Source organism: Coptis chinensis, chromosome 4 (genome assembly GCF_015680905.1).
Source record: "Coptis chinensis isolate HL-2020 chromosome 4, ASM1568090v1, whole genome shotgun sequence".
Lineage (NCBI taxonomy): Eukaryota > Viridiplantae > Streptophyta > Magnoliopsida > Ranunculales > Ranunculaceae > Coptis > Coptis chinensis.
This window is the reverse complement of record NC_141459.1, coordinates 2313018-2385106: the sequence shown is the minus strand read 5'-3', so window position 1 is coordinate 2385106 and position 72089 is coordinate 2313018. Positions and strand designations below refer to the sequence as shown.

The 72089-nt window shown below is 36.1% G+C and overlaps 3 protein-coding genes, 3 long non-coding RNA genes and 1 pseudogene across 8 annotated transcripts; 2 read left to right on the top strand and 5 right to left on the bottom strand.

Moving 5' to 3' along the window:
• Positions 1-1845: 1845 nt before the first annotated feature.
• Positions 1846-2245, bottom strand: LOC147501157 (uncharacterized). The gene is made up of 2 exons (XR_015219775.1): positions 2199-2245; positions 1846-2044 (listed from the first exon to the last, which is right to left on the bottom strand). It is a non-coding gene; the product is annotated as an uncharacterized LOC147501157 (long non-coding RNA).
• A 94-nt stretch (positions 2246-2339) lies between these two features.
• Positions 2340-2885, bottom strand: LOC147501156 (zinc finger BED domain-containing protein DAYSLEEPER-like). Its single transcript, XM_086603738.1, has 2 exons — positions 2693-2885; positions 2340-2638 (listed from the first exon to the last, which is right to left on the bottom strand). Exons 1-2 carry the CDS (start codon positions 2883-2885, stop codon positions 2340-2342), a joined length of 492 nt encoding a protein of 163 aa, XP_086459864.1.
• A 3037-nt stretch (positions 2886-5922) lies between these two features.
• On the top strand, positions 5923-8401 carry LOC147501155 (uncharacterized). The gene is made up of 4 exons (XM_086603737.1): positions 5923-6271; positions 6369-7040; positions 7246-7416; positions 7633-8401. The coding sequence occupies exons 1-4, from the start codon at positions 5923-5925 to the stop codon at positions 8304-8306; spliced, it is 1866 nt and encodes a 621-aa protein (XP_086459863.1). The 3' UTR covers positions 8307-8401.
• A 14616-nt stretch (positions 8402-23017) lies between these two features.
• LOC147501154 (DEAD-box ATP-dependent RNA helicase 1 pseudogene) lies at positions 23018-25106 on the bottom strand (annotated as a pseudogene).
• A 20573-nt stretch (positions 25107-45679) lies between these two features.
• Positions 45680-47478, bottom strand: LOC147501153 (uncharacterized). Its single transcript, XR_015219774.1, has 4 exons — positions 47365-47478; positions 46347-46466; positions 46063-46239; positions 45680-45969 (listed from the first exon to the last, which is right to left on the bottom strand). It is a non-coding gene; the product is annotated as an uncharacterized LOC147501153 (long non-coding RNA).
• A 935-nt stretch (positions 47479-48413) lies between these two features.
• Positions 48414-53411, bottom strand: LOC147501152 (uncharacterized). The gene is made up of 3 exons (XR_015219773.1): positions 53254-53411; positions 53009-53134; positions 48414-48719 (listed from the first exon to the last, which is right to left on the bottom strand). It is a non-coding gene; the product is annotated as an uncharacterized LOC147501152 (long non-coding RNA).
• Positions 53412-60371: 6960 nt separating this feature from the next.
• LOC147501151 (sugar carrier protein C-like) lies at positions 60372-71076 on the top strand. 3 transcript variants are annotated; one of them, XM_086606190.1, is made up of 8 exons: positions 60372-60562; positions 62085-62202; positions 63308-63414; positions 63493-63700; positions 64500-64907; positions 67417-68034; positions 69663-70074; positions 70669-71076. In XM_086606190.1, the coding sequence occupies exons 3-7, from the start codon at positions 63332-63334 to the stop codon at positions 70071-70073; spliced, it is 1728 nt and encodes a 575-aa protein (XP_086462316.1). In that variant the 5' UTR covers positions 60372-60562; positions 62085-62202; positions 63308-63331; the 3' UTR covers position 70074; positions 70669-71076. The 3 variants fall into 3 exon arrangements, with proteins under 3 accessions (XP_086462316.1, XP_086462315.1, XP_086462317.1); XM_086606189.1 differs by having other exon boundaries at positions 60372-60630; XM_086606191.1 differs by lacking the exons at positions 60372-60562; positions 62085-62202 and having other exon boundaries at positions 63558-63700.
• Positions 71077-72089: the final 1013 nt, after the last annotated feature.

Genomic DNA, 72089 nt, shown 5'->3' with positions numbered 1-72089 from the left:
AATTGGGCTTTAATTGTACAAACACAAACAAAAACAAAAACAAAAACAAAAAGTAGTTATTCTAAATTTGATAAAAAGTTATACATGCAACTGATGCAATCTTGCACAATATTATTTGCACAAGTGCAAGTGTTCAATCTGTTGGGCACCCTCACCATGTGCTGGTGATAGGGGTGACTTCGGATCGGATAAAGGGCTTTCGGAAAAATTTCCAATTTTTTTCGGATGACAATTTTTCTTCCGAATTCAGAAAGTTCAGAAAATCGGAAAATTTTCAGAAATTTCAGAATCTGCAAAATACGGAAGTAAATCGGAAATTTAAATTATATAATCGGATTCTCTTAAGGATAACCATTTTTTATCCAATTAATATATTCATTTAGCAATTATTTTGAAATATATTAATTCAGTAAACAAGTTAGACCTTTTAACACGTTCATTCAGCAAGTTTTTTCTTCATGTTAATGCATTAATTCAGTAAATAGAAATATGGGAGAAATTGAAACATGTATTAGAATGGCAATATTGATTTTTTGAAATTGTGAAAGAGACAATATTCTACTTATTTAGGGTTTTTATTTGGTTTGTAAATTATCTGCAGTTTTAATTTAGTAACTATATGAAATAGATCGCTATATGTTAAAAATTCGAAAATTAATTGAAAATCGGATCGAATCGGATTTGAAAACACATCCAATTCCGATCAAATTATTTTTTGGAAAAATTGGATATCGGATATCGGAACACAAATATCATGGCCAAATTCGGAAAAGTATCGGATTGGAATTCGGAAAATTTGGATTTTCGGAAAAAAGAGACACCCCTAGCTGGTGACATCGAACTCGTGTTGTTGGACGAACCCATGGGATCGGCTCTGAGGAGCTTGACTGATCTGCACACATCATTTGAAGCTAATGATTCTGGAATTGAGCTCAAACGATCTAAGCACATTGAACCGAAAAGAAGCAGTTCGAAGCCACTGCATCGAATGGAAGTCGATATCTCGACATTGGCATGTCGGATGGAACTGGAATTTCACAACTCGCCGAAATTTCATAACACTATAAAACGAAATTTCGGTTTTTGAGTAACATAAGTTTTTCAGATAAACCAATTTTGAGAGAAAATCTTAGCAAAGAGAAAAAACTTGTAAGGAGAGAGATAAGTGAAGAGAGATCTAGTAAGTTGGAGATACTTGAGAGGAGTGATTGTAATCTATTTTCCTATACTTATAAAAGGATTTACTCTTGTGGACGTAGGTGATAAGCACCTAAAACTGTAGTTTAAGCCCCTTAATAGTATTCTACTTAGGCCAATTATGTTATTAATAATATGAGTTTATCACTATTTACTTGCTTTTATATATTTCAGGCTTTGGAGTTGAATAAGTGTTGAAATGATGTCAATTGTGCATAAAAAGAAACTAAATTGATTGCTAGGTGAAAACTATGGAGAAAGGCCAAGATTTATGAAGAAAAAACTAGGGCTGCAGACGGATAGTTTCGGATTCGGATATGCCTACATCCGAATCCGAATTCGAAATTTATTACTCACATCCGAATCCGAATCCGAATCCGACCGGATGTGTAAAATAATGTCCGAATCCGATATCCGATATCCGAATCGGATATCGGATAATATCCGATCCGATCACTAAACATGGGCTTTCATGATTTCGTGATGGGCTTTCGTGATTTCATGGACCTTATCACCTGGTACAGTCCAAATCATGTTCTAAATTAACCTGTTAAAAGCTACGGCAGTACCTTATTCATCAAAATCAACCTGTTAAACACTAAATTAACATTAACATAGCAGTTCATCAATTCATGCTTCATTAACATGTTAAACAAACTTCAACAGTTCAACCTCTTAATTAAGAAAATACTTCTAACTTAAGAAAATACCCTCATAACCTATTACAAACATAGAAATCTATTACAAACTAGAGATCATCTCTATTACATAAACATAGAAATCTGGCCCCTGCCCATACAACATTTTTCGCATCCAAAACGGTTCCAATCAATTAACACATTAACACCTGCATAGAGGTAAAATCACAACCAACTCATTTAGAGATTATATTTGAAAATAAATAATTAAATACTTCACGAAAACATAAAGAAACATATGTATCACTAATTACTTAAAAAAGTAGACAAGATATAAATTAACCTTACTAGTCTTATTCTTACCTTGTTTCATAGTGTCTAGACTAAAAGTTGTTCTATCACAAGTCAAGCATCCAAGCCAACAATCGATCGGTACTAATGCATAAATGAATTAAGATATAAAGAAAGTTAGACATAATGTAATTCTTGAATATATATATATTCTTAAATAAAGTTCAAGAGAAGGAAGTTACCATTAAGTTTAGGCAACCAATCCTTCAAACATACCAACGCCTCCACAGAATCAACACCCAATGATGAACAAGAGTCGGTAATTATTCTACCACCGGAACTAAATGCAGATTCTGAAGCAACACTCGACACAGGAACTGCTAGAAGGTCACATGCCATCCTTGCTAATATAGGAAACTTCGGACCATTGTTTTTCCACCAAACCAATATGTCACAACCTTTCCCATTAGCATCAAATAGGAATAAATCTTCTTCTAGATACTTCTCCAACTCTGTTTTCAGAACTTTTGAACTTTCGAGCGTTGTTTAGTGGAAATTTTGGAAACCTTCATCCATCTTAGAACTCCCCTTGGTCACCAAAAATGAATTCAACAAACTAGAAGATGATCCGACATCAACCATAGAAGAATCGGACATTGCATACATGGTGTACAACTCATTCAAAGAATTTTTCACATCTTCTTCTTGTGTAGACTCCTTACCATAAATCATAGTAAAGGCATACTCAATAAACTCCATCTTATAACAAGGATCAAGTATAACACAAAAACTCATCAATAAATTATCATTCACTCCAATATTTATCAAAATTTTCTTTCATAGCCTTTTCCATATATCAATGGATATAATAAAAATCGAAGTCTAACCACTCAAGAATATCATGATGAATATCACAAACATATTTAAAATGCAAATTTGCAGTTGGGTATTGGGCCTTGATAAATGAAGTGTAGCATCATTGAAAACTTTCAAACACTCACAAATTTTAGTTCCCATTTCCGACTCTTCAGGAGAAGGTAAATGCTTATAGTCGGAAGCTAACTCTGCCAAACGCTCAAAGGCTCTACGCACTCGGATGGCACTACAGAGCATGTCATAAGTAGAGTTCCATCTTGTAGGAACATCCATAGAAACCCCTTTCCCAGTTAACCTTGTTTGAGCTAATGCATTCAAAAACTTTTCATGTCTACTCTGAGAATTCTTGCCATACCTAGCACTCTCTCGAATCTTAACAATAAAAGGAGCAATCACATTCAATCCATCTTGCACAATAAGATTTAAAATATGGGCACTACATCTTATATGGAACAAACTATCATCAAGACATAAAACCCCTTTCCTCTTAAGCCAATCCTTGAGCTCCACTACCATAGTATTATTGTTAGAAGCATTATCAACGGTTATAGCAAATAACTTTCTATCAACATTCCATGCCAACGCTTGAGCCTTGATAACCTCACTAAGAACAACACCACTACGTGACGTAGGAACAGTAAGATAAGTAATGATTTTTTTTCGCAACACCCACTCATCATCAATATAATGACAAGTAACACAACAATAACCAATATTTTGATAGTCAGGGGTCCACATATCAGTTGTAAAACTAACTTTTGATGGCAACTTATCAAAAAAATCTTGTAACTCAGTTCTTGACTCATTGTAAAGTTGCATGACATCCTCTCGAACAGTGGTTCTTGAGACCCATTTGAACATAGGACAAATACCATTTATGAAAACTCTAAAGTATTCATGCTCAGCCATAAGAAAAGGGTAATCATGCTTAGCAACCATGCGTGCAAAGTCAAGTTTACTTGTACGTGGGTCATATTTCCAACTTGCTAATTTTGGAGCTTCATTTTATGCTAAATGAATTACACAAAAGCTTTTGACCAAGTAGAACGTTTCTTTATCTTGCAAGCTTTCAAATGATTTCTCAAATCGTGAGTACCCAACTTACTACTAGGATCAAAACTCTTTTGCAATGTTTACAATAAGCTTTAGAGGTTCCATCTCCTAATTTTTTAATTTCAAACTCTAGCCACACTTTTGAACGTTTACCTTTCAATGGATCAACACTTTCATCTGACGATATACTAGCAGCAGCAGTATCGGCATCAATAGGCGTAGGCTCGTTGATAGGCGTATGACTCACACTACCACTAGGTGAAAGAGTTGATGCAGCACTGCTTGGGGTTGGGGTAGCCATTTCCACCTAGATAATACAATAAATAGAGTCAATGTTAAAGACAGACTGACAGACAACACTTCTAGATTCTTCAAAATTCGAAAATTCAAAAAATTCTTCAAAAAAAAATGATACTGAGAGAGAGAACAACTTGTCAAACTTCATAAACATAACAACTTTAAACTTTTCTTCATTTCAGTAGAGAGGATAACAGGTTTTAAAGGAACAGTAGAGATGATAACAGGTCCTCGTACAGCTATAGTATCAGCATTCAAACTTAGAAGGTTGTTTTTTATTAGTTGATAATATGCTTTTATAACACTGTAAGTTTTTTTTTAAAATCTTTTGTGTAAGTTTGTTACTGTAAAATTTCCAAATGGTTTAACTGTTGTACGTTTGTTATTACACATTTGCAGAGAGAGAAGAAAAATTTGCAAGATTTGAATGGCGTGTATGTGTTTAATGTTGAAGAAAGAGAGGATCTTGACAAGCCGACAAAAACGAAAGGAAGAGACTTCATGTTCAAAGAAGGCTTCTCCTATAGTTCGTTGAAATTTCAATTCCACATCCTCTAAACAATTAACTCAAAGTTGAGTTTATGGTTTCGATAGTAGACCATGTTTGGAAATACAAATACACATAGGAAGTAGTCGTAGTTCAGTAAAAATCAAGATTTCATAACTGTTTCTTCTTCAATCCTGGTACATAAGAGATAGTCAGACACCATAACAACTGAATGGTGACTATATAGGGGCAACTGTGCAATTGGAGGAGCTTATTAAAGAGTTTGATTCGATAGAGGGTAAGAGTAGGGTCAGTAGATAACAAACTGGTGGTTCTCTGATTTAAGGGACCAGTTTTACTGATGTTTTTACCTGATGCATACTTGGACGACAAGTAGCAAATGCATCTATACACGCAGGGCCGGCCCTGGGCCTATGTTGCCTAATGCCTTGCATAGGGCCCCCAAATATTTGCTAATTTTAAGGGCCCCGTCCACCACTTCAAGCCACTACTATGTTAACTTATGATATAGCCCACGCACAGACACAAAAGTCCACATCAACACAAAAGTCCAATTTAGAATTCAGCCGTAATAGAAAAGTAGAAAACCCAAATCGATTTGTTTTAGCTTTTTTGAGTCCGTAACTCGAAACGCGAATCCAAATCAAGTACCGAACAAGACAAAAAACTATATACCAATGAACCCAAACCGTTTCTCCCACAGAACGAAACAATCTCAAGTTCAAAAACAAGTAAGATTCTTCTCTTAATCTCTTAGTACCAATTGAGCACTTGATTTTATTACTTTTAGTTCATAAAACAAACCGATTTAGTTACTTTTAGTTGATTTTATTATCAAGTTGTTGTTTTGTCGGATTTTTTCGATGGCACGCACTAGAACGTATCCCTCTGGTCATGAAAAAAGGAAAAAGAAACAAAGAATGGAAGCAATGGCTCAATCTCAAGTAGGAGCTATAAAAAAGTTTTTTACGACCACGAAACAAGAAGAGAGTTCAAATGCAAATCCGTAAGCCAGGTAGGTAGAATCACAATGGCACTGGAGAAGAAATAAATGATGAGCAAATGCTTGAAGGGCATGAAGAGTTGGTAAATGAGGAACGGATTAATGAAGGGTTTGAAGAGCTGGTAAATGAGGAACGAGTTAATGAAGAATGTGAAGAATTAGATAATGTGGAATTTGGAAATGTGGTGATTGAAGAACATGCACAAGCTAATAATGATTATAAGGGACCAGTGAATTATTATGATCCAGGAAATTGGGATAAGATTGACCAAACTTTTAGAGACTTACTAGTACAAAAGGGTCCAGTAAGAGATCATAGTGGTAATTTTCCTAGAAATTCTGAAGGGAGGCGTTTTTCTTCCACTTATTACACTCGACATTTGGAGAATGGGGAGAAGCAAGATAGAAGTTGGCTCGTCTATTCACACGCTTTAGACAAGGTATATTGCTTTCATTTGTAAGTTGTTCAAGCAAAATGCAAATACCTCTCGATTGACCGATGAAGGATATGACAATTGGAGAAATCTCCCTACAAGGCTTAAACAACATGAACAACGTCCTCATCATAAAAGACGTCTAAAATATTGGATTGAATTGGTGGATCGACTTGGCAAGAATGAAACAATTGATAAACATCTTCAGGAACAGATTTCGAAAGAAAGGGAACATTGGAGGGAATTGTTACAGAGGATACTTGTTGTTGTGAAAACTCTTGCTAAGAATAATTTGCCATTTCGCGGGAAGCATGAAAAGATTTATGAAGATAATAATGGAATTTTTTTGAGTATAATTGAAATGATGGGTAAATTTGATCCGGTTATCCAGAAACACCTCGAACGTATTCAAAAGAGTGAAATTCACTATCATTATCTCGGTCACAAGATTCAGAATGAATTGATAGAAATGTTGGCAAGTGAGGTTAAATGTTCGATTGTGAAGAAAATCCAAGATGCAAAGTATTTCTCGATCATCCTTGATTGTACACCTGATATAAGTCACGAAGAACAAATGTCTCTTGTTGTACGGTGTGTGGATGTTTCAACGAGTCCAACGAAGGTAGAAGAATATTTTCTAGAATTTTGGAAGGTGGATGACACATCAGGTTTGGGACTTTTTAATAAACTGAAAGATATGCTAGATACTCTTGAACTCGACATTGGTAATATAAGAGGCCAAGGTTATGATAATGGATCCAATATGAAAGGGAAACACAAAGGTGTACAGAATAGATTGCTCGGTTAATCCTAGAGCATTCTATACTCCATGCGGTTGTCACACGCTTAATCTTGCTCTATGTGATATGGCGAACTCTTGTCCAAAAGCTGTATCTTTTTTCGGAGTGGTACAACGTATATATTCGGTGTTTTCTTCTTCTACAAAGCGATGGCAAGTTTTTAAAGATAAGGTTAAAGGTGGTCTTACTCTTAAGACATTGGCACCAACACGTTGGGAAAGCCGTTTGGACAGTGTTGCAGCGATAAAAGAGCAGGCTCCACAGATTCGAGATGCTTTACTTCACTTGGTTGATACTAGTGATGATCCAAAAACAAAGAGTGATGCTGAGTCTCTAGCAACACATGAGCTTGAAAATTTTGAATTTTTGGTTGGTATGATTATTTGGTACAATGTATTGTCACAGGTTAACTATGTTAGCAAACTCTTGCAAAAAGAAGACATGCATATGGATGTAGCTATAAAGAAGTTGGAAGGACTCATTTCATATTTTGAAAGGTACAGAGTAACTGGATTTGATGAGGCTATGGTGGAAGCTAAGGAGATTGCGGCTAATATGCAAGTTGAACCCGTTTTTCGTGAAAAACGCATCATTCGTAGAAAGAGGCAGTTTGATGATAATGTCACTGAAGAATTGCCACAATCTGCTGAAGAGTTGTTCAGAATCCACTACTTCCTTTATATAGTTGACCAAGCTCTTTCCTCATTAAGGAGTCGATTTGAAGAATTTAAAAAATTTGAAGGAATTTTTGGGTTTTTGTATGATTTGGAGAAGTTGAAGTCTGCAAATAATGCTAGTTTAAAAGCTTCTTGTGAGAATCTTGAAAAGTATCTGAAACACGACACAGTATCTGATATTGATGGGAGAGAGTTATTTTCTGAACTAAAGATCTTGAGAGAAGATTTGCCAGAAGGCATAAAGAAGGCAACTAATGTGTTGGATCATTTGAAGTTAACAGTTAGTTGTTTTCCAAATGCATGGATTTCTTACAGAATATTACTCACTATACCAGTTACAGTTGCATCTGGAGAAAGGAGTTTTTCAAAGTTGAAATTGATAAAATCTTACCTTCGGTCAAGCATGTCACAAGATAGATTAAATGGATTAGCCATGTTATCCATTGAGAAGGGGTTGGTAGAGAAAATTAACTATGCAAGTGTAATCAGTGATTTCGCAAGTAGAAATGGATCAAGATCTATTTTTGGTTAATAGTTTATTAATGTACTTTTCTTTTTAGTTTTATTGTGCTAAGAGAACTATGTGATGCTTGATCAATGGGGTTAGGTTCCATGTCCCCCCCTTGGGGCAGTCACAAGTGATTTGGGAAGAAACAAGAAAGAAAAAATATTTTGAGAGTTTTTTTTGTTACTTATTTTTTAATTAGTATATAGGCCCCATTTTCAGGAGCTTGCATAGGGCCCCTTGAAACGCAGGGCCGGCCCTGTATACACGAGTGTAGTAAAGACACAGACGATTTGAGAATTTGACATACCTTTGTGTGTTGAAGAATGGTGGTGCTTTGAGGAAGAAGAAGAGGAACGGTGGTGCCTGGTGGTGCATTGAGAATTTGAGATTTGAGAATTTGAGTGGTGGTTGCAGGTTGCGGCGTTGAGAATTGAGATTAGGTTTGAGAAAGAAAAAAAACCCTAAACTAAATTAAATTTGTATTTATATTTTATAGTTTTAATATAATAATATATTTATATTAATTAAATCGGATTCGGATATTATCCGATGGATAGTACCAAAGATCCGTGATCCCAGATCCAAAATCTGCTCGATGTGAAAATTTATCCGAATCCGAATCCGATATCCGAAAATTTCGGATAATATCCTATTTTTCGAATACGAATACGAATCGGATTCGGATATTCGGCTATCCATCTGCACCCCTAGAAAAAACCATCAAAAAGCCTAAGTCAAAGGACTCAAGCGAAAGTCAACCCGGAATAGAAAACTACTGAAAAGTCAACAAAACTTTAAACGGTCATATATTTAGACTCAGAGCTCTGATTGAGGCCCATTTTATATCAAAATAACCGGCTCGAAAATAGATTTCTAATGGTCTAGGCCTAAACCTATTTGGAGTAGTATAAGTTAATGAAAAGTGTGAAATAGTAAAATACTATAGATTTGGACCTTGATTATTGGACCCTAGTGAAATATTTTAGCCTATGAGCCTATGGAGAGATAGAATTTCGACCACAATATGTAAAACCTTACTTGTTCTATATAAAAGTAGTGGTTAATTTTAAGTTTAAGTATTTGATAAGCACCCAAAACTGTAATATAAAATCCTGTAGAGACATGACATTTTGGTTAATTATGTGTTTAATAATCATAAAATAATCGTATTTTCGTGTTTTTGCAAGTTTGAGCAATCAACGTGAAAATGAGGGAAAAAAAACCAGTATTTAAGCACGGAATAAGGTGTCTACATGAAGTCTTCTAATTTAGCCCGCGTGAAACCCAACTAAAACCCAGTGAAACAGAAAAGACAAATTCAAGTCAGAATAGGATGAACGTGCCGAAAAACATCAAACTTTATAAGCCCATATCTTCGGAACCTAGACTCCAATGGCGGCAAGTGAACCATTAGAATAATCAGTGCGATGAGCTCTATGCATAGGCGGGACTTTGTTAAAAATTAACTTTTTGACCCGCCACTGGTCGAAGCATAAGGGATCTACTGTGCGGACACACAGAATTTGGTGATAAAGCTCACACGTCAAGCTTCCACACAAATCAAGCTGTAGTAAACCATGAAAGATCTTTACGCACTTTGGCACAAAAGTCCTAATTGGTGGCATGATTAGGTGGCTTAATTAAGTGGCACAAAAGTTCTAATTGGTGGCATGATTAGGTAGCAAACAAATTTATTTGATTTTGGCACAAATGTCCTAATTGGTTGCTTGATTAGGTGGCATAAAGTCTTGATTTAAAAAAAAATCAAGGTCTCTCATTTAAAGATGCAGTTGGATGGTGAAAATTTACGTGGATGTAAAGAAAATGAAAGCAATCTCTTGCTATAAAAAGGAGGCTTCATTAGCAAGAAATAACTTTTGCTCCATTAGCTAGTTTTAGTCTGGAGTAGAAAGCAGTTTCTATGTTTGTAATTTTTGGTTTTATTAAGTTAAATTTGTAATATGTTTTCAAATCTATATAATTAATTAAAATCTTTTCTAAATAATAAGTAGAATTTTCTTTGTTATTGTATTTTATTTACAATCAAGTTAAGTTGTTGCAATTTGTAGAATCTAAGGATCATAAGAAAATCGGTTTTTGCTTTTGTAAGTTTTAGTAATTTGAATTCTAAACACCGTAGAGTAGTTCGATTAATCAACCACAAATCCTTCTCACAAATTCCCTAGGTATAAATTCTAGTGAAATAACTACAAACAAGTGCTCATCTAAACTTTAGGTGTGGAACGATTCCCTTACTCGAAATGTATTACAACATACATGTGAGTTAGGTAATTGAACAAGTGTACTCGAGTGTGTGTGAGAATCAAATATATTTTTACACGTGTAAAAGTGCATCTATCAGTATCCATGGTAGCATCAATTATATTATCCAACATTAGTTTAGTTTTTAGAATTAGAATCAGGGTTTGTGGCCTCCATTAAACCTTCATTAATAAAGCTCACTATACCAAAATGATATACCTAATCTATTTAAAACCGTTACTAAAAATATTTGTAACGGTTTTTTTGCGGCACAACTTTGGCGTTTCTAATTCGTTATTAATATTCGTAACAGTTCATAACCGTTACATAATTATTTCCTAATGGTTTTACATTCCTTAATTGCGCTAACCTTTTGTAAAAACAGTAACAGTTTCTCGACTTTTGTAACGGTTTTTCGTGCTTACTAATGCATAGAATTCCTAACATTTTTTTATTCTTTAGTAACGGTTTTGCTACCTTTATAAGTGTTATCAATGCAAACTTAGTTACGGTTTCTCACTGTTAGAAAATTGTTTTGTATGCAAAAATAAATAAATTTCCCAAAACCACGCTAAAAGGTTGGAATACCTGAACCTGGATAAAGATGTCACCTTCTTTTGGGTATTCTACTGTTCTACAATTGTATAAAGCATCAACAAGGAACCTCCAAGTTCATCCAATCATATCATCTTTTATTAAAATTTAACATCACCAAAAAATTTTACATAACTAAGACTTGTCACCAAACACCAAATATGCAAATTCTGATATTTTTTGCACTATGAAGGAAATAGACATTATGACGAAGGATTGTACACTACTAAACTCGAGGCCACTAATACCTTGCCTTCCTGCAATAGTACATAACACTTGAGGCCTTCAAGTGCAGCTTCTAGGCTTGAAATAGGACCTATCGCATTCCTCCAGCACCTTTCCAAAAGATTCCCCTTAAACCACACCCACTAATTATAGATCTGTATTCAAATTACATCCAAATAAATCACATTAGGAAACAAAACTACTAGAAAAACTAGTGGTACTACCTGATGTAACTTGCATTGTACACTTCAAGAACAATAAAACTTGTAAAAAAATACATTCAAAAAATAATTCCTGCAATGGTATTCCTCATTGATAAACTTATCATGGGTTCAACAAGATATATAATTTTTTTTTAAAATCAAATATATAAACATCCATATTTGATAAGATTCAACGCTAACTTTAAATACCCGAAATACCACACAGTGAGAAGATAATCCAAATGAAGGCCATGGTGTCCTAAGTTCTAAAAACCATCTATAGTTTTTTTTTTTGGCTCCAAATCAATATCACGAGCTACAACCGTAATAGTTGTGGCTGAAAGTTGTAAGGAACAAGGACATTGATGATGAGCTTAAATGGTTCCTATGGAAGTCCCAGTCCATAAATGGGGGAGTTGGTATGTCAAACTATAGTGAATACTTAGCATTTTGTTAACTTTTGTGGTTAAAATTTTCTGTTGATATTATTCTATTTATTTGTTCTTTATCCCTTTTTTCCCCAACAATTTCATTTATTTAATTAGGTCACTAGAAAATTCAACATTTCTAGACAATTAGTTTGTAAAACATGTGGTTTGTACAGATGGTCAATGGCAGGAGCATTTTAGTTTTGTTTAAGTGACATTGGGCACTCAACACTGAAATTAGAAATCAACATTTTGTTGGTTTGTACCTTCCTCCTTATATGCGTGTTGGTTTTACCTATCTTACATGGACAACCATGTCTTGGAAATAATATGGGTCGAATACCTGACACACACCCATAATTTATGTGAGATACTTCACTATTTGGAAATTTGGATATACCTCCTGGTCAAGTGGTTTCTTTTACAAATACGGTGATATTCTTGTTTTTACTGCCAATGTGTTGTACAAAATTGAGGAAAATTCTATAATTCGTATGCCAGTTTTGCTGAATGATTTCATTACTTCAAGACTACCTAATTTCTATTGTAGCTTATTTAAGTGTAATCTTAAGGAGCAGCTTGCTTAACATAGGTGCATAACACATGTTATGCCAACCTAAGGAGCATAGTGATTATGCTTGGAGCTTTTCAATAATTTAGGACAGGAGGATGACACTTCTACACATTTCATGATACATATTTTGTTTCATGCATCTCGGAAGGACAAATTTTCATTACAAAAAGATTGTATGATGATTATGCACTCCTAAGGGTGTTATGGAGGTGTTGATTTTGGATGTAACCTTCTTCATGTATCTTTGTATTTGATTTTTCATGTGGATATTTCAGTTTGGAAGACATATTGACCTATAAAATAGCGTCTAGAAATGGCAATAGAACTCTCTGAATGTGCGTATGTATGCAGTGGTTTAAATGATTGGAATTGTTGGTATAGTGTAGTGTATGGTAATTCCTTCATAAAAAATTTGACTAGGAGCGGCAGAGCCATATGCTAGAATCACAATAAAACATTTTTCTCCTTGGCACAAAATGTGGATTTTAAAGTTCGCAATTAGAGAACAAAAACTTCGAAACAGGCAATACCTAGTCTTGGGTAATGCCGAAAAACACGGTGAAAAAAATGATGTAATTCACGCTTCACCACGGGAATGTCCTAGTTTGCCCTTCATCACTGACGACGAAGTGACGAATACATTGACACTTTGGGCACACTCCATGAAATATGTCAGTATTTGCAATTTCAGACGGAATATCAAACTTTTACAAGGGGATAAAAATTGATTGTGGGGCGAAATTTCTACTGATAATGACATGTATCATAAAAGTTCGTCACTTCGTCACTTCTTGTAAACTTTAAGTATAGTAGCCATATGTGCACGCTCCATGAGCGTGGATTCGATTTTCTTTGTTTATAAGAAAAAAGGAAAATTCTATAATGTTTTCGATAAATAGAAGATTTTATCTTTCTTAAGTTCATATTTATTTTTAAGTTATTTTTTTAATAATAAAAACTCAATTTTATTTGTTAATCTGTTTTATTAAAGGGAAAAAAAAATGAAAAATGAAACTTTCAACTTGAATAATAAATTACCCTGTTAAAATGAACATTTATTTCAATATCCAACACTCACAATTTCATTCTAATTGTTAAAATAATTAAATAATAATTTTAGGAGTATTTAGCCATTTATTTAGCAGTTTTTATTTGTGCTCATTGTATTGAGATTCAAAATCTAAATATTGCTTAGAAATAAATAAAATCTATATAAAAAATTGGATGTACATATTTGGGTAGGCGGAGTTTTAGCTATATATCCAAACCCGATTTCCAGCAGTATATGTAAATGGGTCCAATGGAATTTCAAGAAATGTTAAAAAAAAATTATTTGATTATAGTAAAATTAATATTTGAATAGGGATATGATAGTATGGGAAATGTTAAATTTTTTTATTTAATTATTGTAAAATTAATATTTGAATAGGGGTATGTTAGGAAATAAGAAATACAATGGTATGTATACCCTTGGCTTAACTTAGTTTAGTTGAATTTTGTTTTATGGGTGTTGTAATTTTATTGAAACCAAGAGGGTAAAACTAGAAAGCTGAAATATATGAAATATGAGATGGTATATAAATTAGATGAGTTATGATATGAGATATGAGATATGAGATATTAATTAATTAGATGAGAATATGAGATATATGAGATGAGATGAGATGAGAATATGATATGAGATTTAAATTACGTATGCACCCCTAATTTAATTTAAATTTAAATTTACTTTAATATTGTATTATGAGACATGTAATATGCAAATGTTATTAGGGGTAAAATGGGAAATAGAAAAGTCCAGGCGACCCAATCATTACTGTTAGGCGAGGATTTTTCATTAGTGGAAAGACTAGCCTTTTGGGCACGCTCGATGAGGGTGAAATTTACGGTGAGCTGCATGTTCATACGTACAAAGATTGTTACATATAATTATCTACTATACAATTTTGCTATTTTGCATGTGAACATATGTAAATGAGATATAAAGATTGAATCATGCATTAACAGAATGATGCATAATTGCATAAATGAGAGCTCAATTCGATTAAAAGCTCGGCTGAAATATACACACCCCAATAGACTGATGCGTAGATGAAAGCTCAATTAAACCAAAAAGTTCAAATATAAATAATCGGAAGCCGAACCCACTCGCGTTTATTTAATTAAACTGATCCCAAAATTCCAATTCAAAATATAAATGCTCATAAATGTAAATATATTGAATTTGTGGTATAAAATAACGTAAATTTCAAATTTTAGAATATATCAAAATTTCATCCGGAATTTCAATTTAGAACCTTTGAAATTTTGGATGTGAGAGTGTGAGAGTGAAACTGTGAAAGAGATGTGAGATATATATGGAGTAGAAAGAATAAAGAGAGATAGAAAGAGATATGAGATATTGAGGAGAAGATGAGATGAGATATTAACTTATCAAAGACCATTAATACTGAGTAGTTGAGAATGCTCCCAAGAAGTCACCTCATCCCCTTTTTTTCTTTAAGGATGACACATCAGCTTTTTGTAATCATTCGGCAGGAAAAAAAAGAAATACACGCCCTTTTGTACGCATAAAAAACAAAAAAAAACCAAACTTAAGAAAGACAGCCCGTGAATAAGAAGAAAGTAATAGAAAGCCTATCCTAATCTCCTTCCTCCACATCTGAACAAAGAAAGCCTACCCAATTTTTCGTATTATTGAATTGGTTCTTCCCCAAAATGAAGATGTGCTAACCTTGGCTTTTAGTTCACACCTTACTTTTTCTTCACTTCCTCCCTATCAACAACATGGCATTAGGGTTTCATGCGCAAGCATTAGTCTAAATAAATTTGTAGCCATTGTAACCAACCTCGAAGGCAACTCTCAAACCCATCTCAAGTTTCGATCTTGATCAGATCAAAGATGACCTCATCCATAAATTGATCAAGGAAAAAATGATGCAAAAGCAGAAAAGTCAACCAAAGTATCGACACGATGGGAATTCCCCTTTGCCATTAGGGATGGATTGGAGTCCTCCACCTAAGAAATGGGTAAGCTTTTTATTCAATTTTCAATTGTTTGCCAATGTGCTTTCATCAATAAATATTTTGTCTTCATATGTAGGATGGAAGAGACACTATTTGGCCTCATGATCCTCGCAGCGGATGGAGTTATTGTGTTACAATTCCCTCTTGGATCATTTTTCCCAAGTCAAGAGATGCAGAGGGCGTTATGGTGAGGATTCTGCTATCTATTTCTAAATAAAATGATTACCTTTCCCTATTCTGGAAATTTAAGTTTGCCATTGTTTCTATATCATAGTTAATGTTTGAGATAGTTAGGCATTGGATGCATTTACCATTCTGTATATGTTGTTGCTGCTGTAAGCAACTTTGTGACTTTGTGAGTGTGTTGAGGTAAATAATTCAAAAGTAATTGGTACCAAAGAACTGCAATCTCATGAGTACGTCTAATGAACATGCTACGTTAGGATGTACACGTCTATTGAGGTGGTAAATTTGTAGGGTTCGAACCATGAAATACAGAGCAAATCCCACACTTACCTTAGGATAACAAGTTCAGTTACGTATATGATGTTTATTTAACAATTAGCTCTTGATTTACTTTTCTAATGCACCAAAACACACAAATGTTATAGACGTCCACGAAATCTGTTTTATTTTATGTTGATTCCCTCTGAACCAAGTGCAGCCTTACATATCTATTTAGTTTAACAATACGGTAATCAACGTGTCCTTTACTTAACAGCTAAAAGCTCTTTTTTTTTTAAAGGCAGGGTATTAATGTATGTACTACTAACGCAACCAAGAATTTGATTCTCTTTCTTCACAACTGAGTTCATGATGTGGATATCAAAAGGGCCTATTTTTACTAGATTTATACTCTTTTAGGTAAATAAAAATAAAAAGAACTGAAATTTCCATATGGCTAAGTGTTCATGGATTCAGCTGTGTTCAATATCGGATTTTGTTACTAACTTATTTGATGAAATGTTTCAGATAATGATATGATATTCAATTAGTTCGCTATTGGCATGATAAAATGCTTTTGTGGATAGTCATTGAATTTACCTGCATGTTGAAGCCTCTTCTCTCTCAAGTTTAAAATTTGAAAGGTAGAGTTATGAATTTCCTTCATATTTTTATTTTACATTTTCAATAAATTTTAGGTGTATTATTCTCTTTATTTTATAAGTCATTTTGAATTTACTGAAAATATTTTGTGAGAAGACAAATGTCACCCATATCACTAAATTACAGGTTTAGTGAGAGCTGTTAACAGTTTGTAGTTTCCGCATTGCCCCCACATGCTAACACAAAATGCATTTGTTAGTTCTATGGTGTTGAAACTATTGGTATAACCAGAAACATTCGATCATGTGCCATATGGATACAAATTATAAGCAATTTACCAATCCGATCCCCCGTTTCTAAAGTTCACCAATAGCAAACTTTAAAATTAAACCATATTTAAAATATTAGAAGGTCATCAAAGTCTATTGCTAATACCTTAAGTGTTCCCGTCTAAAATTGAAACCTCTTATTATTGAACTAAATCAGTGGTTTTGATCTTTTGCATTCGTTCCTTCACAAGTTATCATTCCATTTTCTTCCCGGCCCCTTCCCTACGCGCCTTTGTCCTAATTGTAAAGCTAGACACCTAACAAAAATAGTTAACCACCACCGCTAAAGCAAACACAAACATGATTCAAAGATTCCCTTGAGGTTTGCTGATAAGAGCCCAAAACTGTAGTTTTAACCCCTTAACCATCATACTTTTAGACCAATTATATGAGTAATAATTAAGAGTTAATACTGATTACGTGTTCTTTATGCATTTCAGGCTTCAAAGTCCATGATGTGCAGAAATGTGCCACTTTAGTGAGATAAAGGAGCAAATGTCGGTTACTAAGGAGTTCCGTGATTAAAGGCCAAGATTCAAGAAGACAAAGCCTTTGTAAAGCCCGGTCAAAAGCTGAAAAGTCGACGCGGGCAGAAACAGCACACAAAGTCAGCAGAACTTCCAAAGGCCGTATCTTTGGACTCAGACCTCGGAATTGGGCCTACCTTATGTCAAAACGACCGGCTCGGAAAGAGGTTTCCAATGGTCTAAGCCCTGATCCAATTAGAGGAGCATAAGTGGACGAAAAGTCTGTCGAAGCCAAATCCAGCTGAAGAGCCCTTTTCGGACTGAAAGAATTGGGTTTTGGGCCCGATTTTCTGGCCCAAAACATGGCTCCAAGCCCATGCACGATTTTTGGATCTGAAAGTATAAAAACAAAAGTTTGATTCTTTGTAGAGATGGATAGTTAGGTTAGAAAATAAATGAGTTTAGAATAGAAAGTATCCATTAAACCTTAGTTCTAGATCCAGTTTTAGATTAAATTAATTAGTTTTTATTCTTGTTTTAAATTCAGTATTACATTATTGTATTGATTTTTATTAGATTAATAAATTAGTGTTCTTGATAATCTAGTTCATTTCCTTTACTTAATTAGTTTAATTCTTAGATTCAATAGTTATCTTAATTAGATTGAAATAATTCTTGCATGAGTAGTTGCTATTGAAGTTTAAATTAAGCAAATTTCAATCTTTATATCATGTCTTGTTCGAATTTGATTGGGAATGATAGCGTGATGATTCTCGGCTAAACCTCCATTAGAAGGGGTTGCAAAGCCTTGATGAAGGCTTAATTCGTGTTAATGTTGAATAGTCGTAATTTCCTTTCCACTCTAGAAATTATTAGTTCACCATGAGAATGGGTGTAATCGTTCACATGCTAGTTATGAATTGGTAGAAATGCCATGTGTAATTAGGGATTAGGAATAACCAGTTGATTATCTCATGGGCGATTCAATTTCGGATTACGATTTTATCTGGTTAGTGGATGGATTAAGTTGAGCTAAGGTGGAATCAATCCCCTCTAACTCCTTATCATAGAATCGGCGTAGTATTCCCATAATTGTTTAAATAGTCGACTAGTTGCATCTTGTGGGTAGTTGCATCGTAGTCTAGTTATCATTTCGTAAATCTCTCATTAGACTTAGAGTAGAGTAATTAGACTAGAAAACACAAAGATGGGAAGGACTAGGAGTGGAACTAACTTCCTACTCCACTATATCCGCTCAATAGATCGAGAGTAGAACAATCTTTGATAAATTTAGGCACGTAATTAAGTTTTAGTTTACTTACGTTTTGAGTTTTATCGTTCATTTCGTAGGTAAACTTTATCTTTTATTGTTTATCAAATGGCGTCGATGCCGTCTTAGTTACCTTTAGCATTGTTTTCTTACTATAATTAGTCATTTTTAAGTCCCATTAAACCCACCCACCCTTGTTCGATTCTAACGTGATTGTCTTTTTCAAAGATTAAACTTCCTCGAAAAAAAATTGACGGGCGCGCTTCATGCGCTTCAAAGGAGAGCGCACCTGCTAAAGTTATTGGAAGTCGAAGGCCGACCAGCGCTTCAAACCGAAAAGCAACCCAGCTCAAACATTGTAACTTCGAAGTTTACACCGAAGCGCATCTACCGAAATGAATTTTGCCGTATTTCCACGTTTTGATTCAACTTCGATTTTTCAAGTTTTTCGTGTTCTAACTTGTTATATACACCGAAAGCACGCCAGAAACAAGACGTTATTCATAAGCGAAGCAAGGACGCAATCAGGTATTCCTTTCTTCCACACCTCGCATCTCCTGTTAGAGGTTTATACTAGTATATCAGGATTGTTTGGAGTGTTTACGTGTTTAGCTAACTTTGGTCTTAGCCTTGTATGAGATTAAGGTCTGGTCGAACAAAAACACCGAACGTAATTACACGACAACGTCAACAAACAAGTCTATCTAGTATACCACCCACTAGACCTCTAGCTACTATTTCACACACACCACCTGATATAATGCCTGAAGAAGGAGAGACTCCTCTCTCTGACTTTTACAAAGCCTTGAGCGATAGCCCCAAATCTTGCATCGTTCTAGCAAACCCAGTGGGGGATTTCCGAATCACCCCAAATATTTTTAATTTGTTACCCGTTTTTCATGGTTTAGACAATGAAAAACCTTATCAGCACATGCGTAGGATTGAACAAGTCCTAACAACATTCCACCATTCTACGGTTGGTGCGAAAACAAATTAAACCGGTGGTATTCCCTTTCACCTTAGCCGATAAGGCGGCGTCTTGGTTAACTCGCCTGCTTAATTCTCAGGACTCGTGGGCTAAACTTGTTCAAATTGTTTATGGAACATTTTTACCCACCCCTAAAGACGGATGAGATGCTTTCCAAGATTAATTTCTTTCGACAAAATCCTCATGAATCATTTTCGAGGCTTGGAATCGTTTCACCGATCTCCTTATAGAGTGTCCACATCATAACCTAGCGAAAGACACGTTAGTTCGTACCTTTTTCAAAGGACTTCTACACCACCATAAAGAAGTCCTTGACATAATGAATGGGGGTAGTTTCTTAAGTAAAGGAGCCTCTGAGGCTTATAAATTTTTAGAGGATCAAACTAAGCGAAATAACAACTGGGGGGGTAGTGACGATATCCACCGCTCCGCTAGTTCTTCTAATACAGTTAAGGCCGCCGGTATGTTTGAAATTAAACATGATCCCGAGCTTAAAACTCTAATCGAATCACTCACTAAAAAGGTAGAGGCCATTTCTGTTCAACAAAAGCCTATCCCCGTCATGAATGTAAATTCAAATCCATGTAGTTTCATTGAGTCCCGAGCATCCCGACTTTTAATCGTCCTATAGCCTATGAACAGGCTTGTTCCATTAATAGTGAACCTAACGCCCCTTGGAGACAAAATCCCAACTTCGGTTGGAGAAATAACCAATACGTCACACCTCCAGGGTACAATAATCAATATGTTAGGCCAACGCACAATTATAACCAAGCTCCACCACGACAAGGACAGGGTCAGGGTAATTATAATAATTATAACAACCAAGTGCAACCTCGACAAGGTCAAGGTAGTTATAATAATTATAATGCTAATAGAGGTATCGTTCCGGTAAATAATAACTATCAAAATCCGCCCATAAATAATTCACACGAGATAGTTCCAGTCACACCACCCGTGACTACTACACCCACACAACCGGATCGTCTTGACACCTTCATACAAGTGAGCCAAAAACTTTTCCAAACTATGGCTCAATCTAACCAACAGCTTCTACAATCCGCTAATAATTTAAGCCAACAGTTGGCCCAAGATAAAGCCCAACCCAAAGGTGTGTTTCCAGGTCACGCAATACCTAATCCTAAAACAACAAACACAGCCTTTGAGATAACCGATAATACTAGTAATGAATATGAAAATGTAGGTGAGCTAAATGCCATCACCACTCTCCGCTCGGCAGAGTGGTTGATAACAAAGTAACTATGCCTACAAGCATTCCACCAAGAGCCCCTACACTTGCTATTTTACTAGATACGAAATAGAAACTGAAGAGCCTACCAATCGTAGAGGTACCCGATTACAACACAACCTAAGAAACAAAAGCCAAGGTTAAACATCCATGTTATACATATGCTAAATATAGAGAGAAACCACCGCTTCCACAAAAATTAGCCATGTTAACTAGGGATACAAATTATGAGGAGATTAGGGGCGTTTTCAAGAATCTAACTATAAACCTTCCCTTCCTCGGCTATTAAAAAGCTACCACACCATGCTAAGTTTCTTAAGGAGTTGTGTACTACTAGGCGTAAGACCAATATACCAAAAGACGCCTTTTAAACAAACAAAAATCCCAACTCTATCCCGAACATAATGGAATTGTTAAGTACAAGGACCCCGGTCGCTTTCATCAGACAATGCACCTTAGGAGATTCCTATACTGACGATTATTAGACACGGAGCTAGTGTTAACTTACTCCCCGCTTTTATTTGTATAGACAAATAGGTCTAGACGAGATGCAACCCACTAAAATGACGTTGCAATTAGCTGATCGGTCTATTAAGTATCCTAAAGGTGTGGTCGAAAATGTGCCGTAAAAGTTCGTGATTTCTACTATCCGGCTGATTTTGTCATCCTCGATCGAGAAGTCGCTAACGACTGGCCCCGATCATCTTAGGGCGTCCTTTCCTGGCAACTGCCAATGCGCTCATTAATTTCCGCGATGGTTCGATGTCCATGTCTTTTGGCCATCTTGCAGTTGAAGTAAATGTTTTTAAAACAAAAACACATTTACCCGATTCGTCTATGGATGGAGAGGTTAGCATGATCGAGAGCTTAAACCGAGATTATTTCAACAACACGCTCCCTGATAATCATATGCCCAAATTTCTTTCCTTTGGAAGTTTAGACTCCAACATTTTCATCCCTACACTAGTCGATACACATATTATGGATGAGGACGAGATAGATGATTTTCTCAAAGATATAGAGGACTACTATAGTAATGTGGATATGACCAATCTAGATGAGGAATTCGATGAGTTTCTTAGAGCAGGTGATGATTCACCCTATCAAGAACTACTTTGCACAACATCCACCTCGACTCCCTTCCTTCCACCCTTTCAAAGGAATCTCGAGTTTGCACTCGATCCTTTTGTTTCTCCCCTGCTTCATAATTTTTAAATCCACCTAGTAAACAAATACTTGAGTAGGACAAACCATTTGACACCTTCATTTTCAGACTTGAGACAGTCCCTACCTACACCATGAATGAGTTTTGTGCTAAACCCACATCCTCATTGTTTACATGCTTTCCTTCTACAACTTATCCATATCCATCATATCTTCCACAACCATTCACTTTTCCACACTTATTCACTAGGACACCCTCTCGTTCAAAGATGAAAAAGAAGGTGCATGCTAGGTTCCGTTATAGGTCTATCCGACTTCGCTTTCAGTTCACTAGGTTGCGTCATAGGAAATCTTGGTGCTTGATTGTGTTTGGATATGTCTTCTGTGATATTTATTTATGGAATGATCCACAACTATTTCGGTTGTTGATATATGATAAACTGCATGTTCATACATATGTTTAGATAAAGTCTCGAGTATCTGACTATAAATGACTCAATTTTTTGTGTTTGGTGCATTTCCTTTCATTTCCATATATTGGTGAGTGCACCATTAAGGTAACCGGGCCCTCCCTATGGAGTGTGTGGCTGTAAGTACCGAATCCTAAGTCCACGTTTAACATAATTCACGTTTTCCACTCTTGCATGTTTTCTCAGATTTTTTAGGCATGTTTCTCTATGGGGTGAATTATGTCCTTATTGCTTATTGTTTTTCCTTATAAAATTAAAAGAAAAAAAAAATATATATATATATATATATAGTTTTGCTCTTATGCGGACTTCTAAATTGCGGACTTGAACGGACTCCACTAAAAAAAGAAAACTCACGTGTTACTCTCTCTCTCCTATCGGACTTCTCATAAAAATCAGAAATTTTCATAAAGACTGAAAGTGTAAAGTGTAAACAGAAAAACAAATGTTCATAAGACCTATTCGTCTAGAAAAAGTCGAAAAGTTACAAAGCCTAATACTATGATTTGCCAGAGGAACAACCATTTGGACTTCGAGAGCACTCTCGAACTGCAAGATCTTCTCTACTATACGAAATGTTAAAATAGTCGTTGTCTCTCACAATGAAGGCCTGGAAACATTCGACTAACAAGCAAAATGATTTTAGCCATTATCCAAAAAGCCATCTATTCGCCCTAAAAATAACATCTATTCATCTGAATTATTGACATTTTCCCTTTTGGCTGCTCTAGAGGACTTGTAACTTATCTTCCTGCGTCTTGAAGTTTCTGATTCCACACACTTTTTCAATTTCTCCAACGCAGAAGTGTATTCAGGACGGAGGGACTCAATAAAACCAGCAGCCATACGATGCGCGCCGCAAGTATTATGATCGACTTTCAGAATAGCTTTCTTGAACCGCTTTAACCTCATGTTTACGTAGCAAAGTGAAGCAAATTCCAGCCTTGCCCTGCTCTAGCAGTCCGCCTGCTTTCGGTGAACGTATCTCTTGATATAAGCAGGCACATCGTAGTTGATTAAAGTTCTCACTCCTTCAACGCCCATCCCACGAGTCATAGCATCGAGGCCACAAGCACTGTGATATCCCCGCCACGGAACTCCTTTAATGTCTTGCTTCAGATAGACCGACGCGTTGGAGGCCGAATACTTCTTTATCTTAAATTCTAACCCACCAAAACATTTTAGTAAGGTAATCGAGCGGTGGGTTGATTATACGTATCGATGTGAAAACTATGCATTTCTCCCCTTTTAAATCTTGTAAAGGGCAATCAAACACAACGGTTTGAGCTTTGATTCACATATTAGTTTATAAGATTTTAGCTTTTCCGGAATCGATAACGGCTGAGACCCAGTTTGTTAAGAACAAAGGATGGTGCGATCAAAGCCGAGAAAGCTTGCTAGGATCATGAGTTAGTGTAGCGCATGTATATCTTCACAAGTCTTGGATAAGTCTTACCCTTAAATCCCCTTTTCAACACCAGATTTCCTTGTGGTTTTCAATCTCCCAAACATCTTGGCATGGGAAAAAATGTCTTCCTTATCCGATTGTGTCAATCGAAGCACAAAAGAGGGCAACCAAGACTGGTATGCCTCTCGAGTAACCTGGCCCTGTTTCATCAACTACAAGATAATGAAGATGCTCAAGAGTGAACCCCTTTGTGGTATTGATGTGGTCCATCACCTTCCAGGAGTTGCCACTAAGATATCCACCGAGCTCTGTAACTCAACTCCCCTGTTCTTCTAGATCATAACAAACACCCGCCTCTAGTTTCGGTCTCTTAATAAGCTCGAGATCTCATCCATGATACAAGTTTGACCAACAACTAAACCTGATAATCCAAAAGAAAGCGATAGAAGCAAAGACTTGTTTAACCCGCAAAGCCAAATCACGCAGTAGGCAAAGCACCACTAAAGCACGATACATTTCACTCGAACGAGTGGAAAGCATCTAAACTATAGGCAAAGCATATGCTAAAGTTTTCCCACTTCCCGTTGGCGAATTTATACATAGGTCTCGGCACCAGGTCCAATGGTTTCTTGCCATGTTTGCAACCTTGAATCGGAAAGAGTGAACTCAAACCCATTCTTTCCAAAGCCTCCTCCAAGAATCAATTTTGCAAGGAATTAACGACACTAACGATGAATATATATATATATATATATATATATATATATATATATATATATATATATATATATATATATATATATATATATATATATATATATATATATATGTTTGGATGACATTTTCCTCATATCTTGTCTTTTCGTTCTCCTTGCCGCCAACGGCTTCATGATTAGGTTGCATCATTCTCGTGGGAAATGTTTGGTTTTGCAATGTGGCTTTTCTCTCATTCTCACTGGTCATGTTGAATTCACCACAGCTTCTAAGATCTACAAAGAACATCCACAAAGCAAGATATAAGTGTCCAAAGAAGAGGAAAATACAAATATCATTATCCAACACAAGGACTTTGAATAAACCATTGAGGATCCCAAAGGACTCACTTCCATTGTCATTCATGCTTTCGAGAAAACTTCACATTGATCCAAAGATAAGAACACAAAGCATCCTCGAATGATCAGATAACATATCATTGCAACGTCCCATTACTCTGGAAAAGAAAATTATGTTGGCTATGACTTTAAGTGGTTATCAGTATCAACTTTAAGTGGTTATCACTTAAAATTATAAGTTTAAGTGATTTTAAGTAGAAGTGAAGTATCAAGAGGTGCTTATCAGTATCCTGTAATTCCCCCCTAAAAGTACAGAATAGCAAAGAGAGAGAGAAAGTGGGAGTTCGGCTATTTTTTAGTGGAGAGAGAGAATAGGAGAGAGAAAATAGGGGAAGTCACGTGTTGTTTTTAGGTCCTGATTTTATTTTGTGCGGACTGGTCCTGACTAGAGCATTTCTGTATATATATATAAACATAGTAATCTAGGAAGTCTCGAGAATCAGACTTTAAAAGACCCACTTAAAAAAAAAAAAAAATCTAAACTTTGTTGTAAAAAATCTGTTTGGGGGTGGGGTCTTCATGTTTCCATCCTAGAATGTTTTAGGTCCCATTAGAATTGCTTAGGCCGTTTAATTGTATTCCGATTCAGGTTGACATTATCTATGAATTTATAGTTCATTCGTTTGCATAACTTACGTTATGCACGCACTTCGAGGCATTTTCCACTATCTTATATGTCATCCACGGTCGGAATAGAGTGTTTTATGGATCATTGGATTGGAAATTCTCTCCTGATCATTTCCATATCTCATTCGCAAAAATCGGACAAGTAACGAAGCGGCAAATTTAGTTTGAAGTTGCGCTAAAAATCGACAAAAGTCGAAATATCAAAAATTGGGCTTGGGCCCAACTTATACAAGCTGGACGCGCACAAGCGCTGCCTTTGCTCCATACCAACAGTCGTGACTTCATCTTCTCAAACCGCCATTAACAAACAAAAACAAAAAAAAAAAAAAATCAAAACCTAAAACCTAAAACCTAAAACCAAAAATTAGAAAGGAACCTAATTAAACCCACGCCCACAGTTCAAATCAACTTCAAATCTTCTCTAAAATCTTTCCACCACCACCTCCACCAAGTTAAATCACCAAAAACCACTAAAAAATAAAGAAATTCACGCTGCCGCGCCACCACACCACCACCACCATCGTTTTTTGTGAGGTTGTCCCTCATTGCTTCCCCACTACATTCCAAACACTCCAATGGCTCAACAACGTCGAATTTTGCCAGAGCAAGCATTTACTGGCGACCACTTCGCGCCGTTTTACGGTGACGAAATGGTTAATAGAGATTGGAATAGCTTGTGGTACTCCACCAACGCCTTCTACCACAAAGAGTTAGTCCGACGGTTTTACAACACGAGGGAGTTAGATGGGAGTAGAATTTTTGTTACAGTGGCGAAGAAGAGGAAAGAAGTAACTACTGGGTTGTTGGCTGAGATTCTAGGCATTCCGCCTAGAATCCATCTGGATGCCACGTTACAGGAGTCCCAATATAATGGGGTAGAGCCTTTGATGAACGCTGATCGCTACCAATGGGAGCTACAATACAAGCTCGCATTGTGTTCGCCAGGCATCCCTCAGAACCAACCAGCTGGCTGCAGCTCAGTGGATTGGTCGGAACGTCCTAGGGAAGGAGAAGGTCAGCGACATCGGTCTGAACTGCCTCCACATTCTATGGATACTCCAGGAGCAGAAGTACGAGTTCTGCATTTTGGAGTTTTTGCTTAGCATGATTAGGGGAGTGGGAAAGTCTATTGCACCTCTCCCTGTTTTGATAACCATGATCATGCTGAAGTTGAGAGCGACTCCGACGTCTGATAGGATTTACCTCACCCTACACCGAAATCCTCATATTTATAAGGATTGTGTCCAACGAGTTTGGAGGTTGTCTGAGGATAGGGTAGAGGACGAGGAGGACGGTGAAAATGAGAATGACTCGGAGGATGAGGAGGACTTGACTTGTTTTAATGCTGATGCTTTGGAGAGGTGTAGTTCAGAGGCAGAACGCATGGCTGTAATTCATCGTGGCATGCGTTCACTCAATACTATCTGTGAAGACCTCCGGACTCGACAAGCTACTATGCACCATAACTTCGAGATTCGTACCTAGCGAGAGGATGAGCGGTGGGAACAAATGAGGCCTGAGCTGGAATCTCAGCGCCAGTTCCGAGCCGATATGCTTGCACGCTTCCCACCTCACAGGGATTCTCCTTCTGAGGATACATCATCGAGGCACGAGCGTCATCACCGAAAGACGAATGGTGCTAGCCCATCGAGAGCTCAGGAGCCATCTCCTGAGCGTGTGCCCTCCGCTACCAGTACCGACGTGTTTAGGGATAGTATAGCTTGATGATTTTTATTTGTAGTTTTATTATTGTTAGTTATTTTAATGTAAGTTTTAATTCCGTAATTTGAATTTTGTAGTGAAAGGACATTTAATGCCAATATTAATATAATATCGTTATTTTCATCGTGCGTGGTTGTTTAATGTTGATCCCACTTTCCCAAATTGTTTGGGGGTGGTATTATTTAGTCCAGCATGATTTTTATATGACCCCCATTTTTTTTTTTTTTTTAGAAGTTATTTCGGAGTCAGGGTGAGAATATTGCCGATTACGCATATCTATGAATAAATATTATGGTAGGATGAAATCTCGATAAAATAGGTAGGTTCTATCCTAAATTCAACCTAAAAGATACTAGGGTTGTTTTAGAATAAAGAATATGAGTTGTTTCCGTTTTCGGGTTTGGAAATTTTAGTATTTCCGGAAAAGTTTTTTTTGGTAACTTTCCGATTCGTTTTAGCAACTTAAAACCTATATAAACTTCATTCATTCTACACTCACAACCCACACTACACCTAACTTCCATCACTCACCTTTCACTCCCACGTTTCCCACGTTTCGTCTCATTTTTCAACCATCGAACATCGGAGCCGCGCCTCGCCGCTTCTGCAGGAGCGACTCGCTCTACTCATTTTTCTGAAATTTTGCACAGGCGCACTCGCCCAAAACACGTAAGTCAAAACCCCGAAGCGCACTAATCGCTCGACTTCCGTGGACCAGAAAAATCCAGTTTTCTGCGGGTTGTTCCTGGTCATTCGCAGCTATTCCAGAGTAATTTTGAGATGACATCTCCTACATTAATACCGAATAGTCTTTCAAGATTTGTTCCAAAGCACTACTTATGGTGCTTGGTTTCATGAGGTGATCATCATACGTAGGCGGGAACCGCTTTATGGTAAGACCTGGCTGAACTTTATTCTCCAACACTAACATCTTATTTTTATGATAACGCATTTTCTTAGAGACCGGATGGAGAACAAGTGTTCTCCATCAACATTGATGATGAACCAATGGAAATTACCAGGTTCTTGCTAGCATTTGTTCTTGGACTTGCTATGTCCGCTGAAATACAAGATCCATGGTGCTATTGGGTAGATAATATGTATGTCTACACTTATGAGTTTTTGCATGAGTCGTATGGGGCAAGCATTTTCCGTATCGAGGACCAAGAGGAATATAACGTAGCCTTTGGTAGCCTGTCCATGAACATAGGAACTGTTATGTTTTGGATCATGCTAAACATTTTAGGGGAATGACATTTTTCTTCTGTGAATGATGCCACTTGCAGCGTTTTCCTTGCTTTAGCCACGGGACGTATGTTCTATGACCTTCCAAGAACCTTGATGTCTAGTTTAGCACGAGCCCATAGCATGAGGCATAAGTATCCTCTTATGCCTGTTCTAATTTCCCGTATTATGCTATGTTTCTTCTCTATTTTTTGTACACGTTTCACAGATTGGATTACGGTCGACACTGTATGACCCACCAATAGTATTATTCGATCTTTCCGTGCAATGACTTGGCAAGGGTGGAGGATACAACCTCATCAGGTTGCACCCTACACCCCGTCGCCGCAAGTGGCTTTAATAGGCTAGCAATAATAGATGATAAATGGCGGAAGCCCGCAAATTATCATGGCATGGCAGACGAAAGGAACCTCACTTCTTTATAGAAGAAGAGGATGAGGAGGATGATGAATAAAGCGGGAGATAAGGTAAGTTTTAATTCTAGTTAGTGTCTGCTTATGTCCCAAACAATTTGATTCTTGTTAACCCCATAATGGGTGAAACTCTTATAGAGTTGCGTCAGTTTTTATATTAGTATGTTTTAACCTTGTTTTGCAGATGTTCCAGAATTTCACGCGTTTCCATGGTATTTTTCTACCCTCTTTATTTAAATGCTTTGAGGACAAAGCATGCTTCTTGTTTGGGAGGGGCATAGAAACACGTGTAATTAAGGCATCTGTTAGGATATAGATAGGTATAATGTGCACTTGTTTTCTAGTTAAAATTTCAAAAATTCAAAAATATAAATAAATAAGTTATGCTATACACTTAGGAATATTGGTATTGTTTTCTTTCTCTATGCTCTTAATAATCTAGAAGTCTCACGTAGCTTTTGCATTAGAATAATTGTTAGAAACTTAGGTTAAGATGTAGGTAATAATCTTTGCATCTATCTATAAATATATTACATGACTATCTATGATTGTTAGCAGCAAGTTTCTGAACTCTAGGCTAGAGTACTTATTCTACAGATCCTGTAAGAATATAGCCTAAAGCCTTATATGAGTGGAACATTTGAGAAATGACACATGGGAGAAGTAAAATCCGGATAGAGAAATCACACGTCCACTTGCTTGATCACTATGTCATATCCTAAGCAAGAATTTAGGCCCTCTTTGGATCGATATAGCCAGAAATTCAAACCTATGAATTATTTTTCGCTAGTCTCCCCTCTGAGCCTTTCTTTAGCCTTTCATAAACCACAAATCCTTTACCCTGTTACAAAACAAAACAAAATAAAAAATTCAACCTACCCAATTTAGATAAGTCCGAGAATAGAATGAGGAAGAAAGAAGAAGAGAAAACACATGTAAAACAAAAGTTAGTTAATTGCTTCATAAAATAAAGAAAAGAAGTTTCCATCCAAAGAAAAGAAAAATAAAAATAAAAATAAAATAAAAACTCCAAAAAAATAGAATAAAATGAGTCAAAAGCCAAAGAAAAAGAAAAAAAAAATATGGCTAAGGATGGAAACAAAGTGTAGAAGCAAAAGTAAATAATAAGGTTTTCTTGTAACGTCCGTATTTAAAATACGTTTTTTTTTTCTATTTATTAATTAATTAAATTTATTTATTTAAAAATCGGCTGGATTGGATTTGGGATACGCGGGCCTGATTTTTGGGCCCGAGTCTGTATTGGGCTTGGGTTTCAAACCCAAGTATATAAACACATTTTTCTAGAGAATATGGTTTTTAAGATAATAAAAATAATGAAAATGGAGGCAGAGCTAGAAGCTCGTTTGCTGGAGGGTGGAGTGCGACGATTCGGGCTAGGAAGATTCGTCGAGCTGTTAATAAAGGTGAGTAGCTATTTTGCTATTTCACCGGATGTATAGTTTTTGTATATCGGTGTATACTATCTAATATTTCTGTTTTGTATACTGCTCATTATCCTGTTGTATTGGACTTCGTGCCATTTGTTTTATTAAACCTTGTTGAATTTCGGATTTGTATTTAAACTGTCGGAACTGTTGGAACTCGGAAGTCGTCAATGGCGGCGTCGCGAGTCCAACAGCGAGAAATCGCCAGTATTTCTGTCGAACCTTGTTTGGGCCTGTTAAGGGCAGCGCCAGCCCAACAGTCACAAATCGTCCCATATTTTTGAGGTTTGAAACCGTACTGATGGTGGGTTTTGAAACCGTAGTGATGGTGGTTTTGGTCGAACTAGGTTTTGGGTGTGATGCTAGAGTATTATTTTTGGTATGGTGGGTTGGTTGAGTTGTGATTTGGTTGTGTAGTGTCTTGAGCTGGAGCTTGAAGGCTTTAATGGCTTAACGCCATTATCTTGGATAATCGGTGGTTTGGTTTTGATGTGTGATTTTCGTTGTTTGAATTATTTGGTATTGTTGTTTGGGGTTTGATGAATGGTGGTAGTTGGGTTGATGTTGGATTGGGTGGGGGCTGTCGATTGGAGCTTGGAACAAGCTTTAATAGAGGTCGAAACTCTAGATCTAGTTTGAAGAAGAGTGTCGATTGGAGCTTGGAACAAGCTTTACTGATATTAGAGTTTTTGGTTTTTGTTAAAGTGGTAGGGGTTTGTATGAGGATTAAAATCGGTGGGTTAAGATGGGTGGTCGAGTGGAGGTCGACGGTGGTCGATCCGGTGGTGGCAGTTGGAGAAGATGATGAATTGGGCCTGGGCCAAAGCCTTAGATTGTTTTGTTTGGGCCAACCTTTTATTTGTTTGGATGGGCTGGATTCTATTTTAGTTGGTTTGGTCCATTTTCTTTTAAGTCTTTGGGCCAGAACTTAGATTGTTTTGATTGGGCCGGTTTCAGTTCAAATTTTCCTACCCGAACTTCGGTTGTGTTTTTGGGCGATTCGGTCCCAAAGTTTTGGGCCAGTTTCTAATATTGCTTGGGGCCAGTCCATAGGACTTAAAATAGATCTAATTGGGTCTTCCAACTTTTAGACTTTCGGGTTCTAAGGTTTGGGCTTGGCCAGTTGGGTCCGAACCATGCCCTTAGTCATGAGCCCATAAGCCATGCACCTTGACCTTAGCCATGAACCATGGCTATGACCACGCACCTGTTGAACATGGGAATGACAGTTTGATTTCGACCATGATGCGTTGACATTGACGTTGACCATTGATCGTTGACTTTGACCGTTGACCGTTAACTTTGACTTTTGACCGTTTGACTTTGACCATTGACTGTAGAATGTTGACATTGACTTTGACCTTTGACTTTGACCGTTGAATGTTGACTTTTTTCCAGTTTTTCACATATTTGATTATATGGACTAATGTAGTAATAAAATATTGTCGGAATTTATATAACGTTGTTTGTCATTATCTAATTAAGATTTGACGTGAGTAGTGTGTAAAACATATATATATATATATATATATTAAATGCAATAGTTTTGGAGAAATAAATGTATAAACACTCCATTATTTTATATGTGAGACGTTACTATGAGATAGTATAGTATGTGTGGATATTTGCCCACGGGAGTGTGGCGTAGTGCAATAATATATTGGCACGTAAAAGAATGAAAGTGGTTATGAGATATAATTAAGATATTTCTAAATATTGTGGCATAGTGCAATAAGGTATTTGACCTGCACGTGATATAGTGGAATTATTACGAGTCATAGATGTATGACACTTGAATAAATTACTTAACGAAAATCCTAGAACCTAGCTACCACAACTCATGTGATTTGGCCCTTCTGGCGTTTCAGTGAATCTGAATGGCCTTCGGGCGTATGTGATATGATTGGCCCTTCTGGCGTTTCAGTGAAATCTGAATGGCCTTCGAGCGTAAGTAATGTGATTGGCCTTCCTGGCGTTTCAGTAAAGCTAAATGGCCCTCCTGGCGTATCCGAATAGTGGCTTGATTATTCCGTTCGCAAAATAGAACGCGAGACCGCATATTTTTATGCCGAATAGTGACATTACTTACATAATGGCTTCCGTGTGAGGATTTACCTGGTGTGCGACATCCCGCTCAGGGTAGTTACGCATGGAGTGGTACATTATGTAAGGGGAGGCATGTGGATGTACATGTTCAGCGTTGGGTAGCGATTGTGGTAGCCAGGGAAACTAGGTAAGACATAGATACGACGTGATTTTAGGGACACAAAGAAAGCTTTAATTAATATAATTATGGAAATGTGTTGGTTAATGATGTATCTTTAGATAGATGATTGTATATGCTTGGCTGGTTATAGTTTAGTTAGAACCTAAGGCGCCTCGTGGAGGAACTAAATGCCTTTTTATTATGAGTAGGGTTTGTTGTGTGGTTAGTGGGAAGTTAAGGCGCCTCAGTGGAGGAACTACCTGCCTTACTTATTGTACTTAAGGATGTTATATTAGTCGTTGAAAGTTAAGGCGCCTCGGTAGAGGAACTAACTGCCGTATGGATTGTGAATATATAGGTATAATTATATGTTGTATTTTAGAGAGCTACTCACACCAAATTTTTATAATCTTGACCCGATTTGCATGTTTGCTTATCGGGTGTGTTCATTAAATGAACACAGTTGATAAGTCTTGACAGGTTTAGTGTTGAAGAAGATTGGTTGCTGCTCGTGGTTTGCGTTAGCATCGTATTTCAAGATAGGCCTTGTTTTCCTTTGAGGTGATATAGTCTTTCAGTCTAGACAATGTTTTTGTATTGTCATTTGTAAATTTTTGTAATGAAGATGACTTTTGTTTAAGTTAAAAAATTTATTGGTTTTTATTTATCCGCATATTTAAACTGTTTATGGGTTTTTGGGAGTTGAGAGTGCGTCACACCTCGGAGATCGAAGAGTCGGGAACAAATAATGTTTTTTCGAATTCTGTCGAAATTCGGGGTGTGACATTTCTCTAGTTACATAATATGAAGACTCTATTATCTCAGACTTGTCCTTTTTGAATATCCATTTCCTACCTTCTTAAACCATCTCCTAATCCCCGCAACACCTAATAAAGACCTCTAGCTTAATTAGGAATAGGTTAGTGTGATAGTAAGTGGCAAATGTGTTTGATCGACTCCGGCTTCCTTGTTGTCATTGAAGATGTAAGGTAAAGTGTGCCCACCGCACAATCGAGTAAATAAACTTGAGTGGAAAAATCAGAGTGTTGTATCTTAACTATTATTGTGAGAACCTATTTAAGGACGCTATTCCGAGTTTCATAAACGAACCTGCTATGCATTTCATAGTATTACTCATTGTATATATGTTTATTGTAGATGATTGATTATTATGCATATATTAGCTTAGGTTTCGACTTGATTACTCTATATGCATTGTTAGTGAGAGGTATAGTTAATTTAGAGCATAAATAAGGAAACAATAGTTTTATTTCTTAGTTGTTGTAGTATAGATGAAGTTTGTGAGTACCTTCACGAAAAACTCACGAGGTTATAACTTCGTCCACTAGGGAATTCCTAGTGGTTTAAGGCCTTGTTGCATATATGGTCAATGCAATCGCGACTCAAATAAAACGAAGTAGATAGAACTTCATTTTGGTCACTTATTCTAATTTCTCATCTTTGCTTGAGGACAAGCAAAATGCTGTTTGGGGGTGGTTTGATAAGAGCCCAAAACTGTAGTTTTAACCCCTTAACCATCATACTTTTTTAGACCAATTATGTGAGTAATAATTAAAGAGTTAATACCGATTCACGTGTTCTTTATGCATTTCGGGCTTCAAAGTCCATGATGTGCGTAAAATGTGCCACTTTAGCGAGATAAAGGAGTAAAGGTCAGTTGCTAAGGAGTTCCGTGATTAAAGGCCAAGATTCAAGAAGACAAAGCCTTTGTAAAGCCGGTCAAAAGCTGAAAAGTCGACGCTGGTAGAAACAAAGACACAAAGTCGATTAGAACTTCCGAAGGCCGTATCTTTGGACTCAGACCTCGGAATTGGGCCTACCTTATGTCAAAACGACCGGCTCGGAAAGAGGTTTCCAATGGTCTAAGCCTTGACCCAATCAGAGGAGCATAAGTGGACGAAAAGTCTGTCGAAGCCAAATCCAGCTGAAAAGCCCTTTTCGGACTGAAAGAATTGGGTTTTGGGCCCGATTTTCCGGCCCAAAACATGGCTCCAAGCCCATGCACGATTTTTGGATCTGAAAGTATAAAAACAAAAGTTTGATTCTTTGTAGAGATGAATAGTTAGGTTAGAAAATAAATGAGTTTAGAATAGAAAGTATCCATTAAACCTTAGTTCTAGATCCAGTTTTAGATTAAATTAATTAGTTTTTATTCTTGTTTTAAATTCAGTATTACATTATTGTATTGATTTTTATTAGATTAATAAATTAGTGTTCTTGATAATCTAGTTCATTTCCTTTACTTAATTAGTTTAATTCTTAGATTCAATAGTTGTCTTAATTAGATTGAAATAATTCTTGCATGAGTAGTTGCTATTGAAGTTTAAATTAAGCAAATTTCAATCTTTATATCATGTCTTGTTCGAATTTGATTAGGAATGATAGCGTGATGATTCTCGGCTAAACCTCCATTAGAGGGGGTTGCAAAGCCTTGATGAAGGCTTAATTCGTGTTAATGTTGAATAGTCGTAATTTCCTTTCCACTCTAGAAATTATTAGTTCACCATGAGAATGGGTGTAATCGTTCACATGCTAGTTATGAATTGGTAGAAATGCCATGTGTAATTATGGATTAGGAATAACCAGATTGTTCTCATGGCATTCAATTCGGATTACGACGATTCGTCGTTAGTGGATTAAGTTGAGCTAAGGTGGAATCAATCCCCCTCTAACTCCTTATCATAGAATCCACGTAGTATTCCCATAGTTGTTTAAATAGTCGACTAGTTGCATCTTGTGGGTAGTTGCATCGTAGTCTAGTTATCATTTTGTAAATCTCTCATTAGACTTAGAGTAAAGTAATTAGACTAGAAAACACAGCATGCGGAAGGACTAGGAGTGGAACGAACTTCCTACTCCACTATATTTGTTCAATAGATCGAGAGTAGAACAATCTTTGATAAATTTAGGCACGTAATTAAGTTTTAGTTTACTTACGTTTTGAGTTTTATCGTTCATTTCGTAGGTAAACTTTATCTTTTATTGTTTATCATTTGCTCCATTGTTTTCCCTATCAACATAAATGAAACGGCCACAATGATCGATAATCCTATCTAGCTCCCCAAGTTTAATGACTTTATAGATATCTATGTTTCTCATCTGCTATTAGCCTATCAATGAGCTAAATAGATTATTGATCATTATTTACTGCAATCAAAAGATTTTCATACTAACGTATTTGAGCTTATAGTTGGAGTCTAGGATATGACTTTATAGTTTATACATATTCTCATGATGTTGTTCAGATTAAGTAGAATAACAAACCATCATGACATAAGCAATTTCCTAGGCATAGATTTTCGATCATTTGTATCTTCAGGCTTTAGGGAGATTGCATTTTCATTGAATGCACCATCTATTTGGACTATAATATCTTGGTCTGAAACTGTTTTTCCTTTCCAATTTATTCTTTTACCTCGCTATCAATGTGCATGGGTGACAGTCCCATATTCATGTCAGTTTGGAATTTCTGTAAGACTTAAGTTCCATGATTGAAATTCTAAGTAGACTTCTAATGATATGAATTAAAAGTTTGTTTCTTCGACTCAGGTAGCCTTCGTGAACTTGTATAACACTAAAAGTATTTGTAGTGGTGGCACCTCTTTTTATTTTTGTCACACCCCAAATTTCGAGACAATATTTAAAACAATGATATTCAATCATCTGAAAACCCAGGGTGAAACAAAACCCAATACCCTGTTATCAAACACGATATATAAAAAAAAACTTAAATCAAAAGAAAACTAAAAGGAACAACTCTTCATCACATTATTAAACTACAAAGAAACTAACCAACTCTATTACATCTGTCTCAAAACAAAACTGTACACTTCTGAAAAACTTAAACCAGAAGACTCCAAGAGCAACTCCAAATCACTTGTCCTCATCCACTGCACTCCACCATCTATGTTTCCAAGAACACACCCACGTTGCAAAACAAAGCAAACATGGGTCAGCAAATTGAATTTGCTGATATGAGTAAGACTAAATATAAAAACCATATGTTCAATATTTCAAATAACGGGATATACACTTATAATCATTTCAACTTGGAAGACAAGTTAGTTCTGTTTTCTCAAAACGGCATATAGTTTCTTCCCGAGTAAGATTTCACCCCCAATATACAATTCCAAGAATCTCATATAATAGTACTCATAATTTCCACTTTCCAAAATAACTCACAACATAAATACCACTTACATTCCACTTAGTAAATGCACATATGATAACCTAATTAAATATGAGTTTGATACACCTTATCTTTAAGCCAGCACGTCTTCTTAGGGTAGGACAACGTCTCTGCATAAAAGGTTAATAAGTCCTACCTTCCTGCAAAATAAAGTTAGATTTTCCAAACGTAATCATTTATAATATACATCTATTTCACTCTCATTGCAACCATTATGGGTATATATAATCTGGCATAATATATCGCCAATATTAATATTCATGTCACACTACCATATCCATTATATCATAATATATCACCAATACTAACTAACATTCATATCGCACCAACATATCCATCAAATCACACTAACCATATTCACATTCATTCACAAAAATTATATGCATCATATCATAATATATCACCAATCATGTCCAACAACTCGCTCATACTTAAATCCAATATTTTTTCTTAAAAACCACTTGTATACTTATGAGAACGATGAAATATATCACAACTAAGGAGTACATTCATCCCTCGAAAGTATTAACTCACACAAACCACGTATACATTTATCATAAGAAATCATGTACATCATAATACATAAATATTCATAGGCAATAACTCAGTCACACGTAAAATTAATATTTTACTTTGCTTATTAATTATCTCGTTGACTCATTTATTAAAAAATACAGCCCAACCTTTAGTTCCTACTCTACGATTTGCACTACACACATTTGTCAAATCACACATATCCGTGTGCCTCACTCACACCGAGTACCACTACAAGACATATGTCCCAAGCGGGATATCGCCTCCAGGAAGCATACTTTCATCTTGTAAACTCGTAACTTATGAGTCACAACCATCTCTGGGCTTTCCATACATATAATCACAAAGCCTTCTTTGGGCATAACAAAATCTCAGGTTATTCATGGCACATTCAATAAATACCTTGGGTCATTCATGGCACATTTAATGAATACCTTAGGTTATTCCCGCCATATTCAAGGAATACCTATCATAACACTAACAGGTCATTCATGGCAAATTCAATGAATACCTTGAGTCATTCCCGCCACATTTAAAGAATACCCATCTACATTCCTGTACATTCAAGGAATACAGCCAACCCGCAAGGCGAATGCATTAGTTCATCTATAAGGCGGCTTTTCACATGACATCATTAGTCATAAACATTTTATTTCTTTTCTTTTCATCAAAGAGGCATGGAGAAATCTAAAGATGTGGGCGACACATTAAATTCTCACCGGACACTTTTACACCGGATATTTAACACTCAAGAGTTCTTATTTATTATAATATTTTCATTACAAAACAAACATTGTCTTAAACAATAGAATCATTACTAAATATTCCAGACACAATAACTAATCAACTCACCTCATTATCAATTATATAAATCATAGATATCAAAAGGTTCAATCAGGAATAACGCATTAGTTAAATGTCTCGTGAATACATTTTAAACAACCACAATCACGTACACAATTAAGTACTAATATTGTACATATATAGTTATCACAATAACTAATAACTAATATATAATATAGTGTAGTGTAGTGGATGCGCTTTTACTCAAAGTCATTTCACGATCCAAATCTTTCAAGATTGGAATCAAGCCTTCGTAGTTCTTATCAGCCACATAGTCAATGCTATAGTTTTTCCTACATTCATCCAAATGACATGTAACTTAATTATTTAGAAACTAAGGTATGTAGATATACTTTTTTATGTAGAACTCGAAGTCCCAACCTCAGCCCATCTAGAAGAAAACTTAGGTCGAAAATGGTAAAAATCCTAATTTTCAGCAAGCTAGATTTCTGACGGACTATTTTCCGAATGACACAACTCTTTTCACAGGTATCCAAACGCATCGAGGCTTTTTGTGTTGAAAAGTTGACACACAGAACTTACTTTCTCATGCTTTACAAAAATACTTAATCTCATTCTAAATGTTCGATAACTAAACTCGAACACAGTGCGCAGAAACTGATTTCTGACGCACTATTTTCTGCCAGTCAAACTTCCAAACATCATAATTAATTCCACGGGTCTTGGAATGCGATGAGGCCAATTGGAATAGAAAGAAGACTTCCAAATCTTACTTTTTTATGTTTTATAAAAATTCTAACTCTCACCCTAACTATTTTAAAACTGGACTTGAACACAGTGCGCAGAAACTGATTTCTGACGCACTGTTTTCTGTCAACCAAACTTCCAGACCTTATATCTATCACCACAGACCTCAGAATGCGACTAGGCCAATTGGGTTGGAAAGCAGACACATAAAACTTATTTTTTCATGTTTTGGTGAGAGTTTGAATCTGACCCTAACTATGTGAAAACTCGATTACAATCCAGGAACAGACCGGATTTCTGAAATCAGAAAATTCTGATGTGCCAACTTCCGAATACCGTAATCATATCCGCAAACCTCGGAATGCAACGAGGTCAATTGGGTTGGAAAGCAGACTTCCAGACCTTACTTTTTCATGTTTTCATAAAAATCTAGTTCAAACTCTAACTAAATTAAAACTGAGCTCGAAATCAAACCAGCGCTAAGCTCAAAACTTCTGACATCTAAAGCACACCAAGTCATCCAAAGACCAACAGTACTAGCTAACTACCACACACATAGCCATGGAATAACTTGCGTACTACTCAAGCAATTCTACAAACAACATAAATTAAGTATCATAAATAGGTGCAGCAGTAGCCATTGTCAAATATTCTTTATTAAAAATCCAACCTATACTTATCATATATAAGACATTTAAATGCAATAAATTCATGCAAAGAAAACTACCAACCATATAAAGCCAGGAATAGCTCACATATCACCAAAGGTTCAAAAGCCTATAAAGACATGCAGAGAATACCATTATATCTTCTCATATATAAAAATCACTTTAGAATCAATAGCTCACATATCACCAAAGGTTCAAAAGCCTATAAAGACATGCAGAGAATACCGTTATACCTTCTCATATCTAAAAATCACTTTAGAATCAAATAATTACTTATTATACCCTCCAACTACTCATGGTAATGTGTATCTACGCCACAAAAAAAAAACAAACAAGGTATGGCAATCATCAAATGGATATTGGATATAACCGACCCCCATTTTTTTTTTTTTTTTGAATTCGAACTCTGGCATATAACAATTGCTCACTTCAAATGGTTAACCAACGATTTACTAAATTCCATATACAATTACCTATCAATACACAGATAACCAAAAGAACGCCTATGCGTCAATATGCGATTTAAGTCTTTGAGCACTTTAATAGATTTACATTCCATAGTTCTAAGTAAAACAATTCAATGAATTAATTAGTACAAATCAGTTAACAATCCATTAAAAAATTTAGAACAAATTAAAATTAAGACTACTCGCTTGCGAATTGATCGGAAAAACGAAAACCAGCGAAAAGAAACAAAACCAAAAGTCACACTATTGCGCGTATACGAAGGTGTCTTCTCCCTCCGGCTTTTATCTCTCTCACAACCGTAAGCTCTTTCTCTCTCTCTCTTTTAGAGCACGTCTCTTCTCCTTTTGTTTTCTTTTTTTTTTCTTTTTAAAAAAAAACTCCCCCAAAAACAAGAACGAGGGTTTAGTAAAACCAAAATACTCGAAAACCCCCATCCCTTATTTCTAGCAACTACTCATCCCACTTCCCACATTTTTATGTTTCTATCTTTATCTTTATCCTTTATTTTTATTATTATTTAACTTTATATATATTTTTTTAAAAAAAATGAAAAATAGGGTTGTTATAATTTTTCTTCTTAGTTCTGATTAGATTTTTTTTGTGTGCTTTTGATGTACTGTGTTACAATATTGTCTATTCAAATAACTTATGAAAGTTTGGAAGCATACCTGTGATAGCCCCCCTACTTTGATGACATTGAGTCTTTGTGTATGTTTGGAGAGACCCCAACCATAACTTAAGGATGTATCCAAACTGAACCTGAGGCATAACATCTATTGTTCGCACACTCTGACACACTCAATCACCACAGTTCACCGGAAGGATTTACTATTAGTTAGATTTAGATTTCCTCCAACAGGTTCTCTTCAAGCGTTGAGCTTATTTAGATATACTAAGAAATGGTTGAGATTCTATACTATAAAATTGCATATTATAGTTATGGTTTATAAGTTTTTGGTTGAACTATGTATGTCAACGATGTTTAAACCTACAAGCTATGCTTTACGTCTTAGTGCTATCTCTTATTTGCAATTAGTTGTTTATTTATAAATTGTTTCTATTCCTTTCGACTTTATACTGCCGGTAAAGCCATGCCCAACAACCTTGATGTCATCCGTATCAGAAAGCATGCACAATTACTAATGGTACTCAACTGTTTCAATTGATACATGCACTTCTGCATACTTCTAAGGTGTACCAAGTTCGAAACTTATTATAGATATATTTTTTACATATAGATTTATTTCAATTTTGTTTCGTGTAAACACCACTAAATTCCTTTTCCAGAGCATAGATTTATTACTTCCAGCTATGGATTTTTAATTTTTATTTGTCGGGTGAAGGAGTGAGGATTAGTATATGGAGAAACATTCAATGTTGTACCCATTTCTATATTAAACAGTTTGTTTCCCCACTTTAAGTTTTCTGATAGATGTACTATAGTTCTCAAGCAACATTTTGGGGCACTGGATGTCGCTAAGTAGCTAAATCATAACATATTGTGATGAGACCGCTAAAATTGGAAGAATTTTAGTTGTAGTTATTGAGATTAGAAAGTTTTGTAGCATAAGAACAAGGACTTTAGAAACCACCCAATTTTTATTTTCATAATGTTACACATTTAAAAGTTTTTATGGTTTCATAAATGAAAATTTGGGTCTTTTCTTTTTACTCATGGGATGTTAGTAAGAGTTCATATTGACAGGATACTTGTGAAGTTGCCTTGGATTTTCCCAGACAGATCAATTAGACACCAAACATGTTGGTAGAGGTGATGGGTCTCCTGTATAATCCAAAAAAGGCTGCAGAGTTTCTAACCACTTGACCACCCCAATACCCCCATGCACTTTACACAGGCCACTTGGGTTTTCTAAAGTCTTGTTGTTGTGCATTGATGATCATTTTCACCATAGAGATTGTATTATTTGTCCCAGACCTACCTACTGTTGTCCAACTTATTTGTTAAGTCGTAAACGTGGTATGACACGTTGTGATAGGCATACGTGTGTATGAAATAGGCTGACATCCATTCAATATTTTTCTGAAAACCAGTGTTGATGTTTGGTCGATTCATGTATATCCAAATAAATTTTTGTGGGATGAGTTTGACACAAATCCATTGTCAAAGCAGAGCTATTCGAAATGTGTACCATTTTCCTTCTGACATGCATTGGTCGATCTAAGTAGCTATGGTGATCCTCCAATCTCATTTACAAGATAACATCAATCGTCGATTTATGCGAAAAAAATCGATTCATTTATCAGAGAGTAAGCTTCAATCTTTTCGATGTTTTTATTTTAATGTTATTGTCATTTGAGCATTAGTGTAAGATTAGTATCAGACTATAGAACAATGAAAGCTCATTTTAATTGGATTGGATTTGTGTGATTAAGTTTAAATAGTGGCTTGCTCCATGTTGAATACATTTATGGTTAGAATTTGTTTTGTTGATATAGGCAAATTGGAAATGTGTACAAGAATGTTAAGAAATAGATTGAGAGAGAGGAGTGGCATTTTTCTCCGTGAACAATACCTTATGTCACTTTTCTTCGCTTGCTAGCAATGATTCTGTTTTGGTAGCTGGGGCCTGGGGATGTTTTGAAGATGTAAGTGTTTAATACCCATTAATTTGGATTATTATTCTTTAATTATTTTACTGGTAATGGATTTGAGTTGTTTGCAGAGATATGGGGTGTACATTGATGGGTTCATTGCTGTAGTACCTCACGCTTATGTATTTTTGGATTGATTGGTAACGGGAAGGTATTGCTGCTGCCAACACTGCTACAATGTTGTAGAAGTTGCATTGAGATTAGTGAAACCAGGAAAAAAGGTACTGACATTTAGTAATAGAAAAATATTAGGTATTTTAAATTAAGTTGTAGATGGTATCCCCAAAGAGGAGTGGATAGTCAATAATTACATTTGTTTTTTGTATTGGGCGCGTATAATAAGATACCTAATAACCAAAACAAATGATAATAATAAAACCCTTCGTCAAATCTCCATCCCGAAGCAGCAGCAGCAGTAGATGATGATGATGGTGTTGCCTCCTCTTCAAGCTCATGTCCACAACACCAACGGTTTACAGATGAAGACCCAGAATTCAAAACAAGAATGGTTGTTCTTTAATTGCGAAGTGGGTCTTCCTCATATGGGCAGGGTATGGAGTAGGAGAGTTGTTACAGAGTTGTTAAGGACATGACTTACTCTCAAGGCACTAATAATATAAAAAGAATTATTACTCTAGCAGAAGTAGATGGTGCATATGAGCGAATGACAAATTGTTTCTAGGTCATTCTAAGTAGATAAAACTTCAAATTTGAAAACAGTTGAGTTGCTAAGTTGCAACTGTTGGAGAATACCGAGTACAATAGGTTGGTCCTTAACACACGCACGCTAGCAAACCCACTATTTTAGTAAATGGAATATTGATTTTAGTAGTTTTACTTTTAAATTCTTTTTGCGCTTTTTGTCATTGGATTTGAATTTCTTAGAATTTGATTGTCACATTCAGATAATTTTTTACTATTTATACTTTTCATGTTTTTAACAAATGTTGTTTCTTATTGAAATTAGTTACCTGTTGTTGATACTTGATTTTATATTGTAAGGGTTTGCTATGTATCAAAGCTTTTCCTTACTGTCCGTTTGTTATGGTTTGTGTTGAAGAATTATTTTGATGGGTGTTTGTTTGTTGGTGTAATGTGGGATTATGGTGTACATTGCCAAGGTTAATTAGACTATACGATGCTGCTGATTCTTTAATTCATTTTAAAAACAAATCAATGAGCATATGGATTTTAGATGCTGAAGTCCGAGATATAATAAGGTAGAATTAGTACCTAATGTGGAACCCTTATAATATAGTAGCCACTGAAGACATTTTCACACTGAAAAAGAAATATACAGCACATGAGGCATGCACCACATTGCATCATTATCACACTTAATCTCATAAGTGATTGTCTATTGGGAAAGCAGAGTTATTTGAGCTAGGTCTTTTTGTAGATAGTTGATACTTGGTAGCTTCCACCACAATTAGCTAACTACTTCATTTGATTTGATAATATCAGTAGCATCATGCCCTAGAGATGACATTGGACCACGGTCCAGATCTTTGAATATAGAATTCCTACTTTGAGATGTAGTAGACAGCAACCAATGTGATTTAAAACAACATGTTCATGTCATGTAAGCATATGGTTGGGTATGGTCCTAAAGCTAACACTCTTCACATTGAGATTTTGAGTTCTCATACATTTTATTAGTCCCAGTTACTTATGATTACAGCTTGATGAATTACCCAAATCTGTTTTCACGATTGATCAAGATAAGTAATTTGACAAAACTATTAATAATAGTTTATGCTATTTGTCATTCTGAAAAAAGTAATTATCAGGCAAACCAAAATGAAATAGGTAATGAAGGAACTTCCTCAACAGAAGAGATTTCATTATGAGAAAAATGTAATTCTCGGGCAAACCGAAATCAAATAGGCAATGAAGGTGGTGTACCAGTTCCCATATGAAGACGATTCAATTCTGATGAAGGATGTCCCTTTAATTCCAATTGCATATTCCGTAATTACATCTTCACTATATTGGGCTTTCAAAATTTTGGATTTTGTTAAATTGGGTTGTATTGTTTCTATGAGTTCCATATTTTCATGCTTAACTGTTTAATTTTATTTCAATATATAGTGTTCATGTGCCTACCTGCCTAACCCCATGATAGTGTACTTGCAGAATTTCTACTCCCAATAAGCTCTAATAATGATCATGGATTCCACATATTCAAATTTAAAATTATACCTATTTTGGTTATCAAAAAACAGATTCTAAAATTTTAAAATGAGCGCCATAATTTTATCATATAAATAGACCCTTAATAAATTCCAGTATCCAAATTTGCTTTTTGATCCATTTTTCTGATCTATGCAGGTCAAATAAATTATAGCAGTGAATATTCTAAAGGTAAAGTTCTTAAAGATTTTGAACGAAAATATTCCAGGTGAGTAGTCAATTGCATTTTGTTTTCCCACTACTACAGAAAAGCTCATATACCACTGTTATATACAGTGGTAAAAAGGCTTTAGCTACTGTTTTCAAACCATGGTAACAACCACCGTGACAAATACTTCTAACAAAACCGTGGTATATTGTGGTAAAAAGTACCTATTATATACCACGGTTTTAGCTAAAATAGTGGTATTAGGATTTCCGAACCGTGGTTAATAGTCTTTACAGTTTTCTTTATCCGAGGTGAACCGTGGGAAATAGTTATGCTATATACGACGGTTGGATAAAAACCGTGATTTATAGAATCTCCTTATATCTCAGTTCTAACCAATAGACATTTTAAAAAAATAAATAAAAGCTCCTGATTATTTGATTTTCATCATATTCACCCCTGTAACCTGCAACCTGTCCATTTTCACCATATCCACATTGGATTTAAAAACACATTGCTCAAATAAACAATTCATACTGCAACAAACAAAAGAAATAAATTTAGACATTGAATTGGTAAAAGAAGTTTGAACTTGTTCCATCCGGCCAAAACATCAAAATAATAATGACCAACTTGTTCCATCTAAAACATCAAAATAATGGTGAGATCGACCAAGTACCGAATTTTAACTGGAAAGGGTCAAAACCTAGCTAAGACACAACACTTGGCTCAAACACTCCATTATGCTGGATGAATCTAAGAATTTCAAGTCGAACAACATCAAGTTCCTCTTGTGTGTATGTATCTTTGAGGCTTAGATTTGTCATCTACACAATCAAATATCAAAAGGTTATATAATAACTAAATAATTAATGAAAAGTAACACAAAACAAAGAATGCTAATGTATGATGACTTCTACCTTATTTTCAAAAGAATTATCTGAACAAGCTTCCATTATTTCTCTCATGAACTTCATTATGTAATACCCACACTTTTTACTTCCTGGATGCTCAAATGTGCCCAATGCTAGAGTTAAGATGTCCTTACTTCCTTCAGTAACTACCTTCCTCTCCTCCACTTCCTTAGTTAGCACATCCTTCAATTAATTTTTGAAGTAAACAAGGATTTAGCAAGTCCAAATCACAACAATTAGCATTCATGTCTAACATTAAAACATAAATAATAAACGATTATAAAACTTACAATCTTTTCAGCCACTCTTTCCATAGCAAATTCAATGTATTTTCCTTTTCTTGAGTAAGTTCTTTTCTATATTGAAGACCTTCGATTTTTTCCATTGAAAGCTGGTCCCAACTCTTTTTTCTATGGTTACAAAATAATCACGCAAACGACATGGTTAATACAATGCATGTCTAGGGTATCTTCAGAAAATAATTCGTGTTTTAGTGTTTGTCTTTCTTTTTTTTCTTTTTTTTTTCCTGGAAACACTAAGTTAGTATCCTCTTAATGGAAATCAACCACAAAAACAAGAAGTTAAAAAACAAACAAACAAAAGAAACCAGTCAGTACAACAACACAACATGTGCTAGTGGTGTAAAGGAATCCTCACCAGGTTAGACGAGCAAGAAAAACTAATCTGAAACACAAGAATCAGGCGACAGCTCCACGATGAGTCTAAGAAATACAAGTCAGAGTTGGCCGATACCTACTCTCTACAGAAAGATACCCGGGACTTGGTGTGGAGAATACATACTTCTAAAGATAAACAATGGTAAAGGGCATTGGGGATATAATGGTGTTGAGCAACAACCGATGTGTTCTAAATTCTTTGTGATTTACTTTCGGAATAAATCCCTGGAAGATTGGTGACCAATATAATACAACACTATCTCTTCTTAGCCCGGGGAAAAGGGCCAACAAAGCGCCATAAAGATGCATGCAAGATTTTGCAAAAGAACCAATACAATCCGGGCCATACTATTCCAATCAAGAAAGAAACATAGATTAAAATGGGGAGAATTATAATAAAGAGTATGGGAAATTCTATAAGCTTGTCGGTGGCTATGATTCTTTGCTTCGGCATAACACAATACCATGCTAGTAGAACCACTTGTACAAATCCAATATTATGAACAGGTATATCAAGATGTATTCTTGACCATAAATCACATATAACAAACCCCACGAATCGAGAAATTGTGCTTCATTTTATATAATATAGAGCATTAAAACCACCACACTTATTGTACTTAGTGCACACCTTCTTTCGTTATCAACAAAATCTGGTCCCTCAACAAACGGCGAGGTAGAACATCTAAGGAGGATTTATGAATCGGAAAGTTGCTTTGCAATGAAAACACAATATATTTCCAACGCGTGATGTCTGTATCACCGAGAAAGTAGTGTAGATAGCATCGGTGAAATTATTATTCTCTACGGTAGAGGTTAAATGCAAAAAACTTACCAAGAGCGTCAAAGCAATTTGAAATTGGTCATTCTTAGTATCATGTCTCTAGTAGCTTTCCGTTCCAAGTGGAATCCCCGTAAGAAACCGTCACTTTCAGATTCTCTTGACAATTTCATTGGGGCATCTTGAAGTTCTATCAAAATTAGCGGGACTAATTGTTCGGTCTGCAGGTTTTACCTAGGAAAAGCAAAGATAGGTCCCCATGTAAGAATTCTAATAACCATGTCGATTGAACCAAATAAAACAAGTAAAACACCAGACTCACATATATCCGCTTAGTCCAATTACTTTGATCCCCTAAGTCGACAATTGATTGCAAATAGATATTTGCGTTTACAAATCCCTTTAATATTGTAATATGATATGCATCTCTTCCAGTAATGCAAAGAACGTTTTATCACATCCTTGCTCTACATGCCATAATAATCTAGATCTCAAAGCAAAAGCTCTTGAATTAAGAATGATGTGACTCGTGAGTTCTTAGAGCCATGAGAAACAAAAAGAGCTCAACACAATACACTCTAAGGAGGAATAAGACGATACAATGATAACGTACAAAATTTGTTACTTCAACTACTCAGATAATTGGGATGTTTTTATTTCATTCTGATTGGCATTTTTATGGAAATAATTTATGTTGCATATTTTATTGGACACGAAAAGGAGCACATTTCTCATGTCATTTGGTTGGGAAAATGAAAATGAAATAAAGAAAATAATCAAAAGGTGTCATCGTCATCATCATCACATTTCCTTTTCTCGTTTTTTATTTTTTTTCGTCATCTCACATCACATGTTGTGGCAATAAGAAAACAGAATGTAGAAGGAAATAACATTTACTGACCAAACCATGTATAATGGGGTATGAATATCCGTCAGAATCAATTCCTGTATTGTGGCCAAGGACAAAGAGAGTTTGGATGTGAAATCTTTCTCGCCGATTCTTCAAGGCTTGAAGTAACTTCGACCATAAAGGAAAAGAATGCCCACTATGCTTTCCATTGCTTATATCATCGTTCTGCTGCAACCAAATTTGATGTGTTTCAACTTCATTTACTTAAGATCTCATCACAAAAAAGGAAAAGTTATAAGATCTTAGGCCATACTTGGGTGAGGTGCGTATCTTCAAAGCCACCAACGAGATGCACCTGTAATAATATGATGTATAGACTTTAGTTTTACGAAAAGCACTAAAAGACCAAAACAAAAAGTGAAAAGTAAATGTTTATGAGGAGCCTACTTCCAAGTTTGCGAGCTGTATTATAAACTACTTCGCATTGTAGCCAAGTCATATGCAATTCATGCATTTAAATAGAGTAATCTTATTTCATCATTATACTAGGAGTAGATGCAACACTTAGAGTATATACCAACAGATTTCTGCGTGTCTTGCTTGTTACAGCCATACCATACCGATAGCGACAAGCGCGGCGAGTCCATGGCAAAGAAGCGGGCACTAGCGGCCAGCGGGCACCGGTGGCAGCGATAACACCAAAGCGGCAAAGCACCAACAGTCCATGGCGACAAGAACGAGCAACGGCGGCGTTATTCCAGGCACATAGTGGTGTCTCGGAGAGACCAACCATCTCCGGCCTTTTGGGCTTCATTTGGGTAAGAGGAAGAAGGATGGTTTAAGATCCAAGGATCTTAATCTTAGTGGAAAGAAGAAGGCTAGAAGTACCCGGCGAGACCACGGATGCTAAAAGAAAAGTTTCTACCGCTGGTCTTGGTGCACAACAACCGGACTCTCCCAAGGTTGTTGAGACACATTTCCATGACTCAAAGAATGGAGACAAGATGAAACCCCGTGATCCTGACCACGGAGGTACTATCGGTGTAACGAACAATAAATCCAAGGAAAGTTCGGCACTAATGTCCACCGTCTTTGAGGATTCCTTTACGAGAGCAAAATCCGGGGATAATTTAACTGCTGAAGTCAACTATTTTGAGGATGCGTCCAAGGTAAAACCAAAGGCAAATTTTGCTGCTAATTCCCATCATACCGAGGGCTCTTTCAAAAAATCAAAGCCCAAGGACAAATTATCCACTAGCGTTCATCATCATAATGGATGACTCCTTTAAGAAAGGAAAACCTAAGGACAGATTATTGGCTAAAGCCCACCATCTTTGAGGACTCCAACAAGAAGGTGAAACCCAAGGACATTTTAGCGGCTAAGACCTACCAAGGTGTGGATGTCTCCAAGGAGGCATGGAAGAATACCTCTTTAATTGAAATAGTGGTTAAGTCGAGAAAATGACCATCAAACTTCAATGAGGACCGGAGTACTTCAAAAACTGTTGCCGTGGAGGTGTCACTTTTAGAACCAAATGATGTAAACATTCTCGAGAGTCAAGAGGATCTTAACACACCTGTTGATGGTTTCAATCATCTTAATGACAAACGTGATTTGGGAGACTCATATAGGAGTTCTTTCAATCTCGTGTCGAGTCACTTAAGTTGAAGCCTCCCGTTGGAGATTTAAGTGATGATGCCACTGAAGTACAACAGATGTCGTGTTCTTCAAGATTCAGATAATAGCACGCCACCGTGCTCTTTGCAACGACTTCGAAAATGAAGACCCGATGGAAATGAGGATCAACCCGAAGGAAGGCCGATGAATTTGTCTTGACACTTATTGATGTAAAGGCGGATAGCCGAGAGAACTTGGATCAACATCCGAAGATTTCGTTTTGAACAATCATTTGAAGCTCTTGGGTTTCCAAGACATTGACTACCAATATACCATCGATGAAGATCTTTGCCAAGGTGTCAAAAGCATTAAGCGATTCTGATAAAGTTGACATGATCGAAGGTATGATTTCCATATCTGGCAAACCTTGTCAAACAAGAGAAGTGATAAGTTCGGCAGGGACCGTTCCGGTGTAGGAAAGTTCTTCCGAGCTAAAGCACTTGAAGAGTGTCGAAGAACCACTGAAAGTAGAAAGTACATCTCCAAGCTAGGCCGCCATCTCCGCTAACTCAGCATAAAGTGATTGTGGATTCATGGAAATCATCTTCTACTGCAGTAATTTCCAAATCAGAAGTTTTAGGTAGTTCTAAGCCACCAGGGAGACCTGCATCTCCAAGTACTCGAGGGCTATCCATTTCACCAAGCGGTAAAAGGTGAACTCACATGCAGATATTAAAAAGTTCACACATTGCACGAAGCGGTAAGAGATGGTACCACGGATGAGGAACCAAGAAAGACAAAGACATGAGCAATTAAAGGCTTCGCATCTAAAGCGTCTCATACGAAAGCGAACTTCACATGCTTCTACTTCTAAGCTTCGTCGGACTTGAAGGAGGCGATGCTTTACCCGTCTTCTAAAGCATCGGTGGCACAAAATGTGTCGGTATCTTCAAGTTCTGTTGAGTTTAGCTATGCGTTGCGCCCAAAGTGCTTCCGCAGTACGAGAACAAGACTACGGTTTCAGATTACTCAAAAAGGTGAAAAGAACCAATCAATCGGGTTCCCATCGGTTATCGAAGGTGACTTATTCATCTTCAATGCATCCTCCAAATACTGTTAAGTCAACATTAAGCGGCGAAGAGCTTGCGATATTGTTACATCAAGAACTTAATAGTTCTCCTCGAGTTCCACGGGTGCCGCGTGTAATGCGTCATGGAGGTAGTATTCCTCGGTTGGCTTCTCCAATGACTACAAACATGCTTATTAAAAAGCACATGCGATTAGTTAAAAACCAAATTTTGGTTTCTAAGAGAAAAAGCAAAGAAGGAGCACCAAAGGATGGCTCTCGTAATTCGCAGGAGTTTATTCATGATGCAAAGAAGATGGATAAGGTGCTTTCTTCCCATGATCGGTGGAGGCAAGATCAAGTCTTTTCATCGAGATGTTTACGCTAAGAAGGAAACACTTGGTGGGTCATATGAAGTGGGACATTCCGCTAAAAAATGCACCTTCACCTCCACTTTGCCACTCTCGGTCAATCCACTGAATCTGGCGATCGAGAATCAGTCACCCTCGCGTAACTCACCAAAGGACACCTCTCAAGAAGACGATGATAGTTACGGAGGAATTACTGGTCCACCCACTTTCGCGCACTTTGCCAGGCCTACTTGATCGGATAATGAGCAAAGGCAAAGGATGACATATGAAGAAGCGTGCAATCTTTGTTCTTCCAAGACCGAATAACTTGAGAAAACACAATGGAGAGTGTTATGCATATTCAAGTCATTCACAAGCTGTTCTTGATTGTTTGCGAAACAGAAATGAATGGGCTCAACTGGTTGATAGTGGTCCCAAGACGAATGGTGGAAGGAAGAAACGCAAGCCTGACTCTGAGTCACCTCTAGTTGAAATAGAGGAGATTGAATATGCCAAGGGGAGAACCACAAAAGAGCTAGAAAGTAAAATTGTCGGGTTGCACAGAGAAGACTTCCCTAAAGGCAAGAGGAAAGCGAAAAGCAAAGCGATTAACCTTTGCAGGAAGAGGAGTAAGAGAGGCCGAAGGGGCGAAAAGCAAATGCTGTTCACGGAGGATGATCTGGGGTCATTTTCCCATTCAAGTGACAATGATATCTTCAATGAGGGGCAGTTAGGGGTGCTAGTACACGTCCGGCTTGCAATGAAGCTTCTAGTAGTTCGGGATGAAGCGGGATCCATGTAGGTTATGGAATTTAGTTGTTTTTTGTATGTTGTGAGCAGGTCTTCTTTAAGTAGCAGTTCATGCTAAAAATCAAAGGCGACGGACTTTGACTTAGATGCCAGTCCATCCATTAGGATAAATATTTTGTAAAGAGGTCCATTCTTGAAGTCGTATTTGTTGCCGCGGTTTTGTGATACATAGATGAACCTCAACCATCCGGTTGGCCCTTTGCATAGTTTGATCTCGAAAGTGGGGAAAACTTGGGAGGACTCAGAATAAATACAAGACAGGAGTTGTTGGTCCATAACTCTTGGTAGGATGAGACTTCGGGAGGTGTAACATTAGTGTAAATGTAAATTCTTTCCAGACCATATTTTGTTTGTGAAGCAGAACTAATGTAATCATGGCAGATCATAGAGAAATGATAATCATATCAGTCAATGTGTTAAATTCTCTTCTTCTGAGTAACTAACAAAAATGCAGCTATAAATCGAAGTGTCATCTCTTGAAAACAAAAACTTGACAAAAAAAGGCAACTCAATGCCTCATGTTAGACTATTTCCCTCTCTTCCTAATTAAATTCGTTCCTGTATACTCCAAAGCTGCTATCTAATTATAAAACAACCCAAATTTATTATGTAAACAAACCATGTAGCTTTATTACAAAAGAAGAAGACATCATTGATCATACCTAGTATAGCAACCAACAGAATACCACTCACTTGGAACTTTCATCAAACAATAAGTGTGCCACTTTAAATTTCCCAACTAAAATTTGATGAAAATAAAAAATATGTGTAAAAAGAAATACTTTAAAATGAGTTCAAACCTTGAACTTGGACTGAGGGTTTCCAAGCTTTTCTAGTAAACGATTCATTCTCCCCAAATCAAACCCATCATCTGAATTAGTCCCAACACCTTTTGGCACACCAAATTTCTCGTAATTGTTCAATTTCTATGAATAATATAAATTTCGGTAACTTGAAAACCCTCATAAGAAGCATAGTGAAAATCGAACAAATCAAACCATATTGATAAATCTTGCTTCTAAATTTGGAAACGATAAACCCTTACCTGAATTAAAATACGAACCAAGAAGCTCAAGAGCAAATAACACGAGACGATTTGAGTCAGTTCGTGGATCCTTTTTCATGGGAGTAGAGTGAGGGCTTTTGGCGTAAAATTTCAAAGGCCACGGTAGACAAGATGTTTTTGCCCAAAACAAAAAATTAAAAAAAGTTATAAACCACTGTTTGAGCGAAACAGTGGGGTACTCCAGTTTAAAGAACATAAATAATTTAAACCGTGGCATATGGTAAACTAGATCCCATGGTTTTCATGAAACCGTTGCATACATTAATAAACAAATAACAATAGAAACTTCTACCGTTGCATACATTAATAAACAAATAACAATAGAAACTTCTACCGTGGTATACGTGTTTTTGTCACTATTTTTTGTTGAACAGTGGTATAAAACTTTTCACCTACCGTGGTAAATGAGTAATTCTGTAGTAGTGCTTAATCTTCGTTTTCGTTTGGTGTGAACAACGTTTTTTATTTGATATCAATGTTTTTTAATACTTGGCATGGCAAGGGGAATGAATTGATTTAAATTAGGCTGTGTTTCATGTGATTAAATGCAACAGAGCGACAATCCATATCTGCCAAAGAGATTAAGGATACGACAAGTGAACCATGGTAAGCTTCAATAATTTTTTTCCGATTATTTGGCTTCTGTCATGCACAATTGTTATGGCTCTTTCCCTCATTCCATAGATATTTGGTTTTTAAAAAATATTTTCTTAAGTGATTGAATTTGAAACTATGAGTTTGTAGTATTGAAATAACATATGACATGGTAATTGTGAAATTGAGGTTCATGAGAAATTTGTTAACCCCACTTGAGTTTATGAGAATAAATCATAGTAGAGTTTGATTTTTATTTATTTTTTCCTGCAAAAAAAAGTAGATAAACCCTAGGATAGCTATAAACAATGACACCTGGAGTAGTAGTATTTATTGGCGTGCAAAGGATGATGGTATTCAATTGGTTAAGACTTGAGACTTGATTCCCGTATTAGGACAATAGGGGCGAGAAGGACATTTGATAGTAGTAGGAGTAGTAGTAGTAGTAGTAGCAGTAGTAGCGATGCTTGATGCTTGTAGCAGCAGCAAGAGTAGCGGCGATGCTTGCAAAGAATAAACAAAGGCGGAAGCAGCAGCAACAGCAGTAGTAGTAGTAGTAGTAAGTAGAACGGTTTTCAGGTAGTTATAAACAGACTTATGTTTTCTTGCCTATTTTGCCCACATGTCTTTACGTGTTCTCGAATACTGGTGAGATAATTATATAAGTTTTGAAATGTTAAGATAGGTATATTTGTGAACAGACTTATGATCTTTCATGAAGTTAAAGAAATTGCTAATGTTTATTTTGCTACTGCAGCCATGGTTTCCTAGATATGACTCCAATATGAGATTTTTGTAGCGAAAACAGATTAAGTCAATTGTCAACTAATTTGGTGTGTTTGACTGTTTGCTCAACCAGATTGGTTAAATTATCTTAGATTCAGTTATGCTTTTAATTGAGTAGATATTGTTGTTTCATTTTCTTTCACATTCCATACTTCATCATATTTTTCCAGTTTGATTTGAAGTAGGTTGTTTGACCAGTTAAGACTCCTACATAATTTATTAGCAGGTTGGTATATCTCGGGTGGTATAATCACTACTTATTATATACCCTTGGATCTTTTAGTATGTTGTTTCTAATTCTATCATGATTTGTGGTATCTCTCTAAAAAACTCAATTGCAATTTGCTTTTCTCAATATTTGAATTTGAGTACTAATTTAAATGAGCGTTATTGGAGTCATCTACTAAGAATAAATTAACGAGGTTCAAAATTCCAAATGAACCCAATTCCGAATTAGTAAGTTCTGTGACTTCCGTCTCTCCACTATTATAAGAGTCATCTACTAATGTACTTTTACAGCTGATTGAGATATTTGCGCATTTTGCTAAAGGTAGTCAATCTGCGTCACCGAAGAAAACTAGGGGAAGCTTTTGGTCTTGCTTTTTTCCTTTAGATAATAGATTTCAGGTTTTTGTGGATGATTAAAGAGACTTAAATTTAGCTCATATTGCAATCATTTGTATATATATGTATGTGCTTATGAAACTTAATAAATGAATGGCATAAAATCTACTGTTAAAATTAGGATTTAAAAGAGGTTATGGGTTCTGTTTGCTCAGGGCCTTAGGGTTTTAATGTATTTAGTATCTATTCGTATTCAAGGAAAAATTAGTTAACAAACGCATCTTAGGGCATCTCCAATGGGGGGTGTAAACCGTATAGAGTGGAAATTTTACACCTCAAATATCAAAAAACTCTCTCCAATGGGGGTGCTAAACCGTAGGTAATAGTGTATTAGCTAATAGAGAGGGTGGGGAATTCCCCCTCTCGCTATTAGTTAATAAAAATCCCGGACGTCACTTCAACACGCGTTTGAAGCTTTATTTTTTAACTCGGACGTCACTCCAAGTGACGTCCCAGTTTAAATTAAAGAGGGACGTCACTTGGAGTGACGTCCGAGTTTAAAATCTATTATTTTTACACTCTTCCATTGGAGAGTATAGAGTGTGGATATTTATGAGTTATACAATACTATACAATTAGAGGTGTAAAATCCTAATGGCACCTACGTGGAGCCTAGGTGGAGGTGTAATTTTACACCCCCCATTGGAGATGCCCTTATATATGTATTATGTAAGGTTGTAAGCTAAAGAGCATCTATTTGGGTTATGTTTGCCCTCCCCTTTGTTCGTCTTTGTTAAATGGTTAACTGAATTTCTCTCTCTGTTGAATAGTAAATTGAATGTATAAATGATTTTCTCACTCTGTTCACAGTGAGGACATCGATAGGTAGTGGCGTTATCAACCCTTTTCAATTCAGGTACTTTTGGTTTTGAAAATGGTGGATTTAGTAAGACTTCAACTTCGGATGATGAGCCTGTGATTATACAAAAGTAAAGAAAAGTAGGGTCCTCTACTCAAAATAGTGAAATTTTGTAGTTAAAGGTGTGATCCTGTACTGTGTTTTAAAATGTGATTACATAAATTTCAGTTGGATTATAAAATGTTCTTATTAATGCTGGATTTGTTCTCTTTTAATTAAGTTTATGAAGTTGTTTGATAATCAGGTGATAATAGGAGTGGGTATGAGCATAGCATAGTTGTTGAAAACTCTCAGGCAAAATTTAGTGAACATGGATGACGAAACCACTTTCTCAAGCATATATCAATGCGTCTCAAGCATTTCTAAACACATGTATCACTAATTTTTTTTGAAATAAATTAGTTAATGGAAAGTTTGTTTTCCTCAAGAGATCATGTATTATTGTTTTCCATATATTGCACATTATGTAACATTTTATATATGTTTATTAAATTGTGTTATATTTTGTCATGAGAAACTTTTATTTAATAATCTTAGCATGACATTATATGGACTAAAGATATACTCTTTTACCATTTTGTGTAAATAATTACCATTTTGTTATGTAATTACGTGATCTTTTTACTTATCGTCTAGCACCAAATCTAGTAACATCTGGGATATTAAAAACCAATGAAACTTGCATTTCTGTGTTGCCGCCATAATTTTAAGACCAATTGCCCAAAAATCATATGTGATAATTGATAACTGATAACTTAGTCTTTTTAATGTTTAAATTAAATAATCTTTTTAAATAAAAACAATTCTCTTCCACTATCAAATATAAATGTAGCAAGCCCGGCTAAAGCCGGGCAAAATGGCTAATTATTAAGAGAGAGGGAGAGAAAAAAAAGATAAGATATAGAATAGATAAAGAGATGAGATACAGTAAACATGCTTACTTTTGTACCCATCTTTTACATCACTTATTATTACATTTTTTTACTTTGGTAATAGTTGAAATAAGCGAAAACGGTTAGGGGCAAAATTGGAAGAAAAAAATCCAGTTGAATTAAAGAATACTGTTAGAGCATTCCCAATGCAAGTGAAAATAATCCCCCTTTTATCACTGCTACCTCAGTACTTATTCACCCTCTTTTCACCGTTTTAGTGAAAAACAAGGTGAAGCTGTGCAATGCAAAGTTGAATAAAATATCTAGGACGGGATGTTAGATTCCGTCTGGAGGCTTTTTGATTGAGATGGAATGTAACATCCCGTTTGGTATTTTGTCTGAAGTTAAAAAAAAAAAAAAAAAAAAATCGAAAAAACACTCGAGACGGAATGAAACATTCCGTCAGAAAAAAAAACACACGAGACGGAATCCAACATCCCGTTCGAAGTTAACAAGTCAGCCACTATCTCGATAAAAGGTTTCACCTTGAAATCAACTGGGGACTAAAGTCACCAGTTTTTCATCTCTGCATTGCACAACCATTTTTCAACAAAACTGGTGACTATAGTCACAAACCCCTCATAATCCCCTGCATTGGGAATGCTCTTAGAGCATCATCAACGCGTTGTGATATTTCATTTTCAATGTGATAGTTGACAATTTTTATAGCAATTTTTGTCACCAACGCATTGTCAAATGATCGTTTTGATTTTAAGAATTGTCAAAACTGGAGCCAAATTGGTAAAGAATATATAAATGGTGTGCACGAGACAACTTGACTCGTCCAAGAGTGGGACGGGACTACTTTAGCCGTCCAGCATTTTTTCATTTTTTTTTTAATAAAAAATTCCAAATAGTTCGATTTTGTACCATTGTGCTTTTGGATTGTTGGGCTTTTGTAATTTGGCACGGGACAACTATTCCCATCCAAAATAAAAAAGCAAATTTTGCTCAAAATGCGTTTGGTTCTTTCCATCATTTTAAAAATTTTGAACTGCCAAAACTGATGAGGTGTCAGAACTCAAAATGGAAATGGGTTGATGATGATATTATGGGAGGAGTTTTGTTTATAGGTGAAAGATTTCTCTACTCGTGCCCCGCCATCTAGATAACGCCGAAAAACACGGTGAAAAATGATGTAATTCACGCCGAAAAACATTTTTAATAAATTAGGTGTGCTATCCACAAGTAGCACGTGCGCCTACTAATTAATATAGGGTCGGGCAGTACTCGACTCATCAATTGGTTTAGGTGTGTTATCCACAAGTAGCACGTGCATCTAATAGTTAATATAGGTTGGGCGCTGTACTCATTTATCAATTGGTCCGCTCTTTTCATTTTCTGGTTATGTGGGGGAGGAGGGGAATATTCTATTCTTTTTGCCTGGGTACCGAACCTCATTTGTTTTGTGGGGGAATTTTGACTTAATCCTCTAAAATTTGGTAGTGTTTTGACTAAATCCCTTATTTTAAAAATTATTTGAGTTTGCTCCCCACTCTATCAATTATATGTAAAGTACAAATGTAAAGTACATTTGTACTTTACATATTGACCATTTTGCCTTTTCTAAAAGAAACAACATTTTTTTTTTTTTTTTTTTTTTTTTTTAAAACAAATCAAGTTTGAGGTTTACTATTAGTTAGTATAAACCCTCCAAACATCAATATGCTATTTGCATAAACCCAAAAAAGAGTGGAATTGGATTCAAAAAGCATCCTCGTCAGCTCTGAGCAGTATAAAGTGTTGTTCAATGCGTATTTCTTGAAGTACCTTACTGGACACTTGTTGAAGCACCTTAAAACAATTGAAATCGTAGATTGTCGAGTTGCAGATGATGATGAATTACACAATGTGAGATACTTGAGAACGCAATCTCCTTGAAGAAAATGAAAATTGCATACCACCTTAGCGTTAAAGAGGATGTAAACTTTCGAATGCTGATTGTTGAGTCGTTGTTGAAATTCGCCAAGGGTTCTCCCACAATGCAGTAATTGAGTTCTCCTAAATCTTGACAGGTGAGTACCGTAGTCTGCTACCTATCCCTCCCTCTTGTAGCACCCACTTAGTAATATTGAAATAGATTCTGATCTTATAGATAATTGTACTAACTGGGATCCCAAGACAGTCAAGCATGCACAAGCTTACTTGGGATCCGTTCAGGCTTACTCAATCTTCGTAAATTGAAGTCACATTGATAGAATTTATATGGCATTCGTTTAGGTTTACTCAAAACCCATTGTGTTTCAATAATTACACATTTTATTTCACTAACAGATTATCCCAAATCACACTCACTTTGTCTGTGATTTTTCCGGCCCCAGGAGAGTTTACTCGACCCATTCCCCAATTTCCCACACTGCTCAAGTAAGTGTGCGACTTCGTATGAGGATCTCCTTCCCTTCTGCTCACTCTCTGTTCACACGGTTATCAAAGCGGATGAGGAAGGGTGGGCAGAAGGTACACCACGAGCCCTCTGTCCCACACATCTATCCAAAAGCAAGTGTAGTTCACCGATTCCACACATTGTTTGCCTTTCGACAGAAACATTTCCCTTAACCGTAGTAGGCGAGCAAGTAAATTATATGGGTTGTTTCCAAAGGCATTCTTTAAAGCATCAAAACTAAGTCTTTCACTGGTAGTCCCCGGGAAAGTTGTCTCAGCCCGGCCAAAAAACGCAATTTCGACTCATCAAGATTCAATCTATTTGGGGGGTGCCCGACGTCAACCTCGCAATCGTCTTCATGCGCTTTCAGACGCGAAAGAGTAGAAAGTAAAGTTTAGTAAAGGAAGAGAGTCAGACTCACCTCGAGTACTACCAACACAGGATTCACTAACACTCAATTTGAAATATTCACTCTCGAGTTGAATTTTTTATTTGGAATTAACTAGTGGCTTCATTTCCGTGAAGCAATTTTTAACTTCTGGAAGTATCATGATGATAATACTTTCCCTAGATGTGGGGAACTAGTGATCCCTCTGAATCTACTTTTCATGTAGTAGTGTTTTCACCTGTTAGAAATCGTAAACCTGAAAATTGGGGGGTTTATGTAAATAGCATATTGACGTTTGGGGGGTTTACACTAACTAATAGTAAACCTCAAACTTGATTTGTTTTAACGGAGAAAAATAAAATGTGTTGTTTTTTTTTCCAGAAAGGGCAAAATGGTTAATATGTAAAGTACAAACGTATGTTACACACAAAATTGACGGAGTAGGGGCCAAACTCAAATGATTTTTAAAATGGGGGGTTTAGTAAAAAACGCTACCAAATTTTGGGGGGTTAAGTCGAAATTCCCTTTGTTTTTTATATACATATAGCCAAACAGAAAAAGGAAAGGCGGCATTTAAATTTGTACTAGAAGAAGCTTCAGTTGTACAAAAATGGATAGTAACAGGTAATAATGGAGATCACAGCTAGCCGTAGCCGAAGAAGACTATTTTCTTCTCTTCTGATCTCAAAGCTAAGCATGAAGAAAAAGAATAAAAGACGGAGGTATTTTGTTTTTTTTTGTATAAATGAGCTCGTTCAGGAAGTGTAATTGGTGGATGAACAAACATATAGTGAGTATTACATTCGGAACCCCGATCAGCGCTTAACCATTGTTCCTGCCACCTATCAATATCTAGTACTCTCTCTTGTGCTTAGTTCCAACTTGACTCCTTGCCTCTACTGTAGGTGCCAAAATTATAATATTTTTCATGTACACTGTGATTGTTTTTGCCCCCTCCATTTATAATTAGTCAAGAACATGGTATGGATCAAGGAGTTGGATAGGTGTTTCCACCACTAAAATGTATTTTTCTTGTAAAACTTTTGCAGCAAAGTTTGGTCTCTCTTTTTTTTTTAAATAGGATTTTGGCGGTGAAAACCCTTTCCCACTCTGTTTCTTGGGATATTTTCCCTTCCCAGTAGAAGTGCTGTAACTTTATTCACTCTCTTTAGTTTTTTCAGGTTATCCTTTAGTTTCTTGTAAGCAAACTATGTCCGTTCGTTGGCATTATGTTAGGGGAGTTTGTATGAGACTGTTTTCTCACATACTAAGTTTTCTAACAGCTCAATTATCCATCTTCTAGCTTTTACTCACAATACCCTTTGACATTATCATAATGTTTTCATGAACATTTTAGCCGTGACCACATAATGTATTCAGTGCCCTCACATTGTTGATTATAACATCTGACATTTTCATGAGCTTATTTCACAATCATGGGAAGAAGCTTAAATGCAGTAGGGAGAGCCGCATATTTGTGTTTGTCTATGCAGTTTGATGGTATTCTCTATTTTGAGATATTTGTTTGGTGAAGGAATAGGCTTAGTTATACTGTAAGATCTTCTTTATTCAGTAGCATTGTATTGTTAACTTTACTCGCACCATTTCTAATTAACTCTAAGCAGGTTCTTTCATGATTCAATTTTTAGGCTGACAGTGTCATTGTACAAGCTTTCACAAAAACTGCTTTGAATATTTCACTGTATATTTAATATTATAAAGTTAACTATTAAATTGTTTACATGACTTTTAAGAGTATTTTTTCTCGATACTTGGTTATTTACTTTTCAGCATTCATCAGTGTTGAATATAGATAATTTAGCATTTAGGAACCTTTTTGTGTCCCATTAAGCATTCAGCGTTTAGTACCAAATTTACAGCTGAATGCTGAAATTCAATGTACTCTTTATTTATCAAAGTGCTGAAAATTAAACCGTCTTAAACTATACTTCTATAATGTAAGACAAAATCAAGAGAGGATATATTAATATATATGTATGTGGTACAGTTATGAAAGAGTGACACTTAAAAATATACAAATCTTGTCGTCTGTATGTGATGGAAGGATGATCAAAATGTTGTGTATGGTTATCCATTCACAAGCCCATTGTAAAAGTTTCCTCTGTATTCATTTTCATAACCAGGTCTTAACGTTTCTGTAATTGTTTGGTAGCCCTGTTCTCTTTGTTTTGGTTATTTGCCTAGTGTTTATGTACTTTGACATGATGTTTGTGATCGTTTCAGATTTGGTTCAGCAAGAGCTGTCCGCGCATATAACTCCTCATCAAGAACACGACAATGCTTTAAATTTATATAGCGTTGTATATGGCATCCCTTGGAAGCAGAAGAACTGTGTAACTGGGTACTTTTTTTCTTTTTTTTAAAGAAAATGTTCAGAGTGTAATGCAAAAGAGTTTCAAAATGTTCAGTGCTAAAGGCACGATAATATAACATACTGTTTTTTGCTGGCGAAAAAAAAAGTATTCATATCCTATTAAATTTGTTTGTGAGTAATTGAATCAGGAATTCAGGATACGAATGAAGGCTTTTTAGTAGACATTATACTACTGAAACTGATTTAATTTTTTCCTATAAGGATTTCTCGGTAGAGTGAGTGAAGTAATTCTGTATAGTGATCTTCATGCACATGCTTAAGTGAACCTAGCTGCTAGAAATTTTATCATGTGCTGTCTTACTAAATCATTTACTTAGCAGTGTGATTTACTTTAAAGTAGACTTTGGCTAGCTTTGTTTGCTTCCTCCTGTTGATAAGAACCCAGTCTCCTTCAATCTATTTTTTCTAATTTAATTGCCTTACTCAAAAGTTTATTTTCGATGCATTTTAATATATTTGTGTAGTACTTGTTTAGGCTTGTAAATATCCATTTAAAACTCTAAGCTCAAACATTGAAGATATTAGTTTGCTGCCTGTTTTGGAATGTCAAAATTTGTAACGAGAGCTCTGTTATTGTATACCTATATATCAACTTGGGAGTTCGCCAAAGAAGAAAAATGGGATAAAACCTAACTATTGTGGTTTTGGAATTTCTTGGCTTTCTACTGATTGTTGGAACCTTTTGGCTTCAAACATCTCTGCCAATGGAGATAATTTAGAGCAAAATCCCTATTCAATAAAACATGTCACACAGGAGAGTTCTTTCTCTTTCACTCCTTATTATTTCCTTTTTTTCTCTGAAAAAAAAAGATGTTTTGTTTTGCTTACTGTGGAAAGACGGGTGAAAGTACAGATCATGGCTAGAAATATGTTTTCATGGTTTTTTGTGTTATACATCATTGCATTATGTGATTTGTTACTACTCCTCACTATTATGTATCCGATAATGTTGTTCTCATTCTTTGTGCGGAACGTAAGTTTCCTTATCTAGCATGATTCGATTTCCCTAATTTTGTGCTTCTTTTCTCCATCACTATTGGTTCTATTGTTTTTCATTCTTATGTTTTTGCAGCTTGTCAGTTCCCATAATTGAAGAATGTTTTTTAAGTATCTGCCATTTGTTCTTGCGGTTTTTTTGATCAATATATGGAGGACAATCCGCCGTATTCTAGGAATTAGGTATGTTTAACTAACTGTATAAGAAATGAAATGAATTTAGATTAGTGTTACCACTGACTCATATATAATTTCTTGCAGTGAAAGAAACGAAGGCAGTGAAGATACTACAAATACTATCTCTGACAGAATTAGTGAAATTGCAGAATCTGATCACTCCATTACTGAAATTACGGGGATCTTGGAGCTGGAGAGCAGCCCAAGAATTTCAGTGATCGTGGAGATCTCGGAGCTGGAGAGCAGCCCACGAATTTCACCGATCGTGGTGCTGTTTGACTCAGTTTCACAGGTAATTTTATAAACCCATTTACAACCAGCCAGAATCATCTTTGAATGAAAAGGAACTAGAGACCATGTGCGACGCCAATGATTATCTTTGTTGGCTAAAGTGAAACAAGTAGGTTCAGTGCAATCACCAGAAACTTGAGTAAGAAAACAGTGAGAAATTGGATACTTGGTAGAGAGATAAGCTTTAGGACGACGTGTCCCATCTTGGGAGCGTGTAACCATTGGATGATGAGAGGCTAACGGTGGAGCTACATTCTCTGATGTAGTTGTCCCATAGCGTGTCCCGACTTGTGAGAGTGTAATCATTGGATGATGAGATGCTAAACTTGTGGGTGCAGCCTTAGAAGTTTGAGATAATGGTAGGATGGCACACGGTACATGTAAGTTTCTTTGAGTAAAAGAACATGATGAACTTGTAGAAGAAGGCACAGGTGGTGGACTGGTGTGGAGGTTTAGTGAGTACGAAGATATTTGGTTTTGGAGAGGACAATTGTGGAGAAGTAGAAACAGTTGGAACAGTCCAAGCAAATTGTTGTTTCAAGAAGAATAAACTAGTTGTTACAACATATCTATTCATTGTTTCCTTCTTAGTCTCTATATATAGATATTACATTCAGTTTACATAACCTACAAGAAGTTAATAACATTGTGGCCTTGTGGGTACAGTTATAGTAACTTCCACTATCACATAAATCTTGTACACCAACAGTTATCAATCATGTTTTTATACGCAGTAACAGTTATTTTATTTATAGCTTTGAGTCACTTTATTGATTTTTTTTTTCATGTTTGAATTGTAGATTCAGAGAAGGGGACATCTCTCCCTCATGCTTATTTGGGTGTCATCTTCTTTGGGAGGCCTGCTATGTGGTTATGAGTTAGGACAGAGTAGCAACTTCTTGCAGGACGATTATGTTCTACACAAATTTCTTCATAGTTTGTATATGAAGAAAGAGCATTTTGGGACCTACTACTGCGGAACTAGTCCATTTCCTCTCCAAGCAATACCAATTGTGTGGTACATAGTTCTAATCTTTTCAAGTTTTGGATCTCGTTCAATCTGCAGAATATTTGGTTGGCGAATAGTTTTCAGATTTCTCTCTATCTTTATCCTCTTGGGCGCATTCGTCAGCATGACTTCATCGAATGTATATATTTTCATTTTGGGAAGAGTCTTTGCTAGCATCGGTATTGGCCTTGCATCTCAGGTATGTGGTTTGTTAGACTTTTATCTATTAATCCCATTTCAGATTGTAGAGGGTTTATGTATTTCACAAATTTATTTATTCCTTTTGTCCATTAGCAAATATGAAGATGCCGTCTGTAAACAACAACCTAAAACCCCTTTAGTCACCACCGTAGGCTTAAAAATGCCCATATACTCTTGCAAATTCATTCTTCTACTCAGCACAAACCGAATGTATTCAGATCCAAGTACTTAATTGAAAGTCTGGCACTATGTTGCCAAATTCTGGCTGAAATCTCGACACTATTGGTGGCATGCTATACCTATGGTGACGGCATGACACATCGGCTAGATATAGTTGAAATTTTGACACATTCTAGTTAAAATCTCAACTTTAAAGTTTCATTTTGATTAGGATAAGGAGAAGAGGCTGCTGATGCTAAATGTTGGCAAAATCTTCCATTGGAAAGATGTTTGTTCTCATAAAGCAAACAAAAAATTTGATGGTCAACTTAATCTGCTTCTGCGTACTTCCACAGATTTTTTAAGACTGGAAGTACCAACAGAATTATTGCCATTGTGATTACTTCCACTGACACTCTAAACATAGTTTAGGTCATCCTGTTGTGTGGCACCCTCAACTATGTTCTTAGTCTGTGCAGGGTGAACTCTAGGCAACGAACTTGCACTAATAAAATTAGCAGTTGGTTGGCCCGCAGTTCCAGAAGGTTGGAATAACTGTTGTTTATTTAAACCAGGAAGTGCATTACGGTCCTGAAGTGGTACTTGTAGTTATGACACCCTAATCTGATGTTAAATCTCTGATACTCTAGGCTTAGATGTTGCACAGGTTAGCTGAACACTATCATGCAGCAATAGAGCCAACTATTTGATCCCAACTTGCATATGTCACTAGAGAAGCCTTTGGTTCGATAGGGTGGGTGGAATGCGACATTAAGAGGATGAGGCTGGGATTGGTGTTTGAGTGAGAAAGGCATGGAAGTGCGGAGGATATGCAAGTCTAGGCTACAAGTAGTGCAATATATATATATATGGGGAGGGATCAATATACCATGGTTTTCATACTATGGTTTATACCATGGCCCACAACTTCACCCACAAGACGAACTAGAACCTAATTTTTTGCGGATATGTCCAACAAACCATGAAGATCACCTCCACAAAATTTCAGCTCATTTGATGATGTTTAACAATGTCAAAAGATGGTTGCAAAATCGAAAAATTTGGGCAGTTAAAAAAAACTTTAAAGTTGTCAACAATTTTTAAATAGGTTAGAGATTTCTAAATGAGCCGAATTTTTGTGGAAAATCTATCCATAGTTAGGACTTAGGAGATCATATCCACAAAATATTAGCTTTTAACTCATCTTGTAAAGGGGCGTGGTATAAACCATGGTATAAAAAACCATGGTAAACGGATCGCTCCCCTATATATATATATATTGCAGATGTTGTTGCCTTGGTTCCATATTGTGAGTAGGCAGGTTCTGCGAGGATGGTGAGGGCATGATTGGGATCTGCAGGGTGGTGAAGGAGTTGAGGCACCTGAGAACATGGAATGTGGAGAACATGGAATGTGGAGAACATACTTGCAGGCCTTGCAAATGTAGATCCAGCTAGAGGGTTTTTTTTAGATCGCACCCTGAACATGATGAAGCCATGTTTAGAGGTACTTGGATTTTGGAGAGCTCTAATGGATGTTCATGGCTGAAGTGTTGTATGCACTGGTCGTACTCTAGCTTCCCTAACCCTCTCACTTTTTCTCTGTCTATCACTCTAAGTTAAGTGAAGACAAACACTGAGGGGAATTTGACTTTAGAAATAGTCGTAGATTTTTGGGTTATTTAGGTTTGGTCCTCCTGACTAACAGTTGACCGTTTTGTTTCTGGGCTGATTTATTTTTTCGGAATACCCAACCTACCCTTATGTGTGCAAGATCAAAGTTTTATTTAGTCCTACTACAAGTACATGCATTTAGCTTTTGGTCCTTGTATGAATTTATAATTAGCTTTTTGTTATTCCCCCATTTATGAGCAACATGAAACTTAAATTTTTATTTTTTCCTTAGCTACAATTCTGTAAGAAATGGTTGATTCTACACATGAGACATTTTACGCTCACCAACAAAAAAGGTAAACACGGAAAAAAAGTTTCAGACCAATATTTCTGAGACACAATGATCATCAAGGTTGATAAATATCAGGGAGCTGAAGAACAACACTTGCAGCAGATTTCTTTAGTGTTGTTTTCACTTCATCCGATCCATCCACATAATTGTTGTAAGAGAACAACAGCTCCTTGTGATGGCGCACACTATTGATCAAATAGTTGTATTTGTTAATTGACTGAATTGGCACATTGTTACTGCATAAATTGATTTTAATCTCTTTTTTGTTAGTAGAATTGTCATATCATGTCATTGTTTTTTGATTGATATACTGCACAAGTACTACTTATTGTTTATTCCAAGAGTTTAATAGTATAATTAATTGATATTAATTGGAATTTCAGGTTATACCAAGGTACAATACTGAAATTGCCTTCTCCGAAAGAAGAAAAATTGTTGATGTTGTCTTCCAAGTATCTATACTTTTTGGTGTTGCACTAGGAAATATTCTCAACGATATGGCAACAGAATGGCCTTGGGGATGGCGGATGTTAGTAGGTTTTGAAGGTGTTCCCGCCATCCCGTTAATCATAGTATCTTTTTTAATTATCGACCCCCCTAAAAGTTATATGGAAAGAGGAATTACTGAGCTTGCAAAAGCCTCTTTAATAAGCCTGAGGGGTTCAAGGTTAGGTGTTCTTGAGTTCTCCACAATAATTCAACAAGTCATTGATTCTGAGAGTGACTTCAAGCTGATCATGTCTTCTAGGTATCGTCCTCATCTAATTATAGCAATCTTTTCTCAAGTGTTGAACATATGTTCCGGGTCAATGGTCATAGTGCTATTAATGCCAGAAACGGTCTTGAATCTTGGATACCTGACAGAAGAATCAGTATTATGGAACAGTATTGTCATGTCATCTTCTACTATAGTGGGTGCTATATTGACGTTATTCTTAGTGGGGAGGATTGGAAGAAGAATTATGACTATGACATTTTTCTTCTTTGCGGGTTTCTCGATGGTAACATTCTATATCTCTAACTCCAATCTTTTACCTTTCTCGCACTTTCTCACAAACACCTAGCAATCTACAACATTCTTCTTCGATCCCTCTAGCTGAAAAACTTCATTTGTACCTTAGCATGTGATCAAGGTTGAGTCGCTTCACTACTAGAGCATAGATGTTCCAGACCAGATTGTTGGATTAAAATCAAATTCCACCAAAGAAGAAGAGTCCAATCATGAAATTTGAAGTTGGGCTCTTTTTTTTAGCACATTTTTCTGAAGTAACTTTTGAATTATATATTCTACCGTCTATCCTAGGGTGCAAATGGATAGGTTCGGGTGCGGATATGCCTGTATCCGAATTCGAAAATTTATACCGATATCCGAATCCGACGGATATTAAAAAATTTATCCGAATCCGATTTCGGATATCCGAAACAAATATCGGATAATATCCGATCCGAAAATTAAAATTAATTAAAATTTTATTTGCTTTAAATAATTCATTTTACCACTATAAAAACTAGTATAAATATATATATTTGTCATTTATTATTATTATTTTGTTATTATAGTTTTATATTATTAGTTTATGATTTTATATAATATTTTATACAATAAAAAATGAATAAATTAATTATATATAATAACTATTAATTTTTTAAATCGGATCGGATATTATCGGATGCGGATATATCAGTATCCGAATCCATATCCGAAACTAGTTCGGACATAACAAAAAAAATCCGAATTCGAATCCGAAATTTTCGGATAATATCTAATTTTTCGAAAACGAATTTGAATCGGATTCGAATATTTGGATATCCACTTGCACCCCTACCCTGTATCATATATTCGTTGAGTGGTACCATAACATGTTGTTGAGTCTATCGTGTAGTGTCCTTGCATTGATTTATCCGGATGTTTATTGGTGTGTTTCTGTTTGTGAATTTATGGTCTTTCAACGAAGGGGAAAGGTTTTTTAAATGAAGAAGAAGGGAATTGGTGAAGGCTTTTTGGCAAGATTTTCCTAATTTTGTAAATATTAGAGCATGTTTTCCACACTGTAAGTGAAACTGTCAAAAACGTTTACTGGAAGTATCAATTTTCTTTCCAACTTTGTTTGGTTGTCCATTCTAAAGAGTCCATTTTAGTTATGTGAGTTTATTTAGTCATTATAGCCATTAATGCCAACTTTATTTTGGACGGAGTATATGAGTTTTTTTAATCATTGAATTTCTCAATTCCTCCTTTTAGAGGTGTGGTATATTCAGAGAAAACATTGCTACTCGGATAGTTTTAATGAAAAAAATTGTGGATAACATGCCTAAATAAAATTGGGTGAATTACTGCAGGTGTGAGCTAATGAACTTTGGCTTGATGATTGTGTCGGTTTGATTTCGCAAAGCTTGAATTTTATGGCTTAATTCTATTTTATACATGGCTGAGGAAAATCGGATAACTTGATGATGAAAGGCATCATTCAGCCTAGGTACCTAATGCTGCGATCATGGAAAATAGCTAGATAAGACGACAATGCTTATAAGCTTCTTAGAGCTCTATACACCTATTACCCGACATAGATTATCCAAACAGTTTATCGTTTATCATTTGCATATACTCATGTCAAATAATGTGATGTAGGCTTTGCTTGGAATTCTTTTCCTTGTCTTCATGAAACCCGGTTTTAGCTTGGAGAGAACGCCGGCTATTTGTGCTACAATTTTAATATGCTTTGTGATGTGTGGATCCAGTGGGACTTTAGGTCCTAGAGGCTGGATGAGTGAGGGATTCCCACCGAGTATGGACTGGGTGGGATCCATTGCGTCCAGCTGCACAAACTTGTTCCTGACATTGGTATTGGCTCAAGTGATTGAGCTTGCTCTATGTTATATTCGTAATTGGGTGTTCATAATCTTCTCTGTTTTCAATCTACTGGGCGGTTTTTTCGTCTATCTCTTTCTACCAGAGACAACAGGACGAAGCTCTGGGATAGAGTTAAGCAAGCATAGAATATGGAGACGATACGTACAAAATGATGAAATAGGCGTTTGAGGTACGTCACTGAATCCAAAGAATATGTCATAGAATACCTTGTACTTTTCTCTGAAAGTTGCCATTTTCTGAATCATATTATAACTGAGTGGAATCTTGCTGTACTAACAATTGGCTTTGGAGTTGTGTACTAATATTCATTATTCTTTCATACGAGGGTGTATGATAGATTAGGAACTTGTGATGATGAATCTTCAGCCTATCGTTTCTCCTCCATTCCTACTTTTTCAGTTCCTATTTTCTTCCTATAATTTCATATAAGCGCTCATTGTCATCATGCTGTTACATATTCTGTAGCTTCTAAAACATATATAGTTCCTAACTTCCTAAGGTAATTGGATTTCAAATCGCTATTTCATGATCTAGCATATAAGATAAACAAGGAAACAAAGTGGGTAGCATATAAGATAAACAAGGAAACGAAGTGGGTGATAAAATTGTTACTTCCATGGAATCGTGCCGAGTGGTGTAAGGGAGCAAAATCAATCTCAGTAACAAAAGCTTGCTACTTCTGATTGTATTACAGGGCTCCCCTTTTCATTTGTTCGTTGTTTGTTTTGAATATAATAACAGTTTTTCCTACCTTTGCTCTCAGGAGATGGATGGCTACCACTATGCTTGCAGTTGCTTTACCCCTTGATCTATGTCAGACCCAGTCGTAAAAGTTGTTGTTCTTCATGCCTTCATGGGGCAAACCATATATATGATGATATTCAAAATGCGTAAAATGGATATGTTTTTTATCTTCTGATAGCTGATATGATCCAATTAAACAGCGATAAGTAGATCAAAAGTCACATTATTTCATGCTTTCGAACATATAAAAATTCAATCTAAAGTCCCTAGTACAGTGCAACATCTACAACAGGTGCTACGGACGGCGGACATTATCCCAAGTTGTAAATTAGTATGACGGAAATAGAAGTTGTGTTGTGTCATTTGCGTGTAAGTGTGTAACTTATTTAGTGGCCAAAAGTTACATGTTGCATCTCGTTGAAACTTGCTTGCAAAAATGGCTTAAACCACGATGTCTTCTGAAAAACCTTTCAGCCATTTAACTTACTTACTCCTCTCTTAAGCCAGTAAAGTTAGCGCATTAAAGATTAACGTTTACTCCATAAGTCTGACTGAAAAATGGTAATTTACTCCGCACAATACATATATGCATTTAAATCATATTACTTGCAGAAACCATAAGACATCTAAAATTATCATGCGAAAAAAAGGTGGGGAACTTGAGGCGATCCTTGGAGATATGGGATGACTTTCGTGTTAATGGAGTTAGATAAAGAGAGACCTGGCGCCTTAACGAAGAAGGTAGTAGACTAGGCGTCTTAAATACTCAAGAAAATCCTTCAACTTGTTATTGCAAAAAACTAAACAAAAAACAACTCGCACACAACAATCAACTAATCAAGTGAGCTAATATTCTTGACCAGAGCTTTGTATTAGTGAAATAATCAAACTACTATGACCCAGACATGGATAGCTCATAACATAATCACAAAATCAAGTTCAAATGTATATTCCAGCAAAAAAAAATGTTAATATGCATATGATAAATTGCTTAGCATAAAAAAAATAAATCAAAGTGCCCAAACATTGGGAACTTTTTTAGGTTTATACTCTTTCACTATATAGGGACTGGCACACTTGGTTTGCAAAGTCGCACTGCTTAAAACCAAACTGCTGAATTCTAGTCCTAACTCGATCTAAGTAGCTTTAGGTTGAGTCTAATCACTTAGAACTGAGAAAAACTTCCATCAATAGAATGACAAATCAATTAAACAACAGAAAAAAGTCCCTATGCAGCTCCTCACATGATATCCACTTCCAAAATAGTGGGTGTCAGTAGACCATAACATTTGCACAGTTCATCAGTCTCATGAACTTTTCTTTTCAAACCTAGTGTTTGGCGATAATACATTCAATTTGTCTACTGGTGACTTCTAACTTCATTACTACAAACACCTTTTCCACCCAGTGGATAGTGTGAATATTAATTCCAGGACCTTG

Bases quoted from the DNA above. Each gene is read 5' to 3' on its own strand.
- LOC147501156 (XM_086603738.1), bottom strand. From the start codon at position 2,885: ATGGAGTTTATTGAGTATGCCTTTACTATGATTTATGGTAAGGAGTCT. The intron at 2,639-2,692 runs GTTTCCAAAATT...TTCTGAAAACAG, and splicing joins GAGTTCTAAGATGGATGAAG to AGTTGGAGAAGTATCTAGAA.
- LOC147501155 (XM_086603737.1), top strand. From the start codon at position 5,923: ATGCTTGAAGGGCATGAAGAGTTGGTAAATGAGGAACGGATTAATGAA. The intron at 6,272-6,368 runs GTTGGCTCGTCT...TGACCGATGAAG, and splicing joins TGGGGAGAAGCAAGATAGAA to GATATGACAATTGGAGAAAT. The intron at 7,041-7,245 runs GTTATGATAATG...CTTCTACAAAGC, and splicing joins TGGTAATATAAGAGGCCAAG to GATGGCAAGTTTTTAAAGAT.
- LOC147501151 (XM_086606190.1), top strand. From the start codon at position 63,332: ATGTTTTTTAAGTATCTGCCATTTGTTCTTGCGGTTTTTTTGATCAAT. The intron at 63,415-63,492 runs GTATGTTTAACT...AATTTCTTGCAG, and splicing joins CGCCGTATTCTAGGAATTAG to TGAAAGAAACGAAGGCAGTG. The intron at 68,035-69,662 runs GTAACATTCTAT...AATGTGATGTAG, and splicing joins TCTTTGCGGGTTTCTCGATG to GCTTTGCTTGGAATTCTTTT.